The sequence below is a fragment of the Peromyscus leucopus genome, chromosome 18, assembly GCF_004664715.2.
Source record: "Peromyscus leucopus breed LL Stock chromosome 18, UCI_PerLeu_2.1, whole genome shotgun sequence".
NCBI classification, from domain to species: domain Eukaryota; kingdom Metazoa; phylum Chordata; class Mammalia; order Rodentia; family Cricetidae; genus Peromyscus; species Peromyscus leucopus.
This window is the reverse complement of record NC_051078.1, coordinates 21,117,046-21,189,134: the sequence shown is the minus strand read 5'-3', so window position 1 is coordinate 21,189,134 and position 72,089 is coordinate 21,117,046. Positions and strand designations below refer to the sequence as shown.

General features: G+C 36.5%; 1 long non-coding RNA gene across 1 annotated transcript; it reads left to right on the top strand.

The window, feature by feature from the left end:
- Nucleotides 1-24,305: 24,305 nt before the first annotated feature.
- Nucleotides 24,306-42,953, top strand: LOC119089261. The gene is made up of 3 exons (XR_005093129.1): nucleotides 24,306-24,392; nucleotides 30,903-30,971; nucleotides 42,568-42,953. It is a non-coding gene; the product is annotated as an uncharacterized LOC119089261 (long non-coding RNA).
- Nucleotides 42,954-72,089: the final 29,136 nt, after the last annotated feature.

Genomic DNA, 72,089 nt, shown 5'->3' with positions numbered 1-72,089 from the left:
ATGTCTCTTAATCAGATCACAATTTAACTATTTACCATAAACTACATTACTTATCACTATTGTGTGACAGATAGTTAGAATATAAGAAAATATATGGATAAATAAAAACAAAACCTTCATTTTTGGTAGTCTTGATGTAAAACCCACTCATATATGGATTAAGATCAAAAGGATTTGAGATTCAGAATGTTTAAATTTTTCCTGGCTCTAAGAAAATGTTTCAAACAAATATTTATTTTTCCTTAAATTTTTCATGTCAGTTTTGCAAGATGGATTCTATTCATTTTTAAATATGTCAATGACATTTATCGGAGGAATCTAAGAATAAATACAAAGTTCACACTATGCAAATACTTTATATCCAGGAAGGCTAAGCCATAAAGTTTCTGTTGAGATTACATTAGTCCCAACATTTCAGAGTCCAAAAGAAAGCCAGGAAGTGAAAAGACTGAGCTGTAACACATATTAAAAAGGTCACTTAGAAACTTTGATACAGTATTTTTCTAGAAGGCAATAGTTTTGAAGTCTCCCATTTGGCCAACTGACAAATTGATAAGTAAGTGTTAATCATTGCAAAGAAATGATTTTGTTTCCAGCCTAGGCAGCTGTTATTTAGAATTTGGTATTTTTCTTTCTCTTAAACTATTGATTCATTCAGATATTAATTTAACCCTCCAATAGACTAAATATTAGCATATATCCACATATAAGAAAGATGAATGTGGTTGAAATGCAGAAAAATTAGGATGAAGGACATTGATAGCTGGTAATAAAGGCCAAAATATTGCACATCAAATACACCAGGCCATACAAATATTTTATAATGACAGTAATGTTTCTGAGTTTATTCTATTAGAATGGATGAACAGTGTGAAGAGAGGAATTCTATCCTCAGGTAATTGCAGGTATAATCATGTGACTAAACACACTATCTTCTATGTCAGAAACATACTAAGATATGGTATCCTTGTGAGACCCTGCCTGAAAACGCATTTATGAATGTTGGGACAAATACACACACACACACACACACACACACACACACACACACACATCAAATTAATTACCTTTCGACTTAATTAACTGGTCTCCTCAAACATCTAGACTTGGATTTTGGCATTTCTGATATTATATTTACTTCTTTGTCTTTGTATACCATGATCTCAGAGGCTAACTTGAATGTGTGTGTGTGCATTTTATTTTATCTTATACTTGAATTGGTAATCTAATTGGTAATCTATTTTCTTCTATGCCAGTGTTCACATTTCTACAACCTGATATAGTGGTCCTTGAAATTCAGTGTGTTATAAATAAACACACTGAGCCAGCAGACCCTTCTTATCTCTTATTCTTTTCTCTATTCCCAAGTCACCAACTTACTTAGACCTTGCAATAACCTACACACTAATGTTCCCCTCAACAGGTTTCTCTATAGCAATCCCCTTAACACTACTTCCCTTGCTCTGTGCATAATTGTTTTTAACTTACTGTGTCCATTATTTAATATTTCTTTCTTTCATTTTATTGCCATGGAATGTAATTATATTCTTTATGGGATTTTGAAATTGCCTTTCTAAATTGATTTTTAACCAACAATATTCTCCATTGAAAAACATGCAAAAAAACGGAATATGGCAGAAGAGGGTTAAATATTGATCACTCTTAAATAAATATATGTCATAAGAGCAAAATGATATGATATTAACATCAGTTATATTCACAGTATAATATGATCTTGTATTGTAGAGTAGCACATAAAGGTCCCTAATGAAGACCTCTTTTATTTATCATGTAAAATGCTACTATTCAGTTTATCTATCTTCAGCAAACATCTATAAACCTGGGCCGATATCAGAAAGTTGTTTCAAGGGATTAGGCATGGGTTTCAAAACCCTAAGGAAAAGGGGAAAATATAAGCACAGTTATCCTTGCTTACCTCCTGTGGTTTCTTTCTCAATCATGCTATAAAGATTTAGAAACCAGGAAAGCACAGAAGGTTTACAAAGCTCAGGGAACAGATGTCAGAGATGTTGTAGAGGTGGGCAAAATTTCCTGGGCAGGACACCAAGAGAGAAATGTGCACACAGAGAGGTGGTGATATAACTGTATATGAAGCTTCCAGTATATCATTGCCTGAGCATTGAAAAACATGTGCAGAAAAAAGTAAACACACATACACAGTTTTGGAGAAGGGGAGAGAAATATCTCAATAAGCATACATTAATTATTTCAGAGTGATTGACAGGCACAAGTACAGAAAACATGATGTTCTTCAAGCATGATACTCTTCAGATCCCCATAGCACATCAACTAAACTTATGTAGAATATGATTTGAAGACATTCCCCATGTACAGATTTAGCAGAATATGGAACAAAATAGATACAGCAGTTAACAGAAACCAAATATCATGATGGCCTTGTTGGTGGACTTTATCAAGGAAATACTTTCATTATTATAAATATGTCCAGGGTGTTAAATAAAAGACAGATGCTCTCGGCAGAGAAACGGGGGAGCATAAGGAAAAATAACAAACAAAATTTTAGTCCTGAAAGATACACAACAATTTTAATAACTATCAAATGACAATATATTGGAGTTGAAAGTGAAAAAATTAATAACTTACAAACAAGTAATTAAAAATGAATTCTATCAGAAGATCTGAAGGAGATGGGTCAAGAAAAAAAAAAAACTAGATTCAGTGAGCATCGGCCAATTCATTATCTCACGTTTATGGTCCAAGAATAGACAGAGTGTGGAAGAAGAATATAGTTGAAGAAATAATATCTATAATTATCTAAATTTGATGAAATTGTCAATTTATAAAGAAACTTAGTGAACTTATAGGAGGGTAAATTAGAGAAGTCACAAATCCTCACAACCTAGACAAATTCTGAAAACCAACTACAAGGAAAAAGACCATTGACTAGAGGAGAGAAGGATATTGCCACAGCTGATGTTTGACTGGGGGAAAAGTGGAGAACAAAATAAAACATAATGATATTAAGATCTGTGATCTCATTGTGAAGTGATGTCTTTAAAGTACTGAAATAAAAATATGAATTAAAATGTCAAAATAGATATGCAGAATGCCAGGTCTAATATAGCATCTGCCAAAACTGGAAGTTAAATAAAACCATTCCTCAGCGGGACAAAGATGAATGGAATGCTAGTAGACAGGTGTTGGAGGAACAAAAGTGTTGAATTGAAAGGAACTGTAATGAGATCGAAATACATACCAAAGTACATAAAAACAGTAACTACATGGGAAATTGTAAATATATTTTTCTTTAGATTTTTGTAGAAGTCACCTAACCTCTAAAAGACAAAAGTACATTGGGCATGGTGGCACATGCCTTTAACCCCAGCACTTGGGATGCAGAGGTATGTGGATCTCTGTGAGGTCAAAGTCAGCCTGGTCTACAGAGTGAGTTCCAGACAGTCAGAGCTACATAGTGAGACCCTGTCTCAAAACAAAACAAGTCAAACAAACAAACAAACAGACAAAAGTGCTAGTACCATGTTATTTATATCCTACATGGAGGTGAAATATCTGACAGTACAATAGAGGGAAGGCAGCCATTGGAAATACATTACCATAAGAGTCTTGAGTCCATGCTTAATGAACTAGTGTTAATTATGGAAGAAAATGTTTAATAGCTTCTTAAGATATAAAAACAAAGTAACCCTAAATATGAAAAATATAATTCAATCAAATTAGAAATATCTGCTCATCAGATGACTCTATATTTTTCCCATTTTCATGTGTGTGTGTGTGCTGTGCACGTGTTTGTAGGAATGCTTGCACTGAGTGGGTGGACATGTCTGTGGGTGCATATGCACAGTACGTATTCCTAAATGTGGAAACCTAAGGTTGATTTCAGAACTGATATCTGTCACTGTGGTGGTTTGAAAGAGAATCACCCCCCCCCCAGGCACATAGAGGAAGTGTATTACTGAGGATAGGCTTTGAAGCTTTCAGAGCCTGAGTCAGGCCCAGCGGCTTCCTCTTTCTGCTGCCCGTGGATCTGGATGTAGAACTCTCAGCTACTTCTCCAGTACTATGTCTGCCTACATGCCGCTATGCTCTCCACCGTGATGACAATGGAGTAACCCTCTGAAACTGTAAGCAAGCCCTAATTAAATGCTCTCTTTAATGGGAGTTGCCTTGGTCATGGTGCCTCTTCCTTCACAGTAATAGAACACTGGACAAGACATTCACTATTCACATTATGACTGAAGCAGGGTCCCTAAGTCAAACCCAGACCCTGTGTTCTTCCATCTGCCTAGTTTCCCTAGCCAGCTTGATCTGGGGATCCCATGTCTCTATCTCACAAGGCTAGAATCACAGGTTATCTGCTTACCCACGCACATTCTAGATCTAAATGCTGATCTTCAAGCTTTAACCACTGAGCAATCTCTCTGCCCTAACTGAAGACATTTTTAAAAGAAATACACATTAGCAGCATTTTGAGGGAGTATCCTCAGTCACTTAGACTTCACCTGAGCTGTACTCTGTCTTAAAGATATATGAACTATTATAATAATCAATGTTCAGAGAAAATCAGTGCAAAGAAGAAAAAACTGAACAGAAGTCGTCAAAAGACTTTTAAAAAAAGAAAAGGTCCATTTGCATAAAACATAGTCAATATCATTATTCACCAAAGACATAAGCATTGAAGGCAAAGGGAAATGCCACTTCAGCTTTAGAACAGCTGAAATTAAATCAGCCCCAAATCTAGAGTTGATGGCTCCCTAGCGCCAAGTAACATTGGACAGTAACTGCTAAGTGTGTCACTACTTAAGGTTTGGGGCTTTCTCCTGGAGGGATGGAGTATTCCAGAATCAGACAGTGGTTATGGTTGTATAATTTTGTTAAAGCATTATATGGATTTTATCATTTTGTGCCATATGGATTTTGTCAAAATTAAGATGAAACACTACTCATATCCAAAGTTGCCATAGCAATATGGTTTAGGAGAACATTCATATATTTCAAATGAAAAATAACAGGTACAAACACAGTAGAGAACTGTCTGTCAGCTGTTTTTCATTGCTAATAATTGTAATAGTCAAATCTTGGAGACAATTCAAATATCATTTGTCAGGAGAGTGAATAAATAGCACTTTATGTTAATATACTTCTCAAATCTGGGAAAGCTCAACTACTGATATATGCAACAAAAAATATACACATCAAAAATATTCGAGTGAAAAAAACCAGAGGAAATGTGTATGTACGGTACACATGACACAGAATTAAAAGCTGGGTGGTATCTTCTGTACTTGAGTAAGAGGATAAGAGAGTTGATTTAAAGATGTAGAAAGCAGAATAGGAGCCACATAGGGAGACATAATGAGTCTAGGGTAGTGGGTTTTAACCTTCCTAATGCTGCAACCCTTTCATATAGTTCCTCATGTTGTGGGGACCACAACAAAAACTTATTTCATTGTAACTTCATAACTGTAATTTTGCTGCTGCTATGAATTGTAATGTAAACGTCCAATACATGATGCCATGGGGTCACAGCCCACAGTTTGAGAACCACTGGTCTCGATAGTAGATCTCAAAATATAATTAGGTAAGAAAATCAAGTTGAAGTGCCCAGAAGCACAGTAAGGCAAACATTATCACAAGAATTTATTATACAAATTTTAAAGGACAATAAGAATTGCATTTAAATCATTCCATTAAACGAAATGCCAATTATCAACTTTTGATTATTATATACCATATACTAGTACTGAATATATAGTAGTCCATTAATATGTACACTATATGCCAAATAAAACATTTCTAAAGAAAATTATTATATATAAACATTAAATTAAAAGTTTATGGTTGAGGCTGAGTGGTGGTGGTGTATGCCTTTAATCTCAGCACTTTGGAGGCAGAGGCAGGCCAATTCTGAGTCCAAGGTCAGCCTGGTCTACAAAGTGAGTGCTAGGACAGGAAGGACTAAACAGAAAAATACTGTGTTGAAAAAAAAAGTTCATGGTCCAATTATAAAATCTATATTCTTCACTTAAAGTTAGGAAATATAGCAATTTCTTGTGTTTTTAGCTACCGAGATTGTCAAATAATAATACATTGGTTTGTATTTACCAGATCAATAATATTCATATATCAGTAGCCAATATAATTTTCTCAGGTTCTCTGGATAGATTTAAATCCTATGATTGTATTTTAATGAATTAAACAAAAACAATAACATGAAGGCAATATCATCTACCATAATATCAATCAAAATATAGAGATAATTCATTTACTTGGCAGTAGTAAATGTAAACTTCAAACAATGATGCAAACAAAAATTCCCAGTATCCAGTTAGTTAGAAAACTTGTCATCAATATACCAAATGACTATTCAGAAAAGACTGATAATTAGAATGCAATGTAATAACCTATGGGGACATAACAGACCCTCACTATATAGTGTGTCAAATGATAACATAATGAATGAAACACATAAAAGAATTTTATCTGTAGTATATAAAGACCTAAAAACGGCCCTAAAGGAATAGGGGTATAAATTAGGCCAGCTAGTATGGAAATCAGTATGCAGATTTTTCAATAAACTAAAAGTAGAACTACCATCTGACCAAGTTACAAAACTACTGGGTATTACCCAAAGGAGCCCAAGTCAATGCATTGCAGAGATGCCTACACATCAAGGTTTTCTGCAGCGCCATTCACAATAGCTAAGCTATGGAATCAACTCTAGTGTTTAACAACAGAGAATGGATAAAGAAAATGTGTATGTATACACAAGGGGATTTTATTCAGTCATAAAGAACAAAAAAAATAGTCTCAATTGGAAATTGATGAAACAAAGTTATTGTATTAAATGAATTGTTAATATGAGAAAGATAATTATGTTTCCTTGTATTCATACGCCCTAGATTTTATATAGATACATAAAATTATGTATTCATAGACACCATTAAAGTTGAAACTAAATTGTCTAAATAAGCAATAAGGACTAAGGGGAGTGGGGGGAGGGAGGAAGAGTTCTTGTGGACATGCTCAAAATATATTAGTTAATTGAATGATGGTCCCTATGGAATAGAATTGTATATAATAAATATTCATAAGAAATAAATGGGATGGCATGGAAGTGCAAAAAGGAGTAAATCACATATACACTGATCAAATAAGCACAAGGTAGAGTAAAAATAAGATACCATCTTTCATTATGAAATTAACAAATGTGAAATACTTATGATAGAAGCATAATGATGCCAGTCATGATGTAAGCTGTGATATTGATTTTAATATGTTAGTCTTTCTTTTGAGAATATTTAAAAGTACTAATAGAGTTTACTTAAAGTCACAGTCTCAGAGGGCACTGCTGAAGATTTATAGATAATTGCAAAACCGGAAACAACCTAAATGCCCTATGATAGAAGACCTGTTAAGTTAATTAGGGCTTACCAGCCCAACACATTTTGACACAAATATGATAATTATGCTTACCATCAGATATTGTGAATTATGCTTACCACATTGCATTGAACCTTGCATTAAATTGAAACAGTGTATTAAAATTGGGTTTTGTTCATCAAGGTTTAAATGTTATATAGACATGAAGCTACTCAGAATAAGCAGAGAAGAGTGACTAAGAGTATAGATAGTATATTCTTAATTGGATTATCTTTGTGATAATCTAACTTTAATTATTTATATCAAATTAATACGATTCTCTCATAATCATCTCTGCTATAAAAATATACATATGTATGTATACATATATAGTATGTGTATGTGTGTGTATATTTCTCCCTACCCTAAACCATCATTCTGACTGAAGTTAATCTATTAATTTATTTCAAAAATATCATTTATTTTTATTTGTTTTCCTTCACTGGAAATTTTGCTTCTGTCATGGTCCTAAACCTGATATCTGCAAACTAGAATCAAGAACCATTTTTGGACCACTAACTGTTTTTTTTATATATATACTTTGAAGGGTCAGAGCAATTCATCCACTTCTGCATTGTCTATGGGTTTTGAAAAACAAAAGTAGAAATTAACAATTATGAAAAACCATCTGGCTGATAAAGTTGAAAGTATTTTTTTTTTTTTTTTTTGGTTTTTCGAGACAGGGTTTCTCTGGTTAGCTTTGTGCCTTTCCTGGAACTCACTTGGTAGCCCAGGCTGGCCTCGAACTCACAGATATCCACCTGCCTCTGCCTCCGAAGTGCTGGGATTAAAGGCGTGCGCCACCACCGCCCGGCTGAAAGTATTTTTATCTAGACCTGTACAGAAAAAATTTCTTTCTTCTTATCCTGTTTAAGACTATATACATATATATTTTACTTAAGGAGATACTAAACCTCTCCCTCCCCCAGTTTAAAGATAAAGATGAATAACTGGGAGAGGGGAAATGCCTTAATTGACTGTTGCTGGAGGGCTTCTCTCCAGGTTCCACCAAGCCCCGCAGTCCCACAATCCGCATATAAAATAATCACTCAGACGCTTATAATACTTATAAACTGTATGGCCGTGGCAGGCTTCTTGCTAACTGTTCTTTTATCTTAAATTAGCCCTTTTCTATAAATCTATACTTTGCCACGTCGCTTGTGGCTTACCGGCATCTTTACATGCTGCTTGTCCTGGCGGTGGCTGCAGTGTCTCTCCTTCTGCCTTCCTGTTTCCCCAATTCTCGTCTCTCCTTGTCCCGCCTATACTTCCTGCCTGGTCACTGGCCATCAGTGTTTTATTTATATAGAGTGATATCCACAGCAATCGACCTATGTTATAAGCAGGGGGGACCATACAAACTTTTTTCTATGCATTTCATACTGCCACCACAACACTAACATTACCTATTCAACAATTTAGAAAGTATATGATTGGAGAGGTTAATGTGGACAGTGGTTTTGATCACAGTCTCTCCTGCCTATTCCTACTGCAGGGATACCTTAAAATTGATCTTTATATATTATTCCCTCCTAAAAATTCCAACACTGCTTTAATTTCAAAGATTGTCCAGCTTATGTTTCTTGGATATATTTCAGTTGTCTTTGGGGAAAGTATAGTATATGTTCCTTTCTACATCATAGTGCTCTACTAATGTAACTACATTAATGATAATGTAATCAATTAAGGATATTGCTTTTTCTACTGGATAATTGGGATTAGTAGACAACATAGAATGCTAAAATATTACTATTTTACAAATTGATCTGAAGATTGATGCATTCAGAGCCAGCAGCCAGCAAGCTTTTTGTAAGAGAGAAGCAAATTGGTTCTAAAATTTATTTTTTATTTAACTTATTAATTCATCTATTTATTTTTAAGGTTGGGTCTTGCTAATATCTCAGGCTGGCCTTGAATTCATAGTGAAATTCCTGCCTTAGCCTACCAAATACTAGGATCATAGGCATGTACCAGTACATCTGGCTGTTATATGTTGTAAGTTTTAAATTATAATATTTGGGATAATTGACAAATTGCCACAGAAGAACAAAGTTAGCAGATTCATAGTATGATACTCTAATGGTTAACACAGGACATTAGACAGTTGTCAATATTCAGAATTTTACTGTACAAACAGTGAATTTTAATCTACACCAATGCTTAAAGTCTTATTTAAGGTATCAGAAGATCCCAGGATGGAATGTCAAATGATAGAGAAGAATGTAAGTGAACTATAAGCATCTGAAACAACCTTCTTGAGTGGGAGTAGAAATTGGACATTTACTTAAGTAAATTTGGAATGACTGGAGTAAGACTACAAGTGAACATCGTTGAACATGAACAATGCCCTCCAATAAAATTATTTCTCCTGGGGTATAGGCTAACAACTCAGAAACCACTGTCCACATGCATAGATTATTGCACACACATCCATCTCTTCTCTCTGTCAGTCAAGAGAACCCAGAATCAAAGACACTTTAGCAACAACAGGCTTCTTTGGCACTCAGAATTTAGACCCAGCAGAAGGGAAATGAGCAACTTAGAGAAGCAGGACACACAATGACTTTCGGGTATCTTGTAATTCAGAAAAAAAAGGGAAGTCCACAATTACATGGACATGTTTTAAAAGATTCAGGTTTTACAGAAAGAAGTCCCAATAGTCAAACATGAAAACTTCAGGAGCAAAGTATACGAATAGTATTAGATTATAAATCCAATAGCATAACTCTCCCTGGGTCTATAAATAAATGGTTGGATAATTGGGAAAACAAAGAAAAATCTTCAAATAGTTTATGTAGCTCCTCCTATGCTCCTAAGCTGCAGCATAGCTTCTTGGTGTCTTTTAGTCTTCTTGTGTTCCTAGATTAGAAAATTTATTCAAAATAAAAATGTGTTGTTTGCAGTTCCCAAGGCTGAATCAAGTAAATTGTCAACAGAGTCAGTGTCAAGGTAGGGGTTCTTACTTATAGATGGAACTTCTCTGTGTCCCCATGGAGAAGGGGCTGAAAAGGAGAATTCTTTCAAATCCTTCATAAAGGTATTCTATCATTCCTCCCAGACAGGTGAGTCCTTGTGACTTAATCACCTCCCAAAGGCCCTACCTCTTGCATTACCACCTGTTGATGAACACATTAACACACGCCAATACATGCATGTTGATTGACTAGAGACCCACACTCAAACACTAACAACACTCTTTGGGAAAAAACCTGCAAATAACAACTTCCTTACTAATGGTTTAGTTTAAAAAATGAGGGGGAGGAAATAAAAAGAGTAAGCATATGGAAATTAACAAACACTATACTTCAAGCCATGTTACCAAGGCAAGTAAAGAAAGTAGAGAGAATAATGGCCTGATAGTTGCCAGATCTCTCTCTCTCTATATATATGTTATATATCATGACCAAAGTGATTTAAGGCTTTAGGCAAAATTAAAATCATTATTAGTTGAGCTTAGACACAGTTATGTAGCTTGATCTGCTTAAGGGGCCCCCTGGCAGTAGGATCAGGATCCATCCCTGGTGTATCAGCTGACTTTTTGTAGCCCATTACCTATGATGGGACACCTTGCACAGCCTTGAGACAAGTGGAGGGACTTGGACCTGCCTCAACTGAATGTACCAGGCTCTGCTGACTCCCCATGGGAGGCCTTACCTTCTTGTAGGAGGAAATGGGGTGTAGGTTGGAGTGGGGGAGGCTGAAAGGGTGAGAAGAGGGAAGAGGGGGACCTGTGACTGGTATGTAAAATAAATAAAAAATCCATTAATAATAATAAAAAAGAACTAGTTAGGAACAAGCCTAAGCTAAGGCTGAACTTTCATAAAAAAAAAAAATAAGACGAGTTTAAAATAGACTAACACTTTGTATTAGTCAAGTGATCTCAGTGTAATCTCAGGGACTCTTTCTAATGGAAGAAAGAAGGGAGGGAGAGGTACCGGTAGAAGAGAGATGCTGCTGACATTGATGGTCAAGAAAATGAGTTAAGCCCAGTGGGTATGTTCTAGGAGCTGAACAGCAAAGAGAATGGATACCATCTTAGCAGTTTTAGAAAAGAATACAGCTCTGCTGACATCTTGATTTTGGTCCAGTGAGAGCAATAAAGGGTGGTGTGTGGCTTCAAAATTATAAGACATTTTGCTTAAGCTGCTAAATGGGTGATGACGTGCTGTAGACAATGGATACAGGATCCATCCACTGAGAGACATTATACTGATAGCATGTATGCATCTTTGGTATTTTGTAATCAGAATGGCACCTGGCCTCTGCAGTCTCCTCCAAAACTCACCGGACTCTAGTCTAACTCTGAGGTTAAGGTCTAGCCCTGTTTCTTTCTTTTGAAATTTCTTTATCACTCTGACTTTGATCTTTAGCCAGCTCTTCATTACTGAAGTCTTTCACATTCGTGGTCTGACTTCAGAGCTGCTCATTTTCCTCAACTTTACCTCCAACTTGAAACTGTATCTTTCCATTTGCTTAGGACTTTCTTTTTGATCTGATTATGTTCTTGCTTTACTGTGATACTTAATTTATTTGATCTTGTATAACTCCTGTCAGAAGCAAATACTGACACTGATTGTTCAGTAATCATAATTGAGTCTGTCATCCTGTTTTCTCTTCCATAGTTCTTGCCAGCATGACTTTGTAACCCCTCAAAGCTGCTTGAGTATCTTTTCATATGATACAGCTTGATTTCCTTTTCCATTCTGGTGCATTTAATTACACCCGAATAAGTAAGGGAGCTATGTGGAGGTCTCTTCAAAGGTGGTCTTCAAAATGTTATAGGCACTTATAATATTGGATATATTATGTGCTTGCTACATCTATCATACAAAGAAAAAGACCAGATAGATATTTGGAATTACTGAGCTGCTGTATTTTTTTTCCATTTGATGCCAGGCAGGTTTTCAGTACCTTATATGAACTAAACCATTTTGGATGCACATATTGTTATCATTTTCAGATGTGGAAAGATGCTGAGGGGCAAGAGGTAAGTTACACTTCTGTATTAAAGACAAGTTTGAACAGGAAACTACAAATGCCTGGCTTTCTATCTGCAACATCTCAAATATAGCATCCAGTGTGTTTTCTTGCTTATTACTCCACTATAAACACAAATCTGGCTGCATTTCAATAGGACAAAGGTAGCATGGTTTGCAGGCCTAGGAGGAAACTATTCTGGTATTTTTAAATTTTAGCAAAGTTTTATACTTCATACTTTCTTTTCCCATGAACTCAAAAAAAAGTCACCTACTCGTTTGTTTCAGAGTTGCAGAACTGATGTAGCAGAACATAGTCTGTCACAGCCCTGTGGAGCACACAGCTAAGACAGAGGTGACAGTGGCTTTTCTGGCAGGGGCGTTAGCTGTGAAACCCTGGCTTTCTAGTGTCTTTGATCTCTTTTGCTTGCCAATGACCTGATGGTTAAAGTAGGATTATGAATACCTCATCGGGTCAAAGTGACAAGCCCACAGCATTTACGGGGTTGCTGAGCAGCCCACATGTCACAGGCGGAAGGTCACTCGTCTTGGAATAAATTTCCTGGCATTTTGCTCTGTAGACTATTCCAAGAGAAATAGGGAGAAACCCATAAAACTACTGAAATGTGTTTAAATATGTGGAAAGTCTCTCATCCCATGTTTTTTCCCCCTGGGGGATTGATGCCAGGGTTTGTGTAGGGTGGGCAAGAGCTCATTACTGAATCACATCCTAGCCCTGAAAAATATCCTTAATGAAAGAACAGTATACATATCCATCATATGTGTGTGTGTGTATATATACACACAGATACACACACACACAACCAATGCTAAATGTGTGTATTGCACACTGCCAGTGTTTTCTCTTCATCAACATCCAGCACATGCATGCTTGTAGATATGTCTCACATATTGTACAAGTTTAAAGAATAAATATTACACTAATTGTTCCCAATAAATAAATCCCCAAATTTTGAAGTAACATTTTCTCATTGTTTTCTTTCAAATAGTTTCTGACAACTTTTTTGTCTACCCACTCACTGACATAATTTCTTGATAAATAACTTTTAAAATACACTGTTTTATTTTCACTTGTTTTTGTACATGACATTGTCATTCATAGTCATAGTAGTTTTAATGTTTCATTAACTTCTTTCATATCATATTTAGCCTATCAAATATATTAGTTACAATCTATTAACCTTAGAAAATATGCATCATGTAGATGACATCCCATCTTGGGAACTGCTGTTTTATACAATATAGGGCAAGAGAATGATGCCTAGCCTGATCCCACAACTACATACCTAAAACATTTCAGCAGCACCTCAGAAGCGTATTTGTTCATGTATTCTGCAGAGTCATTCTTGTTCATGCAATGGACCTTAAACTCAGTTTTCTAAGTTGATACATAAAGTTTATTAATATTGGCGAACTATGGTTTTCAAACTTTGGGGTACAACAGAAATGTCTTTATTAAAAATTATCTGTTAATCTCTTGAGACCTATAAAAGTTGAGATGGTTGGATTAAAACTGAAAACCACAATGGTTGACCTATAACTTTTGAACTCAAAGGTTCAGTAGCCTGTTAGATATGTGTGTGTGTAGTATGTGGTATTATGTGTGTATCTAAATTATCTGTGTTGTCAACAATGTTATGCTTTATTGCCTATCATTTTCTTTATACCTTTTGGTAAAAGAGTGAGGTTATCAAATACTACCTGGCATATTTTAGTTTCGTTGCTTGACGCGATGGGTATTTTATTGGACTAAATCAACTGACAGGAGAGGGGCTAGTTTTGGCTCACTGTTTGATGGGGTACTCTCCATTATGATGCAGGAAGTATGGTGACATGGGCACGAGACAGCCTTTTCTGTAATCAGAAAGCAGAAACAGATGACTGCTGATACTCAGCTAGCTTTTTCCCTTTTCTCTTTTTATTCAGCTTTGGATCCCTGACTTTCAGATGTTGCTGTCCACATGTTAAACCTCGGGAAATTCCCTCAAAGACACTTTAGCAGGTTATTCCAAATCCACTGAAGGTGATGACAAAGATTAGCCATCACACTTGGAGCGCACTCAGGAATGCTTTGCTATGGGAGAAAACTTTTATTGTGTGAGCTTATGGAGAACACTTGGATAGTTAATCACCCAGCTCTAACACCTGGAAGGAACGTGTCTGACAAAACCAATAGGGAAAGTTCTTCATTCAAATTATTACTCTATTGCCTAAATTGATGACAACATGTAATTTTCTTTCTTGCAGCCCTCACTATAATTTGCTTCATTTAGTTCACGGAAGGGAAAGTTATATATTTTTTTCTGCAATCACTGTATCAACTTCAGGAGGTGCTTTCCTGCGTTAATCGTTGTATAATGTCAACCGAAAGGCATGTTCTCAAGGAGAAGAAAGTAAAAGGTTAATTTTAAATCGGATCATCCTTCCTTGTGACCACTGTGGTGATCTTGCTCAGAACATACAGAGTACACAAAACACACTCCTCCCACACATGCCAACCCTGCCACACATCTTGCTCTTTAAATGTTCCAATCCCTAAAATAGATTTCTAAAGATCAGTCTTGGAATTCAGGATTCACTGCCCAAGTTTTCTGGTAAAAAAAAAAAAAAAGGTTTTTCTGAGCAAGAAAGCTCACTCTATTCCATCGGCACTCTTACGTTATCTTAAATTTGTCTCTTTAGTCTAAGCTCCGAGTTTCTTAAATGAATAAGCCGAATGAATTGATATCCCATAAGGATCAAGATGATTTCTGAGTTCATGAGACTCTCATGGACAGGAACACATCATTCTCTTTGAAATCTGGCTGTATAATCTTTTGCTGAGAAGTCCATGTGTCATCTCCCCCTTTCATGATGCAGCATTAGCCTCTGCATCATCTAGTTCCTCTGCCTCATCCCTGGGTTTGCAGTTCTCTTTAGGCTTCATTCTGCATCTTGATTTTATGAGCTATGTTGAGTGCATGCCTTCCCTTCTGATAGCCATCTGCAGACTACCTCCCTCGTCAGATATTTAGGCCTACAGTTCAGGAAAAGCATTTGCCAGGAATCTTTTCTGCCATTCAGACTCTGATATAGGATAGCCCATGGAGTCCTAGGATTCTTTTAGGTGTAGTTCATTTAAATAGCTTTTGATGTATGTCTCTCCCTCCACTGCCTGACATAAGGACAGAAAGTATGTCCAATTTACCTTAGAATTTTCAGAAAAAAGGCATAGAGTTGGTTCATAATAAATGTTGAATAATGGAATTAATGGACATTTTAAAATTCTAAGTAAGATCCATGTGACAATAAGATATGTGCTGAGTATAAAACTGGATTCATAAAGACTGAGATTGTCAAGCTACCGGGGAAGGAAAATCACGTGCAGCATGATATCAAAAAGCAAAGAACTGAACAGTTTCACTGGTAGGAAATTTTTGTTTGATGCTAAAAACATTTTTGATTTATTGGTTTTAGAAATAATTCAATATACAAAAATATCACTATGGTTATATAATATAGCTATTATTTACATCACTGAATGTACTGCATCCTTCAATGAGGTCAATAATATTACATATATATTTTATATTCCCAAGACACAATTTTTATATTTTTAAATTTTGTATTTATAAGTTTGATGTTCCCAAGATGGAATATTCTTAGTTCTCAATGATCACTCAGTAAACATTTACTGAATGAGTGAATAGGAAAAAAAAGAACAAGTAGTCTTTTGTTTATTTCATTTTTAATATCTGAGTGTGGAAAAAGACAGTAATCAGGACAGATAATGGACCATAATGATAATTAATAAAAATATTATACGTTAAAAACATTTTAGATATAAAAATGAACAATTTCAATTATTTGCATTAATGTCTTCCTGGCTAAAATAAAAGAAAATGTGTGTATATATGACAGCCTTATCTCTCTGTCTCTGTCCATCCATCCATCCATCTATTCATCCATTCATTCATTCATCTATCTATAGACATCTGTAAATATTGCTATGTTTAAACAGCATTTCTTGTATTTAGCAAGTTCTCAGTTGCTACTGATCTCTCTGCTCCAGCCCATTACCTGATGAATCATCTTGTGTCTGCTGGTTTATGTAAGATCTCCCTCCAGCAGTTAGGAAGGAACTCCCATCATCCCCTAAATGGGCTATGACTACACATATACATTGGTTTAAGAATTGTTAACACAGAGCTCCACAGATGACAGCTTCCTCATCTAGACTGTGATACTTACCTACAGTTCCCTCTGCCTGTAGTCTAACAAATTCCACCAATTTCTAAACACAGAATCACAAATTGCATCCTGTGCTTTCTCATCAAATTTCTTTGTCATTTCCTAGTCTGTGTTCCATTTTGAAATAAAAGTATAGGACCTGTAACTAGATTCTTGTTTCTAGAAGAGTGTTTAAGTAATACATCACCATTTGTTGAAAACATTGGCCATTCCTCAGGGAAATGTGTATGTGCCTATTACCAAATCCAGGCTTATTTTCCCAAGGTGTATTTTAGTTTATGCAGTTTTAGGTTTGCTAATACTATTTTGAGGATTTTTGCATTGACATTGCTGAGTAATGCCTATAATTTTCCTTTTGATTATTTCCATATGCAGTTCTGTACTAAGGTAGCTGGGACCATATGTTTCTCTAGGAAAAACTCTTTCTGTTTCTGTATTCATGAAGAGATTATAGAATGAGTTCTGGACTTTTTCCTTGGGGTTTTATGGAATCAGTGAAATCACTTTGGCACAATACTTCAGGAGAGGTTATTAATTATAGATAAAATTTATTCAGATCTAGCTAGTTCACCTATGGTCCCTGTGAGTTATCTTGTGTTTCTTGGGTAATTAACACATTTCATACAAGTTATGACATCTGCGCACATTGGGGGCATTATTGTCCTCTAATGCTCATGAGCTCAGTAATCACCTTTCATTTCTGATCTTGGGACTTGTATCTTTCTTCCTTTTCTGTCCTTTCCTCCCTGTTCTGTCTCCTTCCCGCCCCTGTCTGTCTGTCCTGCCCCACCCTGCCCTTCTCTGTCCTTTCTTAGTTTGACCAGAGGTTTATCATTATTATCCTTTTCAAACAATTAGTTTTGGCTTCCCTGAATTCTTGCTCTGTCTGTCTGTCTGTCCATCCATCCGTATGTCTGCCCACCCACCCACCTACCCATCCATCCATCCATCCATCCATCCATCCATCCATCCATCCACTTATCTACCAGCTTTCTATCACCTATTTATTTATCTCTCATCTAAAATCAATCTTTCAATAGATTTCTACATGGATTTCTGCTCTTATTTTTCTTATTTTGATTTCTTGACTTACTTTTCTTTCTCTAGCTTTCTAAGTTTAAAATGGAGAATTAAGATTTGTCTTTTGTCTTATACATGAAGCTGGTACTACAAAATTTCTTCAAATCTCTTTTCAATGCATTGACTCTTATAATATGTATATTTTAAGTGTGTTTAAAACACTTTATAATATCTCGACAATTTTGGCACTGAGAAATAATTCCAGAGAACTGGGCGTGTTAGACAGATGTTCTACCACTTTGAGATAACACCCCAGTTTCTGGCTCAGTGAAGAAGGGTTTTGCTGCTACAGACCTAGTCAGAGTAGACTAGAAAGTCAGTGAGGCCATCCTCCATCATAATCAGCAGCTTTTAAAACCAATAACTGAAAGTGTAAGACTTGGCTTACTGATCGAAAGAGCTGGATCTGAGCCATTTCTTTAGTCCTGGGTAGAGAGAAGGTATTTAAATCTACTTGGAAGATATTGCTATATATCCAGAGGCATCTGGCAAAAATAAAGGGATAGTGTTGTGCTCTAACAAAAAAAATCCCCTCTTTTCTTCCAAGAGTCGTCTGTTCTATGATAGTCCTTTTGAGCCTGACTCACTTTCACGCTGGAGAGTGCCCAGTTTTATATGTCATAAACTCCACTCATCTATGCTTTGCCTTGTGAATCTCGTTAGATTGCTTTCCATAAAAATTACAAGGTAGGGAGCTGAAGGGAGTCCGTAGGGAGATCCCATTGTATACTGTTACCACGTAGCTCAGGCTGGCCACAAACTTACTAGACAGCCTGAGTTAGACTCAAATTTGCAGTGCTCCTGGTTCTGACTTTCTAGCACTGGGGTTATAGGCATGTTCAACTGTGTGTATCTTGACACTCTTTTATCATAAATATGTTAAGATGAATATTGCCTAACTTCTAAATATGAGGGATCTTTTACATATATTTTTGCTATTGATTTCTAATATAGTCTCTTGTGGTCTGAGAATGTATTTATGTAAATTTACTATTTCAGCTTTTTTTGGACATATATGATGAACCTAATCTCAGAAAATATTTTAGGTCTTATTTTTATTATTATTTTCCATAGCATTTTAAAAATTCGATAAGAGCCAATTGATTGATAGAGCTCTTTAAATCATGTATATTTTTATTGATAGTCTACCTACTGCATCTATTAATTATAAAGAAGGGTGTTGCAGACTCCAAGTGTAAAAAGTTTAGCTTTCCATTCAGTTCTAACAGAGCTTTGAATTGAGAGGTAATTTCTTTATCATACTACTTACCATTTAATGAGGGAAGATTTTATTATATTATAATTGTGCTTTAACAATCACTATTTAGCTCTGAATCATTTTTCAGTCCCCTGGAAGGAAACTTTGTACTCAGTAGCAACCATTCTCAACTTCATACTAATTAAAGTTGTTTGTTTTAGTGGCTTTCACAGAATGAATATTTTAAGTTATTCTTTATTGTTAATGGTCATTAAAGTCTCTGCTCGGTTACCTGAGTAACCAGTTAATAGTAGACAGATTTTCTGAAATGATCAGGCACAATAAATAGCTTATCTTTCCTAGAGACTTTCCACATGCCCAGGCATGCTTTCATTATCAGTCAGGCAGATGCCATTTCTGTCTCTGCCTTTACTTCACACTTTAACTGCATGCCTGCATGTCAGCTGAAGGTGAGAAGAATACATGGCTTTTTCAGGTCTCTCTGGGCATTCACATGACCTTCAGTGTGTATACAGCATGTATTCAGCTTTCGAGATTCTTCAGAATGCGTGGGTGATTTTTAAATCCTCCACAGGCAGAGGATTTCTCCAAAGCAAAGCTCTCCAGCCAGTGGATTGTTTCCCCTAAACATTACTGACCGCTTCCGACAGCTATGAGGTTAACATGTTTGTTATCATTGTTTTCCACAAGTACCTCTAGAGAAAGAGTCTTTTTACACTGGGCTTGTTCTATGTCAGGCCAGTAATAAACAGCCTTGCAACCAGGTTCTTTCAGGGACGTGCTAGACAGGTTTAAAAAACAATTCTTTTGGAATAATACTTAAAAGGAGACTTGGAAAAAAAAAAAACAAAGACTTAGAAGTCACCATTAGATGACTTCCAAATGGCACTGGGAATTTGGGCTATTAACTTTTGAGTCCACCGCCTATCTAGAGAGAAGCAACAAGACAAGGCCAAATTAAAATGTGACAAAGTTTCACTGTTATTAGCAAGAGTTTCTTCCCCACTTTTATGGAAATCTAAAAGTGCTACTTCTCACTTCTTTTTGCTACTTTTTGATTCTTGTTACTCTAATGAAGAAAATGAAGCCTTTCCCTGTTTTGACTATTGCCCAGTGTCATGGTGTGTTAGAAACACAGATGAGCACATTGTGTCCTTCTACAGCCTCACAATTAATTGAGTAACAATGAATTCACAAGGTTTAGCAGGTTCAGTGACAGAAATTTGACATAAAATTCATCTACCTCGGTAGCTTAACTGCAGCCAGAGAAGGTTCCTCATCCCTACCTTAATTACTAATATTAGTACATCACACAACACAAAGTAACTTTATATATATGCATGTGTATATACAAATATATATATATATATAGTTAATTATGTATTATCCACATATATGTAATATAGGTACATATGTATGGCTTACAGAATGAGAGGAAGTTAGAGTGCAACTGTAGGAGAGTTAGAAAGTTCTCAGAAGTGGGCCAAGAAAGAGTACATAGGTAAGACAATAAATGAAACCAGTGCTGAGAGGTAGCTGTTGGAATCAGGTTTGATGCTGGACCAGACAGGCAAATAGGTAAATGGGCAGACTCCTGAGGAGGCTGTATCAACAGGGGAGGACCAAGCTAAGACAGAAAGCCCTCGGTCCTTGACACACACACCAGCTGTCAGATAATAGGTTGGTATGGGTCTGTGCCATCACAGTTGGTTGTCTCTCGTTTTATTGGGTCCACGTAAAGGGATTACACCCTTTCCTCAATCTGGCTTGTCTTGATAAATTCTTGGGTCTGGTTTCCTTGATAATACTTTAGTGTACCCATGTGCCCTACTGTTCAATTCTCCCTAATAAGTGTACAGAGAAGTTCCTTTTCTATTCAAGGGGTAAGTCATTTATCAGTCTGAACAGGATGGGTGGAGCCTGGTGGATAGTATAGTTTCTGGATCCACCCAGAGCCTGTATCCATCCTTCTTACTCAAAATAAAGTCAAAACGGCTTGTAAACTAGAATCTCTCTGGGAAATACACAGACTGAAGAAACCATTCTATACAATATAGAGTAACTTAGAGTCAACACCACCAAGCTGTAGCTGCTTCATCTACCTAATCTTGTGTGTTTATGTGATTTCTGTATGTGTGTACATGTGTGGTGAGGATGCATGTTTATGTGAACACCAGAAGTTGATATAAGATGTGTTCCTCAATCACAATTCTCCTAAACAGTACATTCTTTTTTTTTATTTTGCATGTGTGTATGTCATATTGTGTGTGTAGAGATCAGAGAACAACTTCTACCCTATGGTTCCTGGAGTTCAAACTCAGGCTTGGCAGCAAGCTCCTCTATATACTGAGCCTCTCACCAGCCCTCAGTTAGGGTTTCTCCCTAAACTTTGTGCTCACCAGTGGGGTTGAGTAACTAGTTAGTGAGCTCTGGGGTCTACCTGTCTCCCAACCATCCCTATTTATTACTATATATTTGAGTTCAACCATACCTGACATTTTGTTTATGTAGATACTGGGGATCTAAACCCATGTCGTCATGCTTGAGAGGTATAATTTCCTTCATGAGCTATTTCCATAGACACCAAATTTTGATGCTGTGTGATTAGGTATATTTTTAATGAAGGCTGTTATTCTTTTACACTGCATCTTTATTGTCCTATGATGTGACTCTTTATCATTGATAGTTTTATTTAAGTCTTTGTGAAATACATAGGCATTCAAGTTTTCTTATAACACAGTTAGCATGACACATTTTTTCTTTTCCCAGTACTAAAATTATTTGAATCATTACATTTAGATTTTGGTGAACAACATATAGATGGGCTTTGTATTTTTTTTGTCCCTTAACAAAATCTGTTGTATAGTCTTCTAAATCATTCACATATTAAATGGTTATTGATTTAGTTGGATTAATTTTAACTATATTCTATTTTTCTTGTTTAATTTGGTCCTTTCGATTGGCCTTGCCTGGCTTTAACTGAGAATTTTATATGAATCCTGTTCCCAGTTCTTGCCTGCAGCAACATGTCTACATGCTAAGGTCGCTCAATGAATTGATATGACGGCTTACTCAATAATGGTATTTTGGATATTGTAAGAATAATAATGAAGTCACATTGTATGTCTTCCTTCATTGGTACGCTTTCTTTGTTGATATGGATCTAAGTTTCTGACTTTTTTCATTTCCTTTTGCCTAGAAAACAACCTCCAGTAGCCACTGAGAGTGAGGCTGCTCATGATGAGTTCCTCAATGTGAGAAATATTTCTCATTCACTTCGGAAGGACAGTTATCCTTGGTACAAGATTTGTGCTTGCTGAACTATCTTTTTTTCCCTTGAGCTCACTTCTTTCTCACACAGCTTCTGATCAGAAATCTACATTTTCTCATCTTTATTCCTGCAGACATGGCACTTTTCTTCCACAGTCTCACCGAGAACTTCATTTAGTGTTTGGTTTCCAGCAATGTGAAACAATATGGATATCTAGCCTTATGGTTGCTCATGATTTTATTTTTATCCTGAGTATTTTTTCTGGGATCTCTAGATTTGTACTTTGTGCTTTCTTACTAATTTTGGAACATTTTTGGCCACTAATGTGTGTGTGTGTGTGTGTGTGTGTGTGTGTGTGTGTGTGTGTGTGGTCTGCTTGCATATGTTATCATGTGTGTTTTTGCATTTGTATAGTTCCACATGTGTGAAACTGTGCACACATACAAGGGTGCATACATGTGGAGGGCAGGAATGATCAAGTGTATTCCTTAATTGTTTGTTCTCCATTTTATTTACTGAAGCATCATCTCTCACTGAACTCAGAGCTTACTGCTTAGCAAGTCTAAACAGCTAGATTGCCCTGTGGATCTTCTGCCTCTGCAATCTGAGCACTGAGGTGACAGGCAGGCTCCCACATATTCCTGGATTCTATGTGGCTCCTGGAGTTCAGGTCTCCAGTTCCCCCTGCCTGAGTGGCAGGCCCTTTATCACCAAGTGTCTTAGTTAGGGTTTCTATTGTGAAGAGAGACCATGACCATGACAACTCTTCTAAAGGGAATAATTTAACTGGGGCTAGCTCACACTTCAGGGTAGTAGTCCATTGTCATCATGGCAGGAAGCATGGCAGCACTCAGGCAGACACAGTGCTGGAGAAGTAGCTGCGAGTTTTATATCCAGATTGCCAGGCAGCAGGAAGAGTGTGTGACACTGGGCCTGGCTTGGGCTTCTGAAACCCCAAAGCCTACCCTGAGTGACACACTTCCTCCAACAAGGCCACATCTACTTTAACAAGGCCACACCTCTCAGTAGAGTCACTCCTTGTGAGCCTATGGGGGCCATTTTCAATCAAACCAACACACTGAGGTATCTCCTCAGGTCTCTTGGTTACTACTGAGCCCAATATTTCTTTTTCTCTGTGATCTCTTTATTTTCCGTCTTGGGCTTTATTGGCATACATGGTATAATTTTTTAAAACTGCTCTACAGTGCCTAAAAGGTCTGTTCTGTATCTTCATTGTTCTGTTTTCTCTTTACATATAGATTTGAGGAAGTTTATGATAGTCTCTCTTTAAGGGCTGTGTCTGTTTTACTGAAATGAAAGCACTTTTAATTTCTATTGCTGTGCTTTGGATTTCTAGCATTTCCATTTCATGGTTCCTCAGAGTTCTCGCCTCTCTGTTTATATTATCTATCTAGTCTTGTGCTTTGCCTACTTCCTCCAAAAAACCTCAGCATTTTAATTAGTCATTTCAAGTTTTTTTTTGTTAACTCTAGTATCTATGCAATAAGTGGGTACTGTTTAGACTTTTTTTTATATATTGTGTTTCATATTCCTGCTCTTTAAAGTGTCTTATAATTTGGTGATCAAAGATCTCTCTCATGAGGGGGGGAGGGAGAGAGAGAGAAAGAGAGAGAGAGAGAGAGAGAGAGAGAGAGAGAGAGAGAGACTATGTCCATATCACCTTGAACATGTCCAAGCTTGTCCCATCTAAGCAGCTAAGTAGCGTCAGCCTGCTTAGTACTTGGATGGGAGAGAAGGAGAGGGAGGAAGAAAGGGCAGTCAGATATGCTATTTCTGGTATCCTAACTGAGATATATTTTTAAAGGGAATATTTAAAGTATTATGGCTAGAATTTGGGGTACATTTAATGTGTGCTATAATACAGGCGCCAAGGACTTTAAATTCTTACAGTACGCTTGATCTCTTTTAAAATTTAAAATCTCTCCTTTGATTTTGCCTTTAAGTAGCTTATCTTCAGAGAGGTTCTACGTGTCATAGTTTTCATTATGACTTACTATGAGTAAAGTAGATCTCTCTGTTATGTAGTTAGTGCATTTGACCTTCAGTGCTCTTTTTTATAGTGTAGCTCAACCCAGGCCAGCTCCCATGCCCTACTGAAGGTTTCCCAGAACGTGTTCATGAGTCCTGGTCCAGACCACCTGACCTGTGCCTGGTATGTAACACAGGAAGTGAACAGAGGCCTGTAGTGAGGGGCCTGCTGATACCCAACTGAACTAATGTTCCCACATTTTTGATACATGGAGAATAAGCCTTTGCTGTAGAGAAACAGAGTGTATATTACAATTATATTTCATGGTTATTGCACTTCCCCCTTCCCTGCCACAGGCAGAAGGGGAGCCTTCTTGGGTCTCCAACATGAGACACTGTTGTGGTCCTGGAAGTAAAGTCCACAGAGACAGAGATTGGGGAGGCTGCAGTCCCAAGGTTTCTCACTCTGTACCACAGTCAGCCTCTGCAAGTTCACTGAAATAACTGTGTAAACTCTCCCCCCTGTTTGTGACACTTGTTTCCTGCTCCACATAAGCAACTCACAAATGTGTTCTGTTAAGCCTGTGCTTCTCCAGCTCTTAGGGAGATGGTTTGCCTTGCAGCCTCATGTTTCTCCTGGGTCCAAGAGAAGCCATTGATTTCCTATATGTCAATAATCTTGTTATGAGGACTAGCATAGTGACGGAAACTCTTTAAATGTCAGGACTGAAACAGAAAACATTCCCTCAATAATTTAAATTTGTATTTCTCTATTTTTTTTCTGTTTTTGTTCATTTTTACTGTTTTCCTATGAAAGAACAGTATCTGGATAATATCTATAATATACTGAGGAATAAACCTGTCTTGTACATATCCATAATAACAAAGAATATGTAGAGTATTCTAGAATCTTTCTTTCTTCTCTGCAGTTATTATAAAACCGTATCTATAATAGTTATTTGACTCACGGATCCCAAGATTAGTGTTCCCTGCCTCATTCCTTTCCCCATACTTTTTACATAATTATTTTTATTTTATATATTTTTTAGTGATTAAATTTTTTTTGACAGTTTCAAATATAATACATTTTGGTTATATACCTTTCCCTCACATTGTCAAACACTCCTTTCTATAAGTCCCTCTCCTATATTCACGTGATTTTGTTTTGTTTTCATGACCCAGTAGGGCTGTCTCTGTGACCATGGATATGGAGCCATCCAATTGACCCTGACAGGCTCCCCCCACTGTCTGTACAGCTCAAGACAGTGAATCACCCTCCTCAGAATCCATCAGTGTCCAAAAGTTCTGGAGTTATGGCTAGGGCACCATGATGTCCTAACACGCCATATCTTTCTATTTAGAGTGCCAGTGTTGTGCACCAGTCTAGACAAGTTTTGATCGAAGTTTCAAGTCTCATATCTTTAGATGTCTGTGTGTCATCAGACTATTACTCTTTATACACACACATTTCTCTACATACATTTTGCATGTACATACACATTATATATAGATCAATACTATAATGTGAAATTATATGATACTGATATTATACTCAATACTGTAATGTGAAATTACACATATACACATATATACATATATACACGCATACATATGTATATATATTTATCTCCACAGGCAGACTGTGAGAAAGAATGAAAATCATTAAACTTGTGTATGTGGTGTATATGTGTGTGTATCTATGCATATGTGTGTATATGTATGTTTGTGTGTATATGTGTGCGTATGTATGTGTGGGTATATATGTATGTATGTGTGTGTGTATTACTTTTCTCATTGTGGTGACAGACTCCTGACAAAATATCATTAGGAAGGAGAGGTATGATCAATCACGATAAGGAAACTCATGGTAAGATAAGCTTAAAACAACTGTTCTCATTGCAGCCACAGTCAGGAAGCAGAGATCAATTACCCAATCTAGAAACTTCCTCACAGACATACCCAGAGTTTTGTATCCCATGTAACTCTATATGCTCTCAAATTGATGACCAATATTAACCATCATAATATACACATTATATATGTGTATACATATCACATATATGTGCATATATGTATGATGTATATAAATGTTTTATATATATGGCTTAATGCTATAAGAAACTTTGCAGGAAGGTGCTAAGTTGCATCTGATTAAATAGAGGCAGATTTACAGCCAAGTAACTGACTTACACTTGCCTCTCCCTTGCTTACATTGGCTCCCAGAAGGCCAGTGTTCCTTAGTGTGATGCTAAGATGACCAGAAACAGATAACATCATGTTTTGTTCAGTATGCAGATTTCTAGGTCAAAACTCTGCCTATTAAAAGAGAACTGGCTTGAGACTCTTCGGTGATGTCTGGGTATGTCATAGGAATACTAATCTCTGAGAATCACTCACTTAAATCTTCATTGCCAACTTCCGCTCTTCCCTACAGTAATCGCACCAAGGCAGCCATTCGGCAGGAAACATTTGCTCACTCAACTATCATCCTGCTTAGCTAAATGATAAATGTATCTCAAATTAATATGGGCTGCATGAATCACAAACATAACACTTATTTTTAAATCCTTTAATGTTTTAAAGATTCATCCCACAGAGCTGTTTATTTCTTCAACCAGGGCAGAAGTGTGAAAGCTTTCTTCACAGCTCTTCTAATTATACAGTCACACTATCAACCATGTAGAATGAATCAATACCACAGTGTTGTTTCAGTACACTGCTGTGGAAGAAATACATTGCGAAGTTATAGGATATTGTCAATCTTAAGACAAAATAGGATCAAGAATGGAATAAAACACAGCCTTAGAATTAAATGTAGATGATATCTTACTTTCCTCTTCCTATCATCCTTAGAGAGGAAGATAAAGGAGCTTGTCAGGGATTACCCAGTATCACTTTTAATATTTAAGTTACTTTCTTCACACCTCAATGCAAAGTTAGCACATCATGTTCTCTTTATTACATTAAAATACGCTTTTGGAGTTGTAAGAGAAAACTGGGTTGAAATGTCCCTTGAATCCTATCTGACTCTCATTTTTTCTATTCTGAATGTATTTTTCCTCTGATCAGTTAAGCACTATGACAGGAAAGTGCAAGAGTCACTCAAGGTCAACGTGGAAGTTCTTCCGAAGAATTCAGCATACACAGGGCATTGCTGATAAATAATATTTATGCATTATGTAGTTCACTTGTTTTGTGGAAGGTTGGAGAAGTTAGGTTACATGGGCAGACTTTTATTTTAGAATGAAAATGCCCTATAAAACTATGTGTGATTTTGTTTGTAATTTACCCATGACTGGCCATTGAAACCCATTTTCACTTCCATTGGCAATAACTTCAAGAACAAGAAATTTCCAGAATAAAGGATGTTTGACACTGGAAATCCCGCTGTGATACTAAATGTGGTATTTCTATAAATACTGCTACTGTCAGAGTGCTTTGGATGAAACTTTGGGACTGTGTGAAGTGCTCGTGATACAATACCACAAAATGTGACCAATTATGGGGAAGAATCAATAGTAGCCATGTTGGAACTGGCACTGAGAATTCAGGATGCAGCTGGCTCAGGGCTAGTGCTTTGTATTGCTATCATATTAAATCCTTACCCTCTTCCAGTGAAGTGCCACACAGTTTCCACATGGGAGAACTAACAGTTACAAAGTAAGTGACTGGAACAGAAAGTCAGAACCCAGATCAATAGGACGCAAAGGGACACTTCTGTTCCTTGCTTTGTGCTCCAGACCATGGTATTGTCCTCAGTCTCACCCACATTGTCCCCCAACCTCTCTGTCCCCACTGAATTCTCAGACTGCCTTCTAAACAACCTGATCTGACTTAACTTTGCTTTCTGCTCTCTTTTTTTTATTCTACATGCTTTCTACTAGTTAGTACTTTATTTGAACAAAAACTCTTTCAATTAAAAACTAACAATACTAGGTACATTATAATTCCTATTGATTTTTTTCAGTCACTTTGGTTAGAATAACGTGTAATCAGTATCAGTAGAGAGTCATGAAATACATTTGCCTTTGTGACAATGTAAAAAAAGTCTTTACTTTCTTCAGCACATCTTGTTAAAAATTTGTAGCAACCCTGTGTGGGCCAAACTGATATAATTTGCATTTTACATGGCTCAGGGGTAAGGGAATCACATTATATCCTTCTTACCTTATTATCAATCTTATCAATGTAATAGGATAATTTAATATCGATGCTACAATCCAGCATTGTGAGATTTGATAGAAATCCTATTCTTTCACCCTTCCTTTTCCCTTCCCCCTCTCTCCCTCCCTTCCTTCTTTCCTTCTCTCTTTACAAAGATTTACTAAATGACCATAGTGTGCTATGTGCTGTTCAAAATAAATATATATTGGGAACCTATTCCCCAAGTTGAATTTCCACATCCAGCCTTAACGCAAGGGGAGCTCAGTCCTTCCTCATCTTTGTTCAAACCCATGGGAAGCCTGTCTCTTTTTGGATGGAGACAGGAGTGGGGGGTGCAGGGAGGAGAGGAGGGAGGGGAAACCGTGGTTGTTATGTAAAATAAATGAAAAAAATGTTAAGTAAAAGAAAAAGGAAAAGCAAAGATGTGTGTGTGTGTGTGTGTGTGTGTGTGTGTGTGTGTGTGTGTGTGTGTGAGTGTTTCAGTTTTCAAGGAACTTTTATTCTATTTGGATTTTATTCATATTAAATAGAAGTGAATCTATGGGTCATTTAGTAATAGTATTGATGATCTTGAAGTAAACTAAATGTTAGTGTCATGAAGGAAGAAGTGGCATTGATTTAATTACCACTGTATCCTCAGAATGAAGTTGGGTTTCTGGGACTAGTTCCTAGCACACAGATATGTTTTGAGTTGGTATTTTTAACAATGGTAGAAGCTTTACAACTCTGGTTCTTGTTGATATTTCCATTCTAAAAATATGCTATAGGTGCACTACTCATGTCCATTTCCAAAGAGATAACCAATCGTGTTGGGGCTGTTTTAATGAATCATCAGTGTTTCTTCACCAATGGAAGTAACACCATTATGAGTCACATAATCATTAGAAAACTTTGTATCCTTCCTAAATTTATTTCCATGCCTTGTTATTTGCATACAAAAATAGAACTGTTAAACTCTTCTTATTTTTGAAAATTCTTGCTTCAATGGGTTGTCTGAAATTTTAAGACAAATAGTGAGAAATCAGGATAAAAGTAGGTATCTCTGTGATAGTCATAAGTTAACGGTATTTGTATTTATATTAGGACTGTACTTCTAATAGAGTACCACATGCTACATGAAGAAAAAAAGAAGACAGGAGAGAAAGGGGGAGATGAGTTAAATATTTTCAAACTCACTTCCTTGGTGTTGTTAAAAAGATTTCAGCTGTTCAATGACTGCTTTCAAATGGGGCCACCACATGGGACAGAACAGGAAGTTGCTGCCAGTGATTACAGTTCCTGTGGACAACACTACTAGATTTTCATGAACCCTGATATACACTATTAACAGATGGAAATTTTTCAAATGCATTATGGAAAGGGTGTCTCAAGAAACATTAGTTTAATGGTGCTTCTGAGATTATGGCGAACATATTAAATACTATCAAACAAATGGAGCCAATTGTAGCTTTAAAAATGTTTAGATTTTTTATTACAATGGAATTAGCAAGTATTTTCACTTTTAGAGAACTTTTCCATTCTTAAATAAATACAATTTTTTTGTGATATTTCATTGTACCATATGAAACTCTCAAAGACATTTTTAGGATTTTTTCCTTTTGCAAGATATGTTTAAATGTTATTTTTAGCATTTAAAATTTGCATATTGAATCAGTTATAGCTCTAAAAGTAATATAGAAAGATTTAACTTATATTAAAGTCTTGAGGCCTACCAAATGCCTAAGTAATTATCTGTTCTAAATTGGTTGGGTATATATTTTGGGTGTTTTTCAGTGAGCAATTAACATTTAAAATTATTTTTGTTTTACATTATTATATTTTGCTCTGTTCTGTTTTGTTGTTATCTCTTTTCTAATGAGAGACAGGAAGGGAGTCAATCCAGAGGGGAAGGGAAGTGGAAGAATTAGGAGGAAGAGGAGGGGTAGGGGAAAATAATCAGGATATACTGTATGATGGAAAAAATCTATTTTCAATAAAAGAGGGGAAAATAATGGATTGCCATAGCTTATACTTTCCATGACAACTGTTACATTTATTTCTCTCTCTCTCTCTCTCTCTCTCTCTCTCTCTCTCTCTGTGTGTGTGTGTGTGTGTGTGTGTGTGTATTATATAAGAGCTGACTCTTAACAGTACCCTGTAGTTAACTTCCAAATATGATGGCGAGGATTATACGTTTTGTTCTACGGCACAATGAATGAGATCTGTCAAAACCAGTGAAACTCCTGACCCAAATATTTCTAATCCCCATATAATTCTTAATTTGATGAGGACATTTAACTGTCTACATTTCTCTTTTAAACTGCACATCTCTGTTCAAATTTCTGAACCTCTTTCAACTCTTAGGTCCAGGAAGGCTGGTTGATTTGAAAAGGAGGAAGATCTTAATAGCTATTTTATATTTCTATCGTTAAAATAGGACAAGGCTTCCTCAGCCGAAGCACTGGCAGTTTCCCTGGGGTGATGTAGTAGGTAGTCGGGTGGTAAATGATGGAAGAGACTCTATGATCTGTTGTCACCTTTCCTTCTGTAGGTAAATACAGGACATCACCTGCTCATCCTGCAGCATGAAAATGGAGAGAGTAAGGCAAGTTGGAGCAAGGTGGGTGTTTATTCCATTTCATTTAGTGGATAGATGAGCAAAATAAAGAATTGTTTTTACTTAAAGGATTCATGAATGATGAGCATCTGAAATTTAAGAGATGGAAATAGCTTTACAGAGATAGATGTCTGAAAAATATGTATGGGAATGAGAGAAACATGCATCTTGAGTGTGGATCCATTCAGGTAGACGGGAGGATGGATATCTTGCTTTCACTTTCAATTGTTTAAATTACACTGTTCAACATATTGTGAGACTCTGAATTCTTCACATTATCTGAAATGCTGAGTGTGGGCATACAATATTTGTATCAGGGCTTATAGTGCAGAGATGTTGACATGTGTGAACTCTAAGTTAGCCTTTTCTATTTTCTATGTCCTTTTTCATAATAAACAGAAAGAGGGAGGAAGAGGACATATGGAGGAATTGCTAGAAAGGAGCCTTCACTTTCAGCATCAGCTCTGACCTTTCATCATAACATTAATTAATGAACATTAAAATAAGTCACAGTGTCTCATTAGATGTATCAAAATGCTTGTTCCCACTTTGAAAATACAATAAACATGTCATTCTGAAGTTAGTTTTAGAAACCTCTCTTCATTAGATAGCTTTGCTCTGTGTAAGTCTGGAGTAACTCCTGAATATGCTTTTTTCTCTCTTCTCTCCCTCACTTCCCCAATTATTCTAAATCCATCCTCCATCCTCATGCTGGGCCCCTCAGTCTCCCCTCCCTCCCTCCCTTCCTCCTCCCTTCCCCATCTCTCCCTCTCTCTCAATCCCTCCCCTTCTCTTTCTCCACCTCAATTCCCTCCTCTTTTCATCTGGGTCCTAATACCCACTGTTCTCTACACCATCTTTCCCTCCTACATGCCTTGTACAGTGATTCTGACTCCTCATACAAAATTTTCTATCTTCCTTTTTTTCTCAAGAAGTTTAGAAGGTATCTAAACTCTCTCAGATTATTTAGCAGAAAAATAATAAGGAAAGTATGGTTACAATAATTCTTGAATTTTGCTTCAGAAATTATCTATAAAAACTTTTGTACATTATACTTTTCTTGTGTGCTTTAAGGTTTTTTTGTTGTTTTTTCAAATAAAATAAAGTATATATATATATATATATATATATATATATATATATTGCAATTTTAATAACAGTAAATGAGATAGATGATCTCTGTAAAAAGATGTCTAGCGCCTAGTATTGTGGAATGTTGTTCTGTATGCTATGAATATGTGTTGCTCTGATTGGTTGATAAATAAAGGTGTTCAGCCAATGGTGAGGCAGAATAAGGTTAAGCAGGACATTCAAACTAGAGAGAGAGGAAGAAAGAGAGAGCTGAGGAGATGCTGACAGCTACCCTCATGAGAAGCAAGATGTAAAGGTAACGATAAGCCATGAGCCATGTGGCAAAGTATATATTTAAAGAAATTAGTTAATTTAAGATGTAAGAGCTAGTTAAAGAGAAGCCTGAGCCATTAGGCTATACAGTTCATAATTAATATAAGCCTCTGAGTGTTTATTTGGGTTCAAGTGGCTGCAGGGGCTCAGGGCCACAGGAGCCATGCAGGACCAGAGAAAAGTTATAGCTATAACCTAGCTCAACCATATTACTCCTTTTTTCTTAACACATCACTCCATACCTGTAGTGCAGCATTAATGTCTGTAGAGAGAAGCACAAAAGAAAAATCTCATAGAACATTGACTGGGTTGAACATAGTTCACTCAATATTCCTTGCTATTTGCATCAGCAGCTACAAAAATGATGTCTAAATAATAAAAGGTTTAAGGGAAAGAGCAACATTTTGTGCAAGTAAGTTTATTATAAACTGGAAATGAGAAAGTGAAGGCATTTTGGACTGACTTCACCCCTTTACTTTGAAAAAGAAGGAAGCTAAGCAGACTGGAACCTTTGTAGAATTAAATTATTCTATTTCTGAGGGTTATTAGGGAATTCTATGCTGACTTTACACTTGACTCAATAGCCATATTAATGAGAATTCCTCCAAAGAATATAAAGAATGTTCTTCTATGAGGAGGTAGATATATTAAATCAAGTTTGTGGGGGTATTATTGACTAAAGTTTCATAAGAATTTCTTACATTTTGGCCAAGAAAAATATCCCCACAAAAATGTTTAAAATAAATTATTCACATTAATGGAAGATGGCATGCATTTTTTATATTTTTATATAAAATTAATAAAAAATCATTAGAATGGGACATTTTCAGATTGGTTTCTCTTGAGAGATTTGCTAAAAGGCAGCATAGTGGGTTAGTTAAAAGCAATGCTGTGGAAGTCATCGAGAGTGGTATGGAAATCAGTTCTTCCTTTGCACTAAGTCACTATTTCCTTAGGTCTTGGATAAGTTATCTGTGAAAGCAGAAAGATGTGAGATGGCCAAATGCAGAGGGCACTCTCTAATAACTTAACTAGTACTGAGAAGTGTTCAATGAAATACCTTTAGGAGTTGGTGTTTAGGGAGAAGCAATATATATGAAGTGATGTAACACTCATGGTACCCACATGGCTATAGATTTATGCTAACTTGATTGGGTCTCCAGTACAAGGCTTTTTTCACATCTCTGGGTTTTGATTGTTCTCATCTGAAATTGCCTCTAAGTTTTAAAATTCCATAAGCTACTGTCTTTTTAACTTGGGGCTCAGGTGATTAAATACATATCTGTCATGTAGTGTTGGCTAGTTTATGTCAGCTTAACACAAGCTATCATCATCTGACAAGAGAGAACCTCGAATGAGAAAATTCCTCTATAAGACTGGAGTATAGGAAAGGCTGTAGAACATTTTTTTAATTAGTGATTGATATGGGTGGTACCACCTAGGCTGGTGATTCTAGGTGCTATATGGTATCAGTTTGAGCAAGGCAGTAAGCAGCACTCCTCCATGACCTCTGCATCAGCTCCTGCCTCCAGGTTTCTGCCCTATTTGGGTTTCTGCCTTGGCTTCCCTCAGTGATCTGACTCACCATATGTTAGCCAGAAAATTCTTTTCTCCTCAAGTTGCTTTTTGTCAGGGTGTTTCATTACAGCAATATTAACCCTAATATTCATCACAGTATATAACCTCTATTCTTAGAATCTACTTTTAAAGAATAAAACAAATTAAAAGTGTATGGGACTATAACAGGATTATATTCAGAAACATTAATGGATATATTCTGACAGAGCTTAAGAACGGTTAAGTACTGGTTACAAATAAATAACTGATACTCTTTTATGTCAATTATTGGAGACTATGTATAATACACAAATGCAATTTGAAATAAGTATGCAAGGGTACTTTTCTTAACATGGTTCTTTTCAGAAATAAACATATTTGTAGCAAAGTATGAAAACTACCTAGGTTTTTATTTTGTTTTTGAACGACATCTCTTCTTCCATTTTAAGTCGCTTTTGGGTATAAGATCAATAAGCTGATTATAGAAAACTGAGCACATTTTTCCAGGAAGGCTACTTAGAAATAATGCAAAGAAAAACACATTTAGCATAGATTTTTTAAAAAGGCCAGCTTTGATCTTGCATACATGTTTGTGTATTCTGCTTCATTTCTACTACCAAATTAACAATTACATGAGCCAGAAGAAGCCATCTAATTAAAGAATAAAATGTAATTTGTGCCATTACACTTCTGCTGGTCCTGTTATAGAATTATCTATGAAGAAGATGAAACACTGCACACTACTAAGTGATTTATGACTATATGGCCATTCATCATTACAGGTAATTGTTGCTTGATGTAGACAAGCATCCAGTCTCATTACAATCACACATTAACAATACATCTTGAGGCCGGCATGGATCTGCATGCCTGTGACCCCAGGACTAAGGAGACTGAAATAGTAGGATAGGAAAATTCAAGCCAGCCTGGCTACACATTGAGACTGTGTCTTAAAACAACAATTTCAAACAAGAAAAAAAATACAAATTGGGGATGTTTGAAATGTAGTTTCAGCCAGGAAGTCTCCCTTACTTCCTGTTCTCATTACATACAGCCCATCTTTTCTGTTCTCAATCTTATATCCCATTTTCTCTCTTAAGAAAAAAGGAATGTTCTGTCCAGAAGCCCAACCTAGAAACCCCAAAACCTATTCATGACAATGCACCCCCATCCCAATCCCTCTTATAATCAATGTTACTATAGCTTTTACATTTATCATCTGAATTTCTCTTGAATCATTTCACTTCTCTGTCAAGCATACTACCTTCCAGCCAAAATGACTCCTGTTGAATTTCTGAAGTTGTCATCTCCAACCATTGTTCTTTCACCCACACTTCTCACTTCGGTACATTCTCCACCTATACTTTACTTTCTCTGTTTTCAAGTTAAGACAGTGACGTTACTGTGGATGCTTCCTTATAGAGTCCTCTCCTTCCTTCACTTCTGCTACACATAAACAGAATCCTCAGGAATGACTCCTCACATGGCTGCTTTCCTTCACTGCATTGTTCCATAATGTATCTGCTTCTCACTTAGGTACTTACTTAATTGACTGCAGATAAATTCCTCAATGGCAGTGATCAATGCTGTTTTTGTTTACCTTATGACTCTGTCGAGTAAAAACACAATGCTTGGAACAAAACCAACACTGGACACTTGAGTAAGAGATTAAGTGAAGTAGTGATTGATATTGTTATAAATAGCTTTCTAATTCCTGGTGTGTTTTGTGACTAAAATAGGGATCTTGCATTGACTAAATGCACTGAAAGATTATAACAAATGAATACAAAATTAAATGATACAAATTCATCAAGTTACTTTCATTTTGATGGTGCTATGTTGCAATAGAACCCTTTAATGTTCTTTTCATGATTTAAATCTGAATTTAGTATCAATATAAACAAAGCTTTCCAGGAGCCAAGTGCTTGACCTTAAAACTTGTACTAGGCTGAACCGTGCATCTCACAGTGCTACACAATCGTATGCAATTATTTTAGACCTGGAACAACTACTATGTTTTTTTTAATTTTCTTATGCTCAGTTTTCTTTATTTTTATTATTGTTTTTTGAACTGTGAGCTAGTGTTATGGGTGCCAAATAATAAATTTCTGCTAGATATCTCACATATGTTCCTCACACAATGTTACTCACAAACAAACTTTCAAGTAGGCGTGTATGTTTTGGAGGCGGAACTAACAGATTGTTCAGTCAGCTCAAAAGATTCCATTTCTCTCACTCTTTCCTTCTCTCCCTTCATCTCCATCTTTCTTTTATGTCCTTTTCTTCTCCCCATTTCTAGCTTTGATTCCCTGCTTCTTTTATAGTGTCAGAATCTCCGTGCCAGCCTGTGAACATCAGAGGACCCTTCCGGACTCTTCATCTGCTCAGGATACAGACCTATGGTTCTCCAATCATAAAATACTTACATAGTTTTACTTTTACCTTTGTCCTCTATTTTGGATATTTTAATTGTTTACACAACTTTATTTTTTTTTTCCACAATAACACCCACTGCGTGTCTAGCACACCGGATCTACTGGAGCTGTGCTCTTGTTCAACCACTGTTGGACAAGCTATGTGACTGGGTTCCTGTGTTGCACTTTGCTCAGCTGTCAACCGTAGTTATTGGTTATCATCAGGGGAAAGATCCTAAGCTTGGACAATTTGAAAGGATCTTTAAAAAGTCGGTCATATAAAATTAAAATTTAAAAGAGACAGAGAGGATTATATAAAGATCAAAAATATGAAAAATAACAATTTATTAAAAACTTAATTGAGATCAAACCCCACAAAATGGAGGAAACAAAATAACACTTATATTCACTAACTGAGATTGCTTTCAGAATATATCTCATTCCTCTTAGCTTCAGAATAGACTTTTTGATTGACTGACAGGTGTGCATGCATGCACACACATGTAGAGGCCCGAGCTTGATGTTGGGACTCTTCCTCCATTGCTTTCCTACCTTATTCACTGAGGGAAGGTCTCTCAGTCAAACCAAGAACTATATGAAATGGCTAGTTTTGTTAGCCAGCTTCCTCTGGGGCTCGATCTTCTATCGCTACCTTCTTGGTCTTTACATGATTTCTGGGATCCAAATTCCGGTCCTAAGTCTTCTACAGCAAGTACTTCAACTGCTAAGCTACATCCCCAGCCTGTTAGAAGTCACTTTCTCTCAAGGGGATGTGAGATTAAAACAACATAGAAAAGTGTAGTTCTTTTGCTATGGTATTATGAGCTTAATAATTTAGAAAAGCTTTATATTTACAAGTTATCATACTCAGTAAGACATGATGGCTTAAAATCACTGCTTATAACTGAACAACCTCTCAAGCTCTTTTCTGGATGAGCTGTAACACCAGACGACTTTTCAGTACTAGCTCTGCTCTTTTCCTTCCGGCTACATTTCTCCGCCATTCTTCATCTGTGTCAGAGCTGGGGGCCTTGGGAGCTACTTACAGGCTGACACTGTATTCTACTCTGCCTGTCTGCAGTTACAGACTGTACACAAAGCATCTTATTGTGCCTCAAGCATAATGTTATAAATAAAACCCATGTATCTAATTGATGAGTAACTATTACTTTTATATCAAGATGATAATAAATGACAGTAACCTAACATGAAAATTCTGAGTATATTTTTATCATTTAAAGAGTCATGAGAACTAAGTATATATGATTGTCTCAAATATTGGCATGATGATAATGATGAACATTTATTGCATATTTACTGCATGAAACACTCTCTTTCAAGCAATTTATGTAGATCATATAATGCTGCCCATTCGTCTGCATGAAGACGAAGACATTGTTTTACAGATGAAGAAAGCTAGACATCCATAATCTTCCCTCATATTTACTCTATGAACAGCATACATTTTCTTTACTGGCTGGATATTCCAATTTCATGTGTCTCAGAACAAAGAACCAGAGGGACTCACGTAGATGATAGAAAACAAAGTGAGAAAACTTATTAAGGACCCATTTCCAGGGAAAGAAATAGGCTGATGGAAAATGAGAACTAAGAAGTGGAAAGGTCCTGATATACAAAAATCGGGACGTTTTTTTTTTTTTTTTTTTCTGATACAGTCTCATGTAACCCAATCTGGCCTCAAAATTTCTATACAGCTAAGGATGACATTGAACTTCAGATCCCTCTGCTTCTGATAGAGTGTCAATTGCCACCATGTTTTAAATGATACTGGAGATCCAATACTGGAGCTTTATGCATACTCAGCGAACACTCACCAATTGGGCTAACCGACATCACTGGTCCCAAGAGTTGGGACTTTTGTGTTACTTTAGTGTAGGCTCTACCCTGCTTGTTCTAGTTGTTACATGTAGTATACCCTAAAATTTACATCCTCACCCAGAGGGGTGCATTTTAGTGTTGCAGTATGCCATAGGCTTATAACAAATCACAATGTATTCTTAGACACTCCAGAGTGACTGCAGGGCACACAAGCAGCCTTTTTTTTTTGGTCTTAGCTGTGGAGCTCACATTTTTCCTCTTTGTCAACTAGGTTTTATGAGTAAAGTATTTTCATAACGTTTTGTGCAAGGCCTTCCACACCTCCCTTTCTGCCTCATTAGGAACATTTTCACAAAGACAAATGTAAGTAAAAGGGAATAGTTATCTTTTCTTTTTTTATTTCTCATCATTAAACTTTTCCAAACTTGTGAAAATATACTGCGCTAAGCAGGAGAGCTGAACCCAGGAAAGTATTATTGCATGGAAAATACTGCTTTTAAAGTACACTTGTGCTGTCATCCAGGTTAAGAAGAGTCTTGAGATATGGCCATCTTGTTTACAGCCCCTATCTAGGCAACCTCAACGGTTCCTTAAGAACTGTGTCTCAAGGGAGAAGATCTTTAGGAGACAGAACTTTGAGGCACATTCTCCAAGTCTTCCCTTCACTTACCTAACAGATGAGTTTTACTCCTTCAACAGTACAAGATCTTGTATAACATGAGGGATGATCACCTATTTTTCATGGTTCCGTGTCCTGCCAGGCGGTGGTGGCACATGCCTTTAATCCCAGCACTCAGGAGGCAGAGCCAGGTGAATCTCTGTGAGTTCAAGGCCAGCCTGGGCTACAGAGTGAGATCCAGGAAAGGCGCAAAGCTACACAGAGAAACCCTGTCTCAAAAAACAAACAAAAAAACAAAAAACAACAACAACAAAAAAAACACAAAACAAAAAAAAACCCCAAAAAACAAAAAACAAAAAAACCTAACCTTTTTTATTCAGGAATCTATACCTATCTCAATACCATCACCAAGCACTGAGTCTGGAACATAATGGATACTCAAATTCAGAGGTCACATAATTGATAAACTACTTCCAGAGAGCTTTGGAATTCTCATTTGGCAAGACACAAAACATTTTAGGCTTTAGAGAAATTTTTGATACTCAGGGCATACTGGTTTCCCAAGATAATTTTTCTTGCATTGATTTATTCTTTTATATTTTGAAATATAATTGTATTATTTTCTCCTTTTTCTTCTTAACACTTCATATGTACTCTCCTGGTTCTCAAATTCATGGTATTTTTTTTTTAATTGTTGGTACACACACCACATTCCACACACATTTTTAAATATATAAAGACAATTTGTTCAGTCCCTATCATTTTAATTGTATGCATATGAATTGTAAGACTGAACAGTTTTTGGGTGAACAGTTTGAGGGCCCTTTTCCAGAGCATGTCTTCTGTAAAATGCCTGTATGTAAAATGGCTTGGGGACCCATGAAATCTCACCCTTCCACATTAGCATGTCTGTTTGTGCTGTTCTTGTTCAGGTAGCCATGTTGATGAGACATGGGTATACTACCCCAGGGCTGGTGAAGTCATTGACCTTAGAGAAAAAACTACAGCTGCCACCCTACCAAAACTGTAATTAACTCTATTATAAATATTTATCCTTATATCTGCTAATAAATATAGGTCTTACCAATCACCAAAGTCTTCCTGCAACAGAAAAGAAACATTACAGAAAATCACAACCGATCAAAAGCAGAGAACAAATGACCTGACCATGTGGTGCCCAGCCCCAACTGATGTATTTCTAAAACAACTCCTGCACCTAAAGCTAAAAAGATCGGAGTGGAGGAGAGGGGGCTGAATAACTATAAGAAAGAAAAGAGCAGGGAATTTGCTGTGAGAGTGTTTAAATATTTATTTACAGTGTGTGTGTATGTGTGTGTGTGTGTGTGTGTGTGTGTGTGTGTGTGTACATGCACGTGCACACGCACTGCATGCTCTTGCATGCAGGAGTGTACCCATGTACCACATGGTTTACATAATGAAGTGAGGAGAGAATGTTAGGGTGCTTGTTACTTTGTTTAACCATGGACTTTATAAGGTTCTTAGGTTTGTGTCAAGCTCCTTCTCCCACTGAACAATCTTGCTTGATTTATGAATTCCTTAATGACAAACAATAAAACCCAATTAAACACATTTCACCAAAATTGACAGAGAGATTTGGATATTTAGATGAATGATCCTTCTTCTTCTTCTTCTTCTTCTTCTTCTTCTTCTTCTTCTTCTTCTTCTTCTTCTTCTTCTTCTTCTTCTTCTTCTTCTCCTTTATGGTTTTTCGAAACAGGTTTTCGCTGTGTTGTTTTGGTGCCTGTCCTAGACCTAGCTCTGTAGACCAGGCTGGCCTTGAACTCATAAAGATCTGCCTTGCTTGCCTCCCGAGTGCTGGGATTAAGACATGCAACACTGCAGCCCAGCTTTTTTATTTATTTTTAGAAACCTTTTAAAGTCTTATGTTTTTTAAACTATACAAGTGACAATATTTAAAGGTGAAACAGGCCTATTTTAAAATCATTATCATGTATTCTATATGTTTAAATCTTTTCAAAGTCATGTTTGAAGTTTCTTCACGAACTTCTTAAGAAGATAGAAAAATTGATTGACAGCGGATTTTGAAGCCTGTGATATTAATCTCATGTTTAATTTTTAGCCATAGCAAAATGGGAATTATAAGTCTATGCATTATTCTCTACTTGGATGTGGATTGTTAAGTCCCTTTCTTTGGGGTCTCAAATAAACCCAGTTTTTCATTTTCATTATTTTTTCTCATTCTACATAAGGTAACACCCATACAAATGAGGACCAATATCTTTTTTATATTAACAAGACACTCCTAATAACTACTTGCTATATCTCCAAAATATTGTTTAATCCATGCTTTATACTCTTTCACAATTGAGAGTTTAGGTTTTCTAAGTGTATGTTCCTATGACCATAGCTGGCATTATTAATAATTACTGTATGTTTGCCATTACTCTAAAAGCTTTCAATATAGCAATTTATTTAATATTTAAAATTCTTCTAGGGATAGGGACTACTAAAACACCCCATTTATATATAAAAATGAGGTATTTCTAAAGCAGAAATATTACCTGATAATAATTTGCGGACGTGGGCTGTGAACAACAGAAACTTAAATTCTTGGCTGCAAAAGTTTACCATGCTCATACATGATACAATGAAAAGAAAATTGTGGTTACATTAAGTGGTTAAAGCAAGAACTTACGCCAACATCATCTGTTTTGACTTAGTATAATTTTCAGTCTGTGTAGCCATGAGGAAGCACCTTAATCACTGAATCATGCTCTAGGTGCCAGTGTAGGATCATGTAGGAAATCGGAAATAGTGATGAATGTGCTAACGCAAATAATTGAACAGATGTTTGAGGGTTAAAAAATTAAGAGTGTTTATAGGAGTTGGAGAGTAAAATTGGTATCTGGAGTAGCTGAGGACTGCCTGAGATTGCCTGCAGAAGAGAAGACAAGGCTGGAACAAGTCCCAGGTTTGCCTTCAGCTATGCAGGATTGGTCTAGTGCCCCCTACTGATGGAATTTGGAGGTGATATCCCTGGGGAAGGAGGCATGCATTTTCACTTTTTAATGTTGGACTTTGTATTTCAGTGCACAGGGATGAGTCAGGCTGGGGGTGAGAGACAACACATAACTAAATGACAGACTCATCTACTTAGGGTATATGGGAAATAATATCATCAGGAATGCAGGAAGATTTGGAACTAAGAAAGGAACTAAAACTACCTGGTCCAGCCTGCTTACTTTCAAACAAGAAAACCAAGGCCCAAAGGGATTAAGCAACTTGTAAAAAGTTCCAGCAGTTCCAAGTACCAGAGCCGGGACAGGAATATAAATTTCCTCGTTACACACTTCACTAAAATTCCTGCTATTCAACGCTGTCTCCAAGGACAGGGAACAAATTAATGGACAATGTTCTGAGAAGACAAAAGAAGATGACCTGCAAAGGAGGCCAAAGATGAAAAATTTGTTTAATAGAGAGACTTGGACATCCCATCTATATAAAAAAAAAGAAAAGAAAGAAAAAGAAAAATGAATCAGTCCTGGATGAATTTACTTTGTATGAGAGGAAACTTTGAAAATGTAGGGAAGAGAATGAAAACATGTCCCTTAGTCTATTTCTCTCCATGCTATGTTGTATTTTGGGAGGGGGTTGCAGGGTGGGATCTAGAACTGAGTAACAAGCACTCTATGATTAAACTCCTATCATCATCGGTTAAATAATTTCAGAGTAATTATAAATTTTGAGGCAATTTAATAATTTAGCACTATCTATTGATTCCTAGGTATAAAATGCAACAGAGAGACTGCTTGGTACAAAAACTGTTGAAGCAACACTGTAAGTCTCTTTCCTCACTCCTCGATCTCCTGGGGTGCTGCTCTAATTGCCTTGCCGTGGGTACACCGTTGTTAGTGAGGGCAAAGAGAAGTCTTTGATGAACAGCCGTGTGAGGCCAGTACCTCCTCTGTGCAGGAGTCCAGCCGAGTCAAAGGTCTTTGTCAATTCCAATCTGGTTGAGGAGCCTAGATCTGTAGTACTGAAGGTCTTTCGAAGGATACATTTACATCAATGTGTCAGGCATTTCTGTATTGTTCTCATATGTCAAGCTATCGAATAGAGACAAGTTCAAACCTCTTACATTTAATTTATGTGAGTAGAAAAAAATCCACAGTACCTGAAAAACTACAATATGCTTTTGCCTGTGGTCAAGGCTTTCCTAGGATTTACCTACTAACATTGCACATGGTTTTGTTTAGGGATTTCTCTCAGCGACGCTCTCATGTCAAAGTCTTTTGTTTAATTTACTCAGGAAGGCAGCCCTTTTCTTTCCAGGTGGTTAAATGAGAATGGCATTTAATTTTGTACTCTACTGCTTAGCATAAGGCTGAATTTTGGCAGCTGAGAGAATGTTTATCATCAAACAGCTGAAGATCTGAGAAATTTCAGAGGTTGCAACATCTAATTTCTTTGGAAAAATCACAGTTGCAGAAGCATTAATATTTTTTTCCTGAAATGAATCTTTCTGAAGCAACAATGAATGGGATCCATTGAGAAGCTGTCCAGTTCCCCAAGCAGACTCTCCCTATGGATGATGGCCATTCATGATTGCTATACCAAATTTTTACATTATACTGGAAAGGAGGTCTATGTTTATGTTCATGGTATGACAGGGACAAAATAACACTTATATGTTACCTTAGTGGTCAGCTCAAATTCTCATTGGGATGTGACTTTGCTGTTATCTTTTTGGTTAAGAAGCAACATGAAAATTTAATATATTTAGTGGAAAAAACATTTATATTACACATTGGGTCCCTTGTTCCACTGTGATTGGGATCTATTTCTGGGGAAGTAAAACAAAACAAAAAATAAGGTATCATCAGAATCGGGGATGAAAACACCATTTTCAGTCTGATATTACAAACATTTCCCTTTGGACGTCTTCTGTTGCTCCTAATTAACTCTTGTATTTATCAGAGAGAGATGAATTATATTCAGCATCATCAGAAGTCCCTGGGTTGTCAAAATTAGTCCAAAGGTAGATTAGAGCACAAGACAGAACAGAGTCCAGATAGAACAAAGCACCATTAGATGCTCAGAAAGGCTGAGGTGAAGGACAAGCAAGGACTTTATTTTTTTTTCTCATAGATTGATTTTATAATCACTATAAAATGTGCGAGTACTGACAAACTCCTTATTTAGGTACTTTGTGTACAATCTTCATGTAAAAGCTAATTTTGGAGTAAAAAAGGTCATGGTAAAACCTTATTAGATTTTTAACAAATGTGATACCTATGGTTTTGAAGAAATACTGAAGGACCATCATTACAAATGTGGAATGCCAATTGTCAATAATTGATAGAAACTAAAATCACTGGGGAGAGGAGCCTGGCATGCTTGTGGAGGATGAGCATGCGTACATCAACAGAAAAACAAGCACACTGGGTTGGGGTAGGGGAAACACCATTCCCCTCCCCAGCTGTGGTCCTGCCCTGTACAAGCTGAGAAAGGAACTGAAAGCCAGCAAGTATTCCTTATTCTTTGTTCTTGATCGCAAATACAGTGTGAGCAGTCGCTTTAAGCTCCTGCTTCCTGGACTTTCCATCATGATTGACAGTGACCTCAATAGTGGGCCAGATCAAACCCTTTCTCTTGTAGAAGAAATAGCAAGCCAGAATCCTTTGAATTACTTTCATCAGGGTGTATTAGCACAGCACCAGAGAAACTAAGGCAGTGGATCACCCCAAATTCAGGTCTTATTATGGTTAATTACTAATTAAATATTTTCAGAAATGAGTTCATTACCTAAGCCTGGATTTTTGGAATATGTTTATACAATTTATAATCTTAGAAAAACATGAACATTTCCAAAAACCTGATTCCTTACCTGGAAATTGGGACTAATGATAGAAATAATGTAGAAATGCTTTGAGGGATTAAGATAATATATTAAAACATGGTTTAAAGAATGTAATAATTCTTCTGATTGGTACTATTTCCTCTCTTTTAAATACAGAAGTTCATCAGGTATGCTCAAATCTGTCAAAGAACAGGAGAAAAGGACATATACTGTCCCTAAACTGAAGCTTCAACAGCCACAACGCTGTATTATTAGGATACTTTATTAAATTAAATGTGATTTAATAAATGAGTGCCTTTTCACATAAAACCTTTGATTGCTTTTATATTGTGGTGCATCTTCAGGGCTACATGCATATAGTTACTTGTTCTTTCCAAATACTAGGTCTTGATTTATACATACATGCATATAATTACTTGTTCTTTCTAATATTAGGTCTCCATTTATGCCTCACTAGTAATTGGCCCTTTGAATTATGACAATGGAACCCAGTAATAATAACCTTGGCTACTGACATAAGCAATTTTATTAGTTATCTTTGACATTGCTTCAATAAAATACCTGAACAAAAGCAAATTAAAGGAAGGAAGGATTTGTTTGGGTTCACAGTTTGAAGGTACACTCAATCATGGTGGGAAGTCATGCAACAGTACTCTGAAGGAACTGGACACATTGTGTATGTAGTTAGGAAGCAGAGAGTGATAAATGTTTGTATAAGCTTGCTTTCTCCTTTTCATGAAGACTGGGCCCCCAGCCTAGGGGATAGTGCCACCCATAGTCAAAGTGAGTATTCCTCAACTAACCCAATCTAGACAGTCTCTTCTATGTATCCCCAGAGGCTGGTCTCCTAGGTGATTCCAGATCCTCTCAAGGGACAATGACAACCAACTATCACAGAGAGAATCATACCTAATGCATATAATACATGCCGTGTACCTTTATTGGTGGTTAGTATTAACTCATTCAGTGAGGGCAGAGAAGTTAAAAAACTTATCTCGGATTTCAAAGCACATAGACTGACAGATTGGAGTTTCGATGCCAGAAAAACTCTAAATCCTGTTTTTCTGACTATAAGTGCAGTGTCCAAGGGATCATCAGATGGATAGTGAAACCTTAGGCAACTGTTCTGAGCAACATTGCCAAACTAGGTCAGACCGGATAGGTCAGACTAAAATGTCGTAATTCATGTTCTTGGGATTATATCCAAAGATTGGTATAGGCGAATGCCTTGCCTCTACTTTCCAGTTATCAAAAAAAAAATTACAAAAATATATGTCATTTACATTTACATTCCAACTGGGATCCCTTGATATTGAAGATATTCAGCAAAGGTTATGGAACCAATCAATCCAAAACATGTAAAATAGTCTCAGAAACCCAAGACTTTAAATGTACTTCAATGAATCCTAGATTTTGCTGAATTTCAACATGAGGACCAAAATGCTGGGGGAGATGCTGGGTGGGCCCAGTATTGTGGATGTTTTTCTGCTATTTCAGACATATGCAAATATACTAAAATCTAGCAGAGCTGGCATCACTGTACATACACACAGGCAGAACAACACTCTTGCCCTGAACATACATCATTTAGTCATAAAATAGGTGAATAAAAAGCTTATTGTTTATAAAATTACTTTACATAATACAGTGACAATGACATTGTTTCATGAACTGAGTTGTTGCTGCCATTGCAGGCTTTGAAAAGGGGGAGAGAAATAACACTGTAATCAAAACAGAATTGCATAGGTAAGCCTGCCATAAAGAAAATCTATTATTTAAAGGCTCCTTGGAGATCATGAAACAGCAATATGTTAAGAAAGATACACTGCATCTGGAACCATTTTCAGTGCAGCAGCTACTTTACAATGTCTCCCTGGACTCATAGGGGATATAAGTAAGGCTTGTGCATGATCAATTCCTTGTTTATGACCATATGCAATCCAAATAAAGAAAAGCATTTCTGCGTAGTGCTTGTTACTACCATGATAAATTTCATATTCACTGTAGTCCCAGTACCATGTAGTCTTGTGTCTTAATAACAATTTTCCCAGTGATTGGATTAAAATATCTATCCAAAATGACACTCAAAAATATATAAAATAATAATGGAAACTATAACAGAACATGATTTGGGGCTGTTGATATAAGATACATATACATCGATGGTACTGAGGGTTTGGGGCTAGATCAAAGAAGATCTCTTTGCATGGTTTTAAAGGTAAGTGACATCGTTCATAAATGCAATGTTTATGAAGCCCAACTGAAGCACAAAACCAGCATGTTTGTTTTAGCTAATGTATTACTTAAAGAGTTACCATGAATAGCATTGGAAAACCACATTCAGTACAGAATTACATACAGATAAATAATTGTGCCTTCCTCAGTCACTACCCTATATCTGGAGAAAGGAACTTGTATAACGTTATGTTTTTTGTGCAGGTGCTTTATTTCTGTGTTCACACACATGTTCTATGAATCAAAGTTCACAAACTTGCCTGCAATTTTCATTCTTGTTTAAGAAGCAGCAAAAAGTAATGGCAGATGGCCATCCAGGAAAACAGAAAAAATGGTATAACTTAGTTTCCTAATTCCAAACGGTCTTCCTCCTGTTCAGTATTTTGGACTACAAAAAGTCCTTGTGTGTAGTTGGTTGTGTGTTGCATTGTGTTTTTATTTCTAAAGCAAATATTCAATGCCTTTTAGCTCTGTGCAATATGGAATTAGTATGCCAAGCACAGACTGAACAAGAAGTTGGGATAATTTAGTTTAAGGAACTTTATTGATTAATCTTTTGCCAAGAGTGAGTTTCTCAAATTCTCTGGCTCTTAGATTCTTTATTTACAAGTGAAATTGTTAAGCAAAATAATTTCAAAAGCCCATCATGACTTCTACTTTTGAGTTTTCCTCTTTGTTAGTTTTAATGTTGTTTATGCTTCTTTTATCCTACCAGGGAATTATAATTTTTCATAAAAACATTTATGTTCAAAGGTTTTCTAAACTTTCCCTCAAAGCATTAATACAATAAAACTATTTTAGTATCATGTATAGTATTGTCTTTGATAAAAAATTTATTAAGATCAACACATGATAAAGACGATCAGCAATGCCAAATAGTCAATGATTCTTACTTTGTGTACAAACAGTTTGAAGTATTTCAAACATATTCACTCAGTTAAACTTGTCACTTGTATCAAGAAGCTCCCTTTGATCACCAGTGCCATTAGGAGACACACAGGACGGAAGACAGTTTGACACTCGCAGTGACTGTGTTTGTAAGGCTGGGCAATGTCTCACTTGCTGAGTATGTGCATGCCATCAAGAGATCATTTGGAGCCCTCCACATTCTGAGATTTGCAAGTATTTCTCAAAGAGAATTTCAGAGTCTTGGTAAATAAGACAACTCCTGTGAAGACTCAAATTTACTTCCTCAAAGGAACCTATCTATCTATGAACAAGACTATTATTTTCTAAACTTGGAGAGGCTAGTAGAAGAGACATGTTCATATTGATGAATGTGTGGTACTTAAAATAATTTTATGGACTTAAGGAGCTGAAACCACCAGAATCCTGAAAGACTGTACAGCACAACTTTATCTTATAGGTTGTGAACTGAATCGAAATTACATAACTCATTCATTCCCAATAATAACATTCATTTTTAGAGCTGTGTGGCACATGGGGACAGTGTCACTGAGCAGTACCTGCCTAGCATGCCCTAAAATAATAATAATAATAATAATAATAATAATAATAATAATAATAGTAATTTTAAAATATCTGAAGTATTCATAATTATATTCTCAAATTACCAACATAAGAAAAATTCAGGATAATTAATACTAAGTATGTTTTAAAAAGCCATATGCAAACGTACTATTTTATAAACTACACACACACACACACACACACACACACACACACAAATTTAATAGCGTTACCCTACACAAAGGATAACTGAAGTCCAAGTTGCCAAATAAAGATTCCAGTACCAGGTGTAAAATACTTTTTCCTTTAAGTTGTTGGTCAAGAGGTCCCAAAGACCACCATGACAACATAGGCTACTGACATCGCTCTTCATTGTCCCCAGAACATGATGATGAGACCCAACTGTTTAAAACACTAGACACTCTTGTCACAGGACAATATATCAAGCTTCCTTCCACTGGCTAGATTCCACAGTGCCAAAAAAAAAAAAATTACTATGCAGACTGTTGGGGAGAGAAAAATCAGCAACAGTTTTATGGAGCTGTGATCCTGTTAGCTGCAGTAATGACTGACCTGGCAAGATGTGGCCAAAGTTATAGTGGTGTAATTATATTTATGAAGACATTCAGCTGTGTTCTCATTGGATTTAAAACATGTTCCCCAAGAGACACATCAGCATAACAATCATTAAGAGCAAGCATTGAGGAGGTCTGGAGTGAAACGGGGTCTTCTGAACAAGACAACTACTGCACTCAGAAACACACAGCTACAGTGGAGGTCTTCGTAAGACTTGCCCTAGATCAAGCCAGTCAACAGTCTAGCATGAATGAAGGGGGGCGGGGCACACGAGCCAAGCTGAGAAGTTATTGACAGTAGATGGCTGCTAGGAGAAGGAGTCAGTTTCCTATAGCAGTGTATTCCCTGGTAGACTGACCATGCTCTACTGGACAGCTTCACATCTGTGTATATATAAGCAGTACTAATAGTACTTGGTGAGTAATTTAGGAAAAAAAAAAACATGTCAGGAGTTTGGTAGAGGAATGTAATGAAAGGTCTATGCATACCATAAAATTGACAAATAATAATAAATTTAAAATCATTCATTTTCTTTTACATGAATATCTTCCTCTGGGTTAGCTAATTAAATTGAGTAGTTAGGACTTTAAGCAAATTTACTAATAATATGAGATGATTCACACAGTAGTAAGAGGAAATTACCATAGAAACTTGGGGCATGCATAATATTAACCATATCAGGAAAAAAAACATTTTGGGGAATCTAATAATATTATGACTTTATATTCAGTATAAGTGAGATAGGGAGACTTATTATGAAAATTAAAAATGCCTAACATGCACAGTATAACAAAAATTTTACTTTCATATGAGCATAGTTTTTCTTTATTTAAATACTTACTGGAAATTGAACAGTGTACTACTAGCATTTTCATATACAATAGCAGACATCTTCCAGCTTCCATAAACTAAGTATTATTAGTTTTATTTTATTGATGAAAGAACAGTCCTGAATAGCAAGATCATTTTCTCAAGCTGCATACTTAATGGATAGGAGAACCACAATTTAGTTTCAATTGGTCTGATTCCAGAGTCTATGCATTGTTTATTAAAATGCATTCCTTAATTTCTAATTTTAACAAATAATTAGAAAAATATTAAAAATTAACAAATTAGATAAAAGGCAGAAGCATGAAAAGAATTTGCACACATGTAGGAATTTGCAATACTTAGAGAGCTAATGTTCAGATTACACTTCCAGTTTTTCCTTAAATAGCAATCACTGTTGGATTTGGCCTTTTTGATTGTTTAAAAATTTCATACACATATATCATGAGCTTCGACAAATTCTCTCCCTTCATGCCCCTGAGCAAGACTTCCTCCCACTTTGCCCTCTGAATCTCATGTGCTTTTCATTTTTTAAAATCCAGTGATTCCACTTAGTGCTGCCTGTGTGTCATGTGCGTAGGAAAAATCTACTGCAGCAAAAAGTTTCTCGGGAGGCACATCCCTAAAGAAAACTGATTCTGTCTCCCAGAAGACATCAATTGCCAATAGCTCCTCTTGGAGCGGTTGGACTTCATTAGCTCCTCCCACAACCATGCTAGGATTCTGGCTGGCTTGATTTTGTGTAACCACAGCTTTTGTGAATTCATGTGTGCAGTGGCACTGTCATGTAGATAACCTCAGAGCATATACATTATCTAAAATTTTACCTGATTATGATAATTTAAATGTATATGTATGCTTGTGTTTATGCATGTTTTAAGTACCTAAAAATATATAGGTAGATATCTGATATTTGTACATGTGTGTGTGTATATATAATGTATGTATGTATATGTGTATGTATATATATATATACATATGTATGTATACCTATATATTATGGTGGTATTCTAATTGTACTGAAATGTGATTTTAATTGTATGTTAATAAATAAAGTTGCCGGGGGGCTTTTGCTTTTTTTCTTTTTATTAAAATAGAAAAGGGGAAATGTGGTGGTATTCTAATTGTACTGAAATGTGATTATAATTGTATGTCAATAAATAAAGTTGCCTGGGGGTCAGAGCTATTAGAGCCATAGACAGAGTATGGCGGTGGTGGCGCACACCTTTAATCCCATAGATCTCTGTGTGTTCAGGGATACAGTCAGTATTGGAGACATATGCCTTTATGACCTAGAGGGCTGTACAAACAGACAGTGACGAGGCAGTCATGTGTTTGGGTTTACAACCAATGAGAAGGCAGAACAAAAGACTATGAAGAGACAGACACACAGGATATAGGTCTCTTTCGGGAAGCTAGGACCACCGCAGGAGGAAGGGTGAGATTTTAGCTCTGAGCTCTGACCTCTTGGCTTTCTCTTTTACATTGGTTCTGTGTTTCTTATTTAATAAGACCGTTGGTTACATCTACAGTATATCTATATATGTTTGCCATCATATGTTGGAAGTATGTGATCTGTTTTTCTTTTTTTTTTTTTCTTTTTTTTTTTTTTTTGGTTTTTTCGAGTCAGGGTTTCTCTGTGTAGCTTTGCGCCTTTCCTGGAGCTCACTTGGTAGCCCAGGCTGGCCTCGAACTCACAGAGATCCGCCTGGCTCTGCCTCCCGAGTGCTGGGATTAAAGGCGTGCGCCACCACGCCCGGCCGATCTGTTTTTTTTATTTTGATTTTTATAGGGGATTACAGTTAAGAGATTGCATGAATCTTAGAAAAGATTTTAAACTTTGGACTTGTAAACATTGAGACTGTTGAAGACTATGGGGACTTTTGAAGTTGGACTAAATGCATTTTGCATTATGATATTACAAACTTATTCCAAGGAGTGGAATGTGGTAGTTTGAATGTAATTGATCCTCATAATCTCATAGGGAGTCGTGTTAATAGGAGGTATGGCTTTGTTGGAGTGGATATAGCCTTGTCGGATAAACTGTGTCAGTGTGGGTGGGGGTGGGCTTTGAGGTTTCCCATGCTCAGAATACCTCCCAGTGGTCAGTTGATTTCCTGTTGCCTGCAAGCCAAGATGTAGCACTCTCAACTCCAGCCCCTCTGAACCTCTGAAGCCGTAAGCCAGACACTCCAATTAAATGTTTAGTTTATAAGAGTTGCTGTGGTCATGGTGTCTCTTCACAGAAATAAAGACCCTACCTAAAACAGCTAGAGAGATGAAGAATAGAAATTTATAGTGTTCAACAGAGCAAGCAAGAAGCCTTTGCATGTGTGTCAAATAAGCAGTTGACCCAGTGTATTTTAAGAACGATATTGAAGAACTAAATGTCAACTTTGATTTTGGGCAATTTAGAATGAGATCAACAATGGAGTGTGAAGAGCTGTGATGGGTTTTTTTTTGTTTGTTTGTTTTATCTTATTATATTTTATTTTGTCAAAAAACAAATTAAGTTTTATTACAAAAAAGCAAAATTTTCCTGTGAAGGTTTCTATTTTGGGTAACTCAATCAGCATAAAACAGTAAAAAGCAAATATTTTATAAAGTTTAGTCAGTTAATAGGCAAATAGTTGTTGATTTTTAATCCATTATGTTAGTCATACTTTTACACTTAGAATCTTAGTATTTCTAACAATAGTTTTGCAGTCAGGCTAGGAAGATTGGTCAATCATTAAAGTGCTCACCTTGTAAGCTTGAGCACCTTAGCTCAAACTCTAGGACCCATACAAGCCAAGCATGATGGTAGACTATTGTAAGACTAGCCCTAAGAAGTTGGAGACAGAAAGAACCATGGGACTTGCTAGCTATCTTGCCCAACATACTCGACAAGCTTCAGGCCAGAGAGAGACTCTGTTTAAAAATGATGAAAGCCCAAAGCTACTCCAGCCAGGGAAACAGGTAAGCTTGCTGCAGATCTTTACCTCTCAGCTCCTCCAAAATGAAACCCCTTCTTATCCTTGACTGCATTGCAGACTGCTTGCTGGAGCGCCTCTTTCCTCCCTTCGTGCCAAATTGGGGTGAGTTAATAAACTTACCTAACATTTGATAAATGCTAATATACTGAAACTCTTTCTGAATTTAGTGTCACTCACATGATCAACAGTCATTCATGAAGTTCCTTTCAGAGTAAACAAATATTCTAGAAAAAAAAAAAAAAAAAAAAAAAAGGACTGCAGACAAATTCTCCATGACTTTCTCCTGATTCTATTCGGAAACAAAACGTCTTGACATCTGAGGCACTGACGACCATTTCCAGAGTAATTTGCCAAGGAACCAAACACCCCTGAAAGACAAAGTTAACACCTTTGTCCAGAGTAAAGATCAGGCATGCTTCCTGCCCGTTATAAAGTGTTCAAGTCAGAGGTTCCTCTGCTGCAGGACAACTCACTGCATCTATGTGAAGACTTCTTTCATGGAGACTGTAAAGATCAAGGCTCAAAAAAACAAAGCAAAAAGGGTAAGATTCTATTGGTTCTCAACCTTCCTAACGCTGCGACCCTTTAATACAGTTCCTCATGGTGTGGTGACCCCCAACCCTAAAATTATTTTTGTTGCTACTTCCTAACTGCAAATTTGTTACTATTATGAACCGTAATGTAAATACCTGTGTTTTCTGATGGTTTTAGGCAACTCTGTGAAAGGGCTGTTTGACCTTTCAAAGTGGTCGTGACCCACAGGTTGAGAACCACTGCTCTATTATATGAGAAACAAATGTAAATAATCTCTGATCCAGGAGCGTCGTGTCTTACACAAACAGGTATGTAATGTGTCCATTAACTTGTCATTTCCAATAATGTAAAAGCTCAGAATCTTCACAATTTACAATGAACCTAGTTTAAATTCTCCCAGTAAGTATTTGCCCTTGGTAACCACTGATATTTCTGAATGCATGTTGGGTGGCATTTATTAGCCTGGACTGGGTTAAGAACAGGAAAACACTTACAATGTGGCTACAGTTAATTAAATGACAAACAGATCTTGTGAAATTCATAAGTCACTTACATACCGTTAATGCAGTTTGAAACAGGAACTTTAAAACATGAATTTATCATGCATAGGCATCTTACCTATATAGTTCTGATACACTTTTAAGAAGAAATAATTTTATCTGTTAGAGACATCTTTTCAAGTAATATTTTGGTTTTATGGAAGAATTTCAAAACATTTTCCCAGTGTCGTGTGTAAGGATGGTTGAAGACAAAATGACACAGTAGCTTGCCTCATCAATTTAATTCCTGTCATGTTTCACAGACTTTCAAATACTATCAAGTACTTTGAGAAAGAGTTGGCTACATTATAAAATTGAGCAAAAGTTCTCAACTACACAGTTTCAGAAATGACTAATAATTCACACTTTTTTTTCCCCATTTACGGCTTGGGGAAAAAAGTTACTCTTCAGTATCTCAATAATTATTTCCTGTTGTCAAAGCTTCAGTTACAATATGCTTTTAAAAGATGCAAAATGTCAAGAACCACGCAGTGTGATAAATACAGATGACATCTGAACACAAAGTAGGCAGTGTCTTCAAAGGAAGAAAACTGTCATGGGCGCCATGCTAATACAGCACCTCATGGCACATTCATATAATTGTTGACTTTTAATATGACTGATGGTCTTAAGAGTGACATAATCATTTAGTGCCCTAATAGGTAGAAAAAAATTCGTGTTTACAAGTAATAGATTACATTAAAAAACCCAGTATTTTGCATAAAAATTGTATGTAAGCATTTGGAAAGAGCTCAATAAATCATGTTTTTGTTTTTTTTTTAATCTAAGTTTACTTCATGGACTAATTTAAGCATTAAGACTTTCAGTACATATTTCTTAACTATTTATTACACATATAGGTCAGACTTGGTATTTGTGTTAGTGGTTACTGCACACCAGATCACAGGCTCAGCAATAATTGAGAGGTGTATTGTTCAATTGAATTATATATATAAAAAATATCCCATGGAGCTCTTAGGTAGAACTGCTATAGGAGTGGACCAGAATATACAACTCTGAATGTGTGTGAAAACAAGTATGTTTCCCTTTTTGTTTCCAAAGGTAAGTTTGTCTCTAATATGATCTTGGCCTTTCAGACTGGTGCTGCCCCAGTACTTCAGAATCTAGGCTTGCTCTCCAGTCTCAGTATAAGGCTACCTTCTATGAAAATCCTGAAACCTTCGTTGGTCCAGAGAAAAGAACACCAAGTCAATGGGGACTGCTCTAAATATGAGGAAGTGTTGAAATTGTCTTGCAAGTTTGGGGGATTTCTTGTCGCCTGTTACATTTTCTGCTTTCCATGTTGCTCTTCTTGGAATGGCAATGTCTCACATATGGTTTCTCTATCATTGCGTTTTGGAAGCACCTGGCTTGTCTTGCAGGTACTCAGAGCAGAATTTTGCGCCAGGATGAACAATACCTAAGGTTTTACCCATAAAATTACATCATTTTTCCCTCCCTCTCCTCCCTCCAAACAATACCATATTACTCCCACCCCCCTGCCTTGTTCTCACTGTTGTTACACTCTATTCTAATTTTTATAAATGACTTTGTGCTTTGAGTTAATGCTGGAATAATTGAAAACTTCTAATGCTACTGGGAAGGAATAAATACACTTTCCATATAAAAAGGACAATTTGGGGGAGCCAGGGGGAAAATACTATGGCCTGAATCATGTCCCCTTACATTCATATGCTCAAACCCTAACTCCCAAATGTATTTGAAGATAAGGCCTTTATGGAGGGAATTAGTTGTATGCTATCATGAATAGGCCCTAACCCAGCATGACTTTTATCATTAGGAGAGACACCAGGGGTACAAATGGCAGCAGAGGAGGGACTTGGTAGAGGGCAGGAAGGAGTCAGTCATCTCAAGCCAAGAAGCTTGGCCTCAGCTAAAAGCCAAGCTGTCGACACCATAATCTTCTATTTCTAGTCGCCAAAACTATGAGAAAATGACTCTCTGCTGTTAAGGCTATCCAAACTGAAATGCTTTTCTATAGTAGCTTGGGCAGATCAGCAAAAGTTTAAAAGTTTCCTTGGTCTTTTTGTAAGCCCGCTTTGGTAACTCAACCCCATTCCCACATGAGCAAAGTTTTGCCTTATAACGTGGAAACTTGCATTTTCTAGAACTGTGTACAAATCAAATGATAAAAATTATCTCTTTCTTTTCCTGGATTCTTTCATTAAACTTAATTGCTTTTACATTTATCTAAACTTAAAGTATGGATCAATACTTCATTCCCTTTTATTTGTAATATCATACATATGTATGTATGTATATATAACATACTGTACATAAACTATGTGTAGTCATTACCTGTTGCTATTTTCCTTGTTGTTGTTTATGGTTTTGGCTGTTACAAGCTAAAGTGGCAGTGTCTACTTATGTATGTCTTTATATGAATACAGGGTTTCATACAGGTAATTACCTAGGTGAGAACTAGTTACTTTATACATCAAGAGTATGTTTATTGGGAGCTGGAGAGATGGCTCAGTGGTTAAGAGCACCAGTGTTCAATTCCCAGCCCCCACATAGCAGCTCACAACTGTCTGTAACTCCATTTATAAGAGATCAAACACCTTCACATAGATGCACATGCAGGGAAAATACCAATGCACATAAAATAAAAATAAATAAACTATTTTAAATAAAAAAGAGTATGTTAATATATTTATCCAATATGACTAAAATCTTATGTGTAATGTTGCTAGTAATATCATTATAAATATGACTATTTAAGGGTAAATATGCCAAAAATATGAAAGATCTGCATTTTAAAAGATTACTGAGATAAATTAATGATCTATATAGGAATATATACCGTCTACATGGAATGACTAGTCAATACTGATTAATGTTATCCCTAAGCTGATATATGAAAAAAGAAATTAAAGAGGAAATTTGACAGAAATTGGAAATCAAAATTTCCTATGGAAAACACAAAGAACTTGAATAGTAAACAATTTGGAAAGAGTTGGAAAACACTAATATAATTTCTTTAAATCTGTTATAAGTGAGACAGTGTGGTACAGAAAGTTGAACCTAACTCTATATATAGGTGGACCAGTAGTTATCAGCAATTGTGCAGAAGTAACTCAGTAAAATTGTTAGACTGAAATGATAGCTGTGTGTCAAATGGTAATACCAATCCACCCCATTCATCATATCAATATTAACTCAAAGTCAAGCATAGACAAAATTGTAACAAACCTACAAAATTCTAGTAACAGAAAACAAGCAAACAGAAATGGAGAAAATCCACATCACTTTTATACCCAAACTTTCATCTAAAACTTAATTGAAAGGATTCTGAGTCCTGTAATGTTTCCTATTATATTATAAATAACTTAGCAAGCTCTTATTGTCCTCTTTCTAAAAATGATCTTAGAATACATATATTCTAAATAGCTTATAAAAGATTATACAAACAGAAAAATAAAAGCCTATTTGCTTTACTTTATATAGCTGTTTATGATCATACAGTGTAGTCCTCTAAGAAATCTTTTGGGAAACTATTATTTTTAATATATGAAGGCATTGATGGATTAATGGAAAGAGTGATCAGCTCAATGTCACTTAGCTAAAACATGGCTGTGATTGCAAGTCAATTTCATCAACTACTCTGACTCTAGAGCTTGTATTCTATCATAGAACAGCACACTCCTCTATTTTTATTTTAACCTCCCATTTTTCACAAGCAAAAGCCTTGCAAACTGTTATATGTGTCTGTGGTTTTTCCATAGAAATTGAATTTTTTAAAGGTAGGTAAACAACCTTAATACTAGGTTTATATTCACTTGTGTCTGCTTATTAAAAATAAATTCATATCTTCCAACTCTATATGAACTCTAAATATCAAGCAGTTTTGCATATGTAGTATCATTTATGTAGTATCATTCATCTTGTTTGCCAGTGAGATGCAATGAATTTAACAGAGAGTTTGAAAAGTGTAACTTCTCTTTACATTAAATGTGCATACACATACCCCTAACGTTTATGTTTTTGGAGGCTAAAAACTCCTCTATCTTTGAGAAACTAGTTTGTTCCACTTATCCAACTCCATTTCTCTCAAATACTCAGGAGAACATCTTTAAAACTCAGAACATATTTATCAAACAATAGACAATCAAGGATAATAGAGCATGTGTATTTATTCGATTGTGGTATGATTTCTGTTTAGGTCATGCTGGGGAGGACAAGAAGAGATTTCTTGCCTGGGGTAGCTAATTATACAGATTTATAAGAAATACATAAAAGAGAACATACTAAAAAAAGGCATATTACAAGGACAGAATAAATACATGCCAAAATAATTCTGAGACAAGAGAGCTGAAACCTGAAAGCATATGCTGGAATAGGGTTTGCTGTTTTGTTTTTAATTAAAAGTAAGATTTGACTCAAGTTATAAAACCAACAGTGTAGAAATGGCATCTGTGGGCAGAGATTAATATGCTCATTTACGCTTTCTAATCTATGGTCACAAAGTTGCTTTTCAGTCCAATAAAAGTGAGAAGAGTACAGGAGTGGTAACTGATGCATCCTTAGTCAATACCAGTACCATAGTATTTTGCTGTAGATATTCAAATGATGACAATTTGACAAAATACATGTTGGAGAGAAGAGAATGGAACATTTCAGGAGGAAGAAGTCCTTTCCCCAAACTGCCTCAATCTCAGTTCTTTCTGGCACACTCTTGACTAGTAACTGTTCTGTCTGACTTAATGCAGGCACCATCATAGTGGGCATCTAGTGTGGCAATCTACTGGGTTCTAATCCATTCGTGCCATAAGCTCCACATTACCTTCCCCCAAATACCTACCTTTTTATGCCATTCATTTGGTTAGGGGACATAAGGCATCATTTTTGTTGAATCCTATTATCATTTAGGTAGCAAAGATATTTAAAATAAGTTTATCTTTAATTAATTTTTGGAGAATTTCATATATGATACTATATTTACATAATTCCCACCCCCCAATTTCTCTTGTGTCAACAACACTCTCTCTCAAATTATTTAACTCTTCTTTAATTTTATGATTGTTACATGTATGCTACACATTTATCTACATGTATTTTTACCTATCATCTACCTATATGTCTATCTATCTCGTTATTTATGATCAAACCTGGCCACTTGGTATGAGATAATCTGTAAGGGACTCATTCCTGGAGAAGATTGATTCCCCTTCTCTCAGCAGCCAGTAGTTGTCTGTAGGGTGGGGCTCTGAGATTTCCCCATCTGTGTTGTTCTATCAAGGGGTGTCATTATGTGGGTCTTCTTTAGGTGAGCATGCTATTGATATTTCATGAGAATAACACCCTTGACAGGTCTAGAAGACACCATCTAGCAGCAGTTGTTCTGTTCATTTGGCTTTGTAATCTTCTGGCTCCTTCTTCTCCCACGTTCCCTAAGCCTCAGATGAATGGGTTAGTTTGTAGATGGATCAGTTGGGGTTGGGCACCCCATAGTAAGTTTTCTTTTACATTTGTACTAATTGTGGATTTCTGTAATGGTCTCCATCTACCGTCAAAAGAAGTTTCTTTAACGAGATGTGAGATCTACACTTATCTGTGAAATGAGATATTATACTGGTTTAGGAAAGTAGTAGTAGCAGGTTCTCTGTAGGCGAATTTCTAAATGGTCTTATTAATTAAAAAATAAAAATAAAAAACAGAGTCAAATATAGGGGTGAAAGCTTTAGATATCAGGAAAATAGGAAAAGCCACCAGCTAACCTTACCTCACCAGCTCTGTAGACTCCAAATGAGAGCTACTTCCTGTCTTAGCCTTTATTGCCTTGCTGTTCTGCCCTCTCATTGGCTCTTAGCCCAGCTACCTCACTTCCTTGTCACTGTATGTCTGTACAGACCTCCAGGTCTCTATGGTTGGTACTGGGATTAAAGGCGTGTGTCACCAAGCTTGACTCTGTTCCCTAGTGTGGCTTTGAACACACAGAGACCCTGCCTGCTAAGTGATAGCATTAAGGGTGTGTTGCTACCATTGCCTGACTTTTGTGTTTACTTAAAATGGCTTGCTATTTCCTCTGATCTCCAGGCAAACTTTATTTATTAACATACAAATAGAATACCACCACATCTCAGCACAAAATATTACCACAGTTCTTCTCTTGGATTCATGACCTCACTCACCAGCCATAGGAAGTTGGCTAAGTTTACAGTCCCAGGTATGAATTCCCTCCTCTTGAACAGGGCTTCATTCTGATTAGATGACTGCTGGTCACCACCAAGACAGAAGTGCCACTGTTGCACCCTTGGGGGCATCTTGCTGGGCTGGTCATTGCTGTGCCTCATGTACTTTACAGGTTGTTTGTCCTAGATATCACTTTTCTCCCTCGATAGCTTGCATAGTATCTTCCAATGCTATGAGAACTTGATCTCAGGAAGAAACTTCTAGGTCAATTCCAGTTCGATTCTTCCAAGTCCTGTGTCTGAAGTGTGTGCTGCCTTCAGCAAGAATGTCTTACTAAGCCAGGAGGCAATGGCGCACGCCTTTAATAACCCAGCACTCTGGAGGCAGCGCCAGGCGGATTTCTGTGAGTTCGAGGCAAGCCTGGTCTACAGAGCGAGTTCCAGGACAGGCACTAAAACTACACAGAGAAACCCTGTCTTGAAAATAAATGAACAAACAAAAGAATGTCTTACCTTCAAATTCTGGGAGGCAAACAAGGACAATGGATATAGTCTACTTTTAGGAGTCTATCTGGCTCCCAAGAAAGACTTGAAGGCAGGTTTCCTGCAGTACAGATTTTAAGACACTTCTATGGTCAGATATATCTAGAAAACATTGGTTTTAAAAGTATCTGTGAGAACATTCTAGAACCTCACTGTGCTGATACATAGAAAGACTATTAAGAGAACTGATGGATGAAAAAGTACAGCACACATGGACTCTGATTGGGAATGCTGACACAAAATGGAGACAAGAATCCTTTCATTTGGCATTCCCCTTCCTCACAATTCGATCAGTTTTAGAGAAAGCTCTTATTGACATTCTAGTTCATCTGTGGGCTCTGAAGGTGACTTAGGTATATTTTCCTCTTTTGTTGAATATCTAGTTTGTGTTTCTTCCCAGAGACATAAGAGATTTGTTGTCCTTCAACGTGTACTTATTTCATCAATGTACATCTTGGTATTAAATTGTTCTAGAGCAGGCATAGTTTTGATGTACTGTTTCAGATATTGTCTGATATCAAGTAATATTCCTTGTGTCTATGAAGTATTTTCTAAATTTATTAGCGGGTTGAATATTTACTATCTGGCCTTGATATCACCTATGTAATCATCTATGCTGACCAAAACACTCCTTTCTTAATTATTTTATGATTTATTGTTAAAGATCAAACACAGGACTGATAGTACTGGATTAACTGTTACACACAGCAAAGAGATTTTAGATGCAGTTCACGAACATACTGGATTAAAACTGAAGTTCATTTTTAACTTTTTAAACTAGACTGCAAATTTATGTATGTCGTTATGCAATCTTCATAAACTACTTTTTTTTAAATCAATCTTTCCCCACTCCCATCCTCCCAGCACTCTCCCTGGAGGCATCCAGTCTACGTTCATGTCATGTATATTCTGTTACTGTATTTTTCTCTCCTCAACCTCCAGAGTTCCTCCCCCTTCATGATTTCTTTTATAGTTTCATGAACTGTATTGTATCATATGACTACATATGAAAAAGTTAAAACCTGGGATTTGAATGTGAGATAAAACATGTATCTGCTTTTTAGAGTCTGAGTTATTTCATTTAATATTTTTCACTCCATCTATTTCCTGCAAACATCACATTATTTTTCTTTATAGATGAATAAAATGATGTTTGCTTATGTCCCATATTTTCTTTATCCACTCATCTGTTGATAAGCAATTAACTGCTTCTCCTTCCTAGCTATTGTGAATAGTGTATGTGCAAGTATCCCCGTGGCAAGCCTTCGGTTCTTTGTGAATATGCACAGGAGTGATACTGCTGGGTCATGCGGTAGTTGGAGGCTAAATTGTTTTTCCAGAAAATTCAATACTGACTTCAAAAGTGGCTGCATCTGCTCACAAACCTACCAGGATAATCCTAACACTTTGTTCAGCTTGAATAAACTTTAGATAGGCCCCTGATCTGTCTCAACACAGCTACTGTAGAAGCAGATGTCTAAGCCACAGAAGTCCTTTATTTCTCTAGAGCATTTACTTTAAAACACTTTTTATAATTTCTGTCTCTGCCCCCTTTGAAATTTAAATCTTAAAAAAAGCTCTTTGCCAGATTTATGATTCATGTCTGATTTCCTCAGGACCTGGGAAGCATCCCTTTGAAATGTTCTCATCAAAGACCACAGCGTCCTTCACTCAAGTCTTAGGGGGGACAGGTGCATAGCTTTCTTTGCTCCAAGTTGTGCAGCTGTCTCCTGTCCTGAACACCCTAGATGTTTACTTCTCCCTTGGGTAAGGCACTGGTACAAATGAGACTTGTGGTCATTCTCCTGTAGAGTTTTCAGTCATTTCAGTAGAGTTACATTCATATTGTATTCTGGGCTTTCTTTTTCATTACAGTAGACACAAAAGAAGTCCTTCTTATGTTCCTTGTCTTTAACTTTGTCCGGTTCAAGTTGTCCACCAATAGCATTCATCAGTTTCCCCTTTCCTGTACTACCTTATTAGAAGTCCCCAAATCATTCTAGCATGCCACTTAGTGACCATTAACCATATAATTTTATTATTTTCAATGTTTTAAAATTTTCTACTTTATTTACTATGGTAGTTCCTTTTTCAAATAACAGTTCATTTAATTCTTAAGTGTGTTTCTGTGCTAGTGGGTATTGGTGTTTGTAAGTGGGTGGATGGATGTATATGTGGTGCTTGTCTATGTTCAGGCTCTAGAAGTCTGCTTCTCATCCCCATTAATGCTCTAAGATAATAAGAGTATGCCCCCACACCCAGATTTCTATGTAGATGCTAGATTGAATTCAGGTCCTCTGGCTTCTTCGGCATGCACTTTACAAGTGAGCTATCTCCTCAGTCATGACTCTTCTCTTTCCTTCTCCTAATTTTCCTGAAAGGGTAAATAAATCATTCTCATTAAATATCAGAAAGCAATATTGATTTATTTGGTGGGTACAATTTTACCTTTCTTCTTTTGTGTTTGTATGGAGGTGGGTGTTTGAATCAGTTTAATACTGTATTATTAGTTGTTATTTCACTGTAAACGGTACAATGGGGTCAACAGTTTCTCCCAGATACTGTATATAAACTCCCTTGGACTTTTCTTCTCCCCATGGTACTGCTTCTGTCTCTCATATTTTATGATTCAGTTTTATGGATGATTTTACCCTTTGCTCAGTTAATTGTATCATGTAGCTCTTCGGCGTGATGAGTCCTCAGGGATAGAGGGCAGACTTCTATACTTGTTCCTTCTGTGCTGTTGAGATCAAACATCATGACCAAAGTGACTCACAGAAGGCTTTCCTTTTTCTTATGTTTCCAGATGAATAAATGTCTATAAGGCCAGTGACATGTGGAAGCAAGCAGCAAACATAGCAATAGGATTAGGAACCTGAGTGCTCACATCTTGAATGAAGCAGAGAAAACCAGCTGGAAGGAACACCGAGTGTTTAAACTCTCAAGACTTTCCTCCAATGACACACTTCCTCCAATGACACACTTCCTCCAATGACACACTTCCTCCAATGACACATTTTTTTAAAATAAATTCATGTACTGATTTTTCACATCTCAGCTGCAGTTTCCCCTCCCTCCTACCCTCCCAGGCCCTACCCTAGCCCTCCTCTCTGTTCCCACCATCCAATCCACTCCCTTTCTGTTTCTGTTTAGAAAGGGTAGGTCACCCAAGAGTATCAACAAAACATGGCATATCAAGTTGCAGTAAGACTGAGCACCTCTCCATGTATTAAGGCTGGGCAAGGCGATCCAGAATGAGGAGTAGGGTCCCAAAAGCCAGTAAAAGAGTCAGAGACAGCCCCTGTTCCCACTGTTAGGAGTCCCACAAGAAGACCAAGCTACATAACTTAAAGAGGGTCAGCTCCTTGAAGGCTCCCTGGTTGATGGTTCAGTCTCCATGAGCCTCTATGAGGACAGGTTAGCTCATTCTGTGGGTTTTCTTGTGGTGTCCTTGACCCCTCTGGCTCCTATAATATTTCTCTCCCTCTTCTGCAGGATGTCTCATTCTCCAACTAAAGCCTGGCTGTGGGTTTGCATTTGTTTTAGTCAGTTGCTGGATGAAGTCTCTCTGATACCAACTGGGCTAGGCAGCAGTCTCTTCACAGGAGATGGCCAGTTCAGACTCTGCTATTGCTAGGAGTCTTAACTGGGGTCCTCCTTGTAGATGCCTGGGAGATTCCCTTGAGCCAGGTTTTTACTTGACCCTGAAATGCCCCCCCCCTTTCCAGTAGTCTCTTTTAGTACTCTCCCTCTCTGCTTCACCCCCCTTACCTACTGGTTTATGTTTCCAATCCCTCCAGCCATCAGTCTACCCTTGAAATCTCTTCTATTTCTCCTTCCCAGGGAGATGTGGGAGAGTTTGTCTACCCATGAACTCTCCTTGTTACCTAGTCTACTATGCTACAATCCACAGTCCCACAGAGACTAGGTAACAAGGACACACTTCTTAAACCCCACTAAACATCTCCACCCACTGGAGGCCAAGGATTTAAATGCCCAAGACTATGAGGCATATTTTTCATCGAAACTACTATGGGCAGTATGCAGGCTTCCTGCCAACTTTTGCTATATGATTTTTACATTCCAAGTCCTATGATAAGCTTGATCAAATAGCTGTCAGTATATCAGTATGGATCCTTCCTTCCCAGGATTTCAGCAACCAGTATCAACCTTGGAAAAAGTTATGCACAATATGAATATCTGTGACTCAGAGGACTGTGCCATTGGATTTATAAACACAGAACATCTTTGTTGATTCATAATGGCCATGGATTATTCCTCTGCCTCTTCTGTGACCAAGTTCCTTAAAATCATGGTTGTTTCATAGGGCCAAAATTTCTCAGCATCACCCTTCTTCCTACTTTATGGAATGAGAATAAACCAACAAACTATTTCCTACCGTTGACACTAGAGAATATCCTTTTGAATGTGTCTATTTACTAACCATTGTGAATTCATTATTAGAGGTAGTATGTCCTACATTGTAAAGTTATTCATCAAGGTTTACATTTTATAATGTATAGCAGATAACTTTCAGGGTCTCAAATATGGCTTTAGTGCCATGCTTTAATTTTAATTCATATGTGGTTCACATCCAATTTAAAGTTGTGTTGTTCCTTCAAAGAATTTGACAGAGATTAGTGCATTGTGCACTTTGCCAGCTTCTTTGAAAGTCTTTCCCAATTTGCATTCAAATCACATTCAAATTGTCTTTGTGTAGCAAATAAAATATTTGATCAATTCATCTGAGACATGATTAGCACCCATTTGCCTAATCTCTCTAATAATTTGACAGGTCAGAATCCTAACTGGTCTCTCTGCTCCAGCTCTTATTTTCTTCTTCAGCTTAATTTCAACATAGCACTCAGAAGTATTCTGTTAAAATTAAAGTCAGATCATGTCATTTCTCTCTCCAAAACCCTTTAGCAGCTTCCGTTTCACAGAGACAAAAAAAAGTCTGAAGTTCACATTATAAATTGCAATCATTTTCATGGTTCTTGGGCTTCTGCTTTTTTAACATAATCTCAATACTGTTTCACAGCACCGGAGCCATCCTGCCCTGGAGTTATTAATCAAAACTAACAACATCCCTCTGGAGACCCTTTCAGCTAGCATGCTAAGGTGAAGAGTCTCCCAAACCCAAAAGACTTTCTTGATCACCCTATCCAAAAAGTTGGTATTCCACCACAAGCTATGTTTTTTTTTAATTCCATCAGAACTTACCACCAGCAAGAATCTATTTTATTCATTTGCCTTGCTTATTATCTTTCCCATGTGACTAAAAGTAAATATATAGATAAGGCCTATTTTTTTGCTTTGTTCTCTTCTGCATCTCCAAAGTTTATAGTCATCTGGCATAAATTATGTTAAGCTCAAGGTCACATAGTGATGTCCTAACTCTCAGTGCCATGGTATTAGTAGGTGATGCCTTTGGCAAGTGACAAAGTTTAAGTTACATCTTGGAAATATATCATTCATGATGGGGTTAGTGCTAGCTTAAGAAGATGAGCATGTACTAGGGCTTCCTCTCACCTGCCTCATAAGGACATAGTCAAAAGGCAGAGACTGTAAGTCATTAAAAAAAAACCCACTCTAAAACCTGAGAATGCTGCCACTTTGATCTTAAGACTTCTCACTTTCATATCTATAAGAAAATAAATGTCTGTTGCTTAATTCACACAGTCTATGGTATTCTAATATGGTGGCTAAGGAAACTGACTCATGGCAGGCAGTCAATAGTTGGTCTATACTTAGGTAAATAAATCAAGATCTGGAAATAAAATGACACCAAGACTTGGGTATGGATGACCTCTTAAGACTTGGCTTAGCAATCAAAACAGGACAAAAACGATGTTCCATGTCATCCAATGTGTTTGTACCAAGTGAAAACAGTGATTTGAATTATGAATGACACAATTCAATCCAACATTTATTAAAAGAAATGATGAAGCATACTAATTGTGAGGTCTGGAGTTTGAATTTGAATATTGAATCCTCTGCTTCACAAAATCCTAGTACCTACTGAATGCCTTGTGATTGCTTGTATCTTATCTATAAGACATCTATAATAATAAAAATACTGGTCTCAAAGAAATATTATAAGAACTGAATAAGTTAATACGTGAGCACACTTAGATGAATTCTTAGTGTATTTTTTGATCAATAAATATTAGAAGCTGTGAAGCTTCTTGAGTTCATTTTGGTATACACACACACACACACACACACACACACACACACACACACACACACTGAAAGCCAAATATCTATAATTTTGCAAACTATCCTGGTGTTATATTCTCCCTTTCAGATAAAAAGAAACTTGGACATATCTTCCATGCCATAGTTTATTCTTTAAATTTATTTGAATGACCAATCCATTTTAAGCTTCAATAATAAACAGCTTTTACTGTTTTGCACCTTCCAAACCTCTCAAGGGTTCTGTCTTGAGATGAATTAACTAATCTCAAAACCTTTGTAGAAGACTTCTGAGGACAAAGAAATTGTTCCTACTTCTATTCTTTAGTATAAGTCACATTTACAATAACACAACCAGAACATTAAAGTTGGAAGATGTAGGAGTTCTTATATATATGGGTCCCCTAAAACTGAAGTTACAGACAGTTGTAAGCTGCCATGTGGGTGCTAGGAATTGAACCAAGGTCCTCTAGAAGAGCAGTCAGTGCTCTTAACCAATGAGCCATCTCTTCAGCCCTTGTAAGATTTCTTTTAATTCACCTTCATCCTTTTCCAATGAACAAATTGAAATTCTAAGAAAGATTTCCAAGTGTGTGCTCACTATGGCATAAAATTCTTTGGCCTTTAATGTTCCTATTACATCAGGAAGAATTAGCTCCAAGTGTCACACTTTCTACTAGCTTGGAAAAAAATATGTTTTTTCAACATAAGTAGGTCATTACAATTCAATGTCTCTAACAATGCTTAAATGCTAGGGAGATCTCAAACATCAATGCACAGGTTGTCAAGTGACAGAACACACTTGCTTTATATAAATATATTTGCATAAATATTGTTACATTGAATGCATCTTAAGGACAGTTCACTATTTTACAAATTAAAATTTTGTCTTTATATATAGCACAAAACCTGAAGTAAAATTGAAAGCTGACATTTTTTGTAGTTGAAATGGAAGATCAAAAAGCATATGGTTTCCATATTACTGACATTTTGTAACTGAAAATCTCTCCTTCAAACTGATTTATCTCTATCTAATTTTTAAGAATTTAGCATTGTAATATTTCTGTGTTAACTAAAATAAATCACCTGAAGACATAGTATATTATTTTGTGAAAAGGTGGTATCTTAGAAGAGTTTAAAGTTTTACACTAATCATCCATTTCTACCACTGCAGGAGAGCTATCCCCAAGTGACACAATTAAGCTTGCAAAACCATTCTATCCTTAACGACACAGGAAACTTGTTTCTGAATTTTATGCTCCTAATTTCTCTCACTTTTCTTCTCTGCTCATGAATTTCTATCTGTTTGCATAACTTGATGTGCATAGCATGGCCATGCCTTTAGGCAACACACTACTTATGTTTAGGAAATTGCTCTTACCCTTGGGAATGTTGGACAAGAATATATTTTCAGAGAAAGCTTGTCTCCTTGTATTAGAATGCCAGAATACTGAATAGTGCATAGCAGAGATTAGGTTATTTTGAAATGGCATTGCTTAAGTATTTACAACCCTACAAGAACAAAAATTATTTATTTTTCTCAAATTAGTAAAATTCAAATAGCAGTTGGTATTGTACTCCAATTGATATTCAGTAGTATTTTCCACAAGAAATAATCAGTAGCCTGTGGCAGAGGCAAGTGGATCTCTTTAAGTTTGAGGCCAGCCTACTCTACAGAGTGAGTTCCAGGACAGCCAGAAGTACAGAGAGAAACCCTGTCTCAAAAAACAAACAAACAAACAAACAAAAAAAAAACAAGCAAAAAAAATCAGCATTAAATATATATGCAATGCTGATAAAAATAGACATTGAAGATAGGTATATTTTATATTTAGTAATAGCACTTATGCCAGTGGGTTAATTTTTTTAAAAGTTACATTTTACATCAAGTAGGTACAGGTGTATTTTATATTTAGTAATAGCATTTATACGTGATCCTTGATTGAATCCCAGTTTCCACTCATCAACTTCTTTCTAGATGAGCTAAGTGCATTGGGCCCTTGGAGCTATTAGCTTTCTTGTAGGAGAGACAGATATCAGTCCCTTCAGAATAGTGAATTAGCTCTTGCCTTGTAGCAAAGCTTTCTCCTGCTTTCTCATCACAATGGGGCTCCTTTAACCAAGCCTCCTGCTATTGTAACCAGAGAGTAAAATGGCAGTCCGAAGAAGAAAATGAAATCCACTGAACGACAATGATTAAGTGGGTGTGTCTTCAGCTTCTCACAGTGTTCCAACCTGACATGACTAACCCACAATGGTGAGGGTGGCCCTCTGTGCACCCACAGCAATTTCTCTGAATAATGAAGTGCAAAATAGAAGCAAAGCTATCATTTTGTTTGAAAAGACTAAATACTTTATGTAAAAAGATGTAATACTGCATACATTTTATATCACACAATAAAATATTCCTTCTTTTAAGGTATTTTATATTTAATAATCATCTTATAGCACATTTTATAATTTTAAATAATTTTTAAACCCCAAACTTAAAAATATGTGGTACTCCTTTACCACCTTAGGTTGAAAGTTAAAAAATGGAGAAGGGTTAAAATGTTATCTTCCTGAAGATGTTACAACTTTAATGTTGACCATTTATTTGATTTTATAAAATGATTTTTTTTCCTGAGATCATTAAAAATGAATATGCCAAGATTATATTTACTAGTAACTTTGGGAGCCAGGAAAGATGCTAAGAATACATAGCTGTTTAGAAAAAAAAACCTCAGGTTGGGGATTTAGCTCAGTGGTAGAGCACTTGTCTAGCAAGCAAAAGGCCCTGGGTTCGATCCTCAGCTAAAAAAAAAAGAAAGAAAGAAAGAAAGAAAAACAAACCTCAGCTTCGTCTGAGTAAGGGTAAACACATGTATTTTAAAGATGAAAAGTAGCCTTGAACTACCAGCTAAGGTAGCATTATCCTAGAGACTGGAAAGAATGTAGCAAGACAAGTTAAAAATAGCTAAGGTTGAAAAGGAAAAAGTGTTAAGTATTTTTTTTCTATACATGATATTGCTTTGTTAACAGTACATTGAAAATATCTACCCCTCCCTCCCCCAAAAAATGACATGAAGGAAAAAGAATGATCGATTTCTCCAGCAAATTCTCAGGTTCATGCTCACAAGGATAGCATCTAAAATCAGCAAGAGTAGGGAATGTAGCTTAGAAACCACTAGCGTATTTAGTTTTATAAAGAAATATATTTAATGAAGAATATATTTAATAAAATGTTTGAAAATGCTTCACTGAAAAACCTAAATGAAAATCACTGTTGAGGAAAATTAAAACAAATAGAGAAATACTACTGATTTATAGGATGACTCAACTTTAAGGTACTGACTTCACTGAAAGTGATCATTTCTAAATAAAATTACAAAATGCCTTTTTCCATTCTTCATCTCTCCTCCTTCTCTTTTACATTCCTTCCACTGTCTTCCATCCTTCCTCCATTCCTTCCTTTCTTCCTTTCTTTTTTCTGGTAGAAACAACCCAATTCATATATGCGTGCGTGTGTGTGTGTGTGTGTGTGTGTGTGTGTGTGTGTGTGTGTGTATTATACACACAATATTCAATGCAAATATCATCAAGTAGTCAAAGTAGTCTTGACAGCACCATTGCAGCCCAGTTATAAAAATAATGAACACTCTGTAGTTCAGTATAAAGGTCAATTGAATGAAATAAAGTCTACAAATGGACACTAACAGCCAACAGATTTTGACAAAAAGCACAGAAATTCTATGAGGAAAGGAATTTTTTTTAAACAAATTATCTGGAATAACAGGTTATCCACATGGAAAACAATGAACCTTAAATCATATCTAACACTAATTTACATGTGATTCTAACTTACATATGTATATGTATACACACATATGTGTAGGTATATATCGTAAAAATTCTTTAAAAATGAAAAGGTGTGAATAAACATTTCTTTGAAGAAAAGAAAGCAATAAAAACTCTTAAGGGTAAGCTGTATGCTTGGCAGTACATTGTCACACGCAAAACACAAAACAGCCTGAATCTATCTTTGTCTCATAATGTTGAGTAAGGCCTTTTTTTGTTAACTGCACTGGTCCTTTGCACATATATATTTATATTTGCAATGATTTCAGGTTTTAAGGGATTCCTGTGTGTGCGAATGTATGAGTCTTGGTGTTACTGTTTTCTTGTGCTTTACTGTGGTTCTTTTCTAAATCCCAGGGAGTCAGACAACCTCTTCTGACCTCTACCAGCACCAGGTATGCACTCAGTACACAGACATGCATGCATGTGGTCACACATACATGTATAATAAAAATAAATCAATCTTACAAAAATGTTCTAAGTAAATAATTATAATAAACCTAAGATACACTCATGTGTATGTGTAGGTATTTTACATTTAGTATGTAACACATACTTATAACATTTTTCCTGTATATACTATCATCTTTGTAAGAAATAAAACTCAGTTAAACCTATAAACTTGCAAGGGAGAATTATTAATATTTGAAATTATATCTGTTATATCTTCTTAGTAATAATAATGATCCTTCAAGATTGTTATTAAAATAGGAGGTAAGCATTTTTTCCTTCCCCTTTAGAAGACTTAGATGAAACAAATACAAGAGCTGACAATTGCTGAGTACTTGTGACCAAGACCGAGTTAAGTTCTTTACGTGTCAAATCTATAAATCTTACATCATCCCAAATAGTATTTACTGTGCCAGGCATTTCAGCTATTGAGATGAAGAAGCTGAGAGCAGAGAGACTAAGTAGTAGTAGTAGTGGACCCAAGTACATCTGCATCAGATGGTGTTAGCCAAGATTCAGTACAGGAGAGCCAGCTCCAGGGACTCCTGGGAAGGTCAATCTGTAGATGCAGGAGGAGCTTTCTAGATTCCTCTGTTTCACAACAGTGTGGTTATCTGGGAATTATACTGCTCGGCCTTCGTTATTACAAACCTGGGGTAGATCTCACTTGTTCCAGATATCACCCACCCACCAGTATCAACTCACTTTTATCTTTATGTACATTAGACTGAAAAAGCAGCGGCTGCCATTAGGGTTGTGGCCAGAGTGAAGAACAATGATATAGCCAAAGGAGGAAAGGAAGAGGTGATATTGAATGCCTTACCTGGGGCTTTTCCAACTTAAACACATTTATACAGATAAGAAGGGAATGGCCAGGCTCAGCTTTAAACTCAAGGTTCTCCTAGCTTTCCAGCTTCCCAGTAGAGCAAAACTTCTCTCTCTTTTTATTCTGTTCTGCTCCTGAAGCTCCCTAACTGTGGGGGCATATTTATTATCCCTAATTTAATATTCTACTTGGGAGACTGGATTTAAGCAAATGATGACTAACTACCTTTGGTCTCTAGGAAATAGAATAGCAGAGTCTTTAGCTCTAAAAATTCCTGCTGCAA